This window comes from Eucyclogobius newberryi, unplaced genomic scaffold, assembly GCF_026437365.1.
Source record: "Eucyclogobius newberryi isolate DKJ021-1_F unplaced genomic scaffold, fEucNew1.0.hap1 SCAF_5, whole genome shotgun sequence".
Taxonomy (NCBI): Eukaryota; Metazoa; Chordata; class Actinopteri; order Gobiiformes; family Gobiidae; genus Eucyclogobius; species Eucyclogobius newberryi.
Window position 1 is genome coordinate 21,268,445 of NW_027316167.1, and position 72,089 is coordinate 21,340,533.

At 39.7% G+C, this 72,089-nt stretch overlaps 2 protein-coding genes across 9 annotated transcripts; both read left to right on the plus strand.

Annotated features, from left to right (window-relative positions):
* The first annotated feature begins 14,600 nt into the window (after nucleotides 1-14,600).
* Nucleotides 14,601-24,790, plus strand: syt9a (synaptotagmin IXa). The gene is made up of 7 exons (XM_072464559.1): nucleotides 14,601-15,095; nucleotides 17,138-17,612; nucleotides 17,701-18,256; nucleotides 21,698-21,818; nucleotides 21,922-22,093; nucleotides 22,254-22,383; nucleotides 24,258-24,790. The coding sequence occupies exons 1-7, from the start codon at nucleotides 14,948-14,950 to the stop codon at nucleotides 24,324-24,326; spliced, it is 1,671 nt and encodes a 556-aa protein (XP_072320660.1). The 5' UTR covers nucleotides 14,601-14,947; the 3' UTR covers nucleotides 24,327-24,790.
* Nucleotides 24,791-28,478: 3,688 nt separating this feature from the next.
* ppfibp2a (PPFIA binding protein 2a) lies at nucleotides 28,479-43,932 on the plus strand. Of its 8 annotated transcripts, none has more exons than XM_072464551.1 (23): nucleotides 28,479-28,694; nucleotides 31,569-31,655; nucleotides 32,357-32,470; nucleotides 33,664-33,795; nucleotides 35,158-35,427; nucleotides 36,057-36,149; nucleotides 37,069-37,174; nucleotides 37,438-37,470; nucleotides 37,848-37,909; nucleotides 38,897-38,972; nucleotides 39,410-39,519; nucleotides 39,594-39,661; nucleotides 40,087-40,144; nucleotides 40,214-40,322; nucleotides 40,964-41,090; nucleotides 41,283-41,411; nucleotides 41,945-42,095; nucleotides 42,170-42,281; nucleotides 42,469-42,557; nucleotides 42,648-42,770; nucleotides 42,846-42,971; nucleotides 43,036-43,224; nucleotides 43,303-43,932. In XM_072464551.1, exons 1-23 carry the CDS (start codon nucleotides 28,494-28,496, stop codon nucleotides 43,489-43,491), a joined length of 2,754 nt encoding a protein of 917 aa, XP_072320652.1. In that variant the 5' UTR covers nucleotides 28,479-28,493; the 3' UTR covers nucleotides 43,492-43,932. The 8 variants fall into 8 exon arrangements, with proteins under 8 accessions (XP_072320652.1, XP_072320655.1, XP_072320656.1 ...); XM_072464552.1 differs by lacking the exon at nucleotides 28,479-28,694 and adding an exon at nucleotides 29,136-29,595; XM_072464554.1 differs by lacking the exon at nucleotides 35,158-35,427.
* Nucleotides 43,933-72,089: the final 28,157 nt, after the last annotated feature.

Sequence of the window (72,089 nt, forward strand, 5' to 3'; positions counted from 1 at the left end):
TTGCCAATTGTTATACACACATGAAGCCGCTTACATATCACATGAAACACATTGGCTATGGTGCATCCTGAATCTTTCTGAGTTTTCTTCAGTCTTTATCCACATAAACGTAGCCTATAATATTCCCATTTTTAGGATGGCACTTGTCAAAGGCCATGGCCATGTCAGTGGCGTGAACTTTGGTCCTCTCAGTATTACTCAAGGGACAGAGGCGAAAAATCCAATACACATCACAATGCTACTTGTGTTTCCATGCCAACACACGCACACAAGGGGCAAGTCAACGCACAGGCTCAGGTCGCATGCTATGTAAATTATTATGGACAATGCTGATGTATCAACATTTGACAAGAAACGTAAAAGATGACACAGCTAGAATACATTTAGGGACTTGTGTCATCCTGTAATCTCGGTGTGTTATTATTTTGTGGCTCACAAGTCATTATAATAGGTATACGAATATATAATATGTCCGTGTGACATTATGAGTTTCCCCTTGCACTGGACTCTCATGAATATTAATATAACTCAAGGCACTTCAGTCCATTCGTGTAAAAGTAGCACGCAATAACCTGTTCACCATTTTGTCCAGTTTCAATACATTCAACATTTACAGACCGTGTAAAATCTAGGTCTAAAAAGAGAGTCAAGACAGTTGTTTTTGTTAAAACAAATCCGGCTACACAGCGCCACAATACCCTTTGTGCCTGTCCCAAGACCAGGAAAATAGAAAGGGCTGAGTCAGCAAGGGCTTTTAGTCTCACGCAAACTCTACAATGAAATTCCCAAAACACATTTATTATGGTCATTGCAATATTTTATTTTCTAATTCAAATTCATTGTGACCCTGCAGCCTCCCTCAGTAACTGCTCAAAAATCACTGGTTTGTTGGTCCCTAATGGGCTGTCAAAAGGTTACAGTGAGTTTTGATGCACAACCAATGAACTGCTGCCAAAATTATCAAAGCTTATTTTGTTTTACACCTTGAGCGCTGCACCATCAGTAGACTATAACACTTTTAAAAGAAGATTGGGCCCAAGGTTACTTTGTGCAGAAGATATCGGGCTCTGAGCTTGAAAAGGTAAAGAACCCCTGACCTGCTGCATACTTGTGACATCATCTACAATCATCACTCACTCACTTATTTTTTCCAAACAATTGAATATAATAAAATGTGCTCTCAGTGATTGCCCTATACTAATGAAGTGACGTGCTAAGCCTATTATGATGGTACATAATTTTCTGTTGTGGCCATAATGTACATGCAAAGCCCACTGTATCCACAGAAAATGACAAACTGATGTTGTTTAATGATATTTAATCTGCCGATGTTTAGTGCATGGTAAATATCACCTGTCCGAGCTGATATAGCATCAGTCCAACAAGGCGACAGGCTGCCATCTCATCTGCTGCACTCAACAATTTTAGGGAATATTTGTCACCAAACAGTTCTATTTACATTTCTTTCTTTCATTATTTTTGTCAGTGGGTATTTATTCTGCTTTACATAGTCACTCATGCATGAAAAGAGGAAAATTAGAATGACAAGAAAAGCATTTGAAGGGGATATCAAAGCTGCAGCGGTAGATTGATAGGAAAATAATATTTGATTTGCTCTTTGGTCATACATCTATTAATTGACATCAAATAACAGAACGACAGAGCCAAATCAGCTTGACATCTCTCTGCATGCCTTCACGTAAAGGGGCAGATCAGCTTGGGCAGAGAGACAAAGGAAATATAGGGTTTCATAATCTAATGATTTACTCTGCAAAAATCAATGAAACAACTAGAGTAGCAAGAATAAAATGTCTTTAAATGTATAACAAAGTTTATAGATCAAAGGCCTGACTGACATAGCCTGTAGGATTTAGGACTGGGGAAAATTGTGATTGTGATCAGATTTAATACTATCCATCATCAACAATTAGAATGCAAAACATATATACCTGTCGAAGTGTGCAGTGCAGCCTCATCATGAAGTATGCATGCATCACTTGAACAAGCAAACACCCATTCATTCCTATTAGTTTACTCTCATTTACTGGTGCTTGGAGAGGCTGGTCCCACTGAGAGCACAAGACGATTTTCATGCCATGTTGTCTTCCTGTTGCTGGGGAAACGCAGTTTGCAGGAATTCGCAGCAGCAGTAATCTAAAATTGACTGTCATTCTGCAGCACTCACTTACAGCTTCAAAAGATTGCTGAAGAACATTCAACTGGATTTAGGCTCTGATGCAATGTAATATACAGAATAATGTAATACAAATATTCTATGTATTGTTTATTTGATGGGGACAGATGTATCAAGAATGAATTACCATCTGGTAATCTGATGCTGGTTAAAATATATAAATGTAAATACGAGAGTACCTGTTGAGACATAACATCTGATTTATCATTTGGAAATCATAGCTATGACAAAGCAAAAATCTGACACAATGAGCCAGGCCTGAAGGTGCAATAGAATTATGTAACAATCAACAAAAAATTTACATTTTTAATATATATTTATTTAACATTTTAAGAAAGAGTACTTTTACTTCTAAAATGTATTACGGTACTCAAGTAAAGTATGGTGTACATTTTTCTTAAATGTTAATCAAGCAAATTTCAATGAAGACATGCTGCAGTACAATCATTTATATAAAATATCATAATATGGAGTAAATATGTATCACCATGACCAATAAAAGTCTTTAATTTGCAAAAGATGAGAAGCCTGAAGCCATCTTAATGCACTAAAACAGGAAAGACACAAGGCTGGGGAGTGTTCAGCTGAGGTTAACATCAGAACCACAGCAGGAGTTTGTGTTTTATTACAAGTTTATTGTGTATTCTCTAAAGTGAAGCAGCTAAGCACACTTGTTTAACATGAAACTACAATTCCTTTGTTGGCCTCCTCTTTTAGTATATCAACCAAATGCAACCAAATGCAAGCACAGCAAAATAAGTCTGTCATCAATCCTTTTTTATTTAGTTATCACTCCCCAAATCAAGCTAAACACCCTTACAAAGGAGCTGTCAATTTAACATATTCCCTTTAACCACATCATATGTGCATTAGTTCAGTGTGGAGAAAAAACTCTGGCATGCTCAAAGAATTGAAGAACTGGAAATTGCATAATAATTAAGAACATATTATACAATCAGAGCTTTATATTATTATTTTAATAATACTTTGTGCCTACGCTTATAACGTTTCTTGACCTTGACTTAAATTACATTAAATCTGTGGGTGCAAAGTGAGAGTGTTGCGGTGCATTGCATTAGATATAATTAAACAAAGTATGTGTCTGGACAATATCATGTGTTTACTGAGACACAATGGCATCCATATCTTTTTACATCAGTAATTAACTCCTTTCTGCTTAGAAGCTTTTCTTTAAGGCCTTTCTCATAAGCCTCTCATAAGTCTAATTAGCGTCTCTTATTATGACTGTTTCTCCCCTTCGCCTGCTGCTTGTGAATAGTGATTAGTTGGCTTGTTTGTTGTTTACTGTCTATCCATAGGTGGGTGTTAAAACTATAAAACTGTGTGGCTGCTCAGAAATTATACAAAAATGTGTTCATTCCTCCTGCAGACTGGCTGGAGTTAAATACTATGGAGACAATGGAGAAAACACATGATTAGACACAAACCCCGTTCCCTTTGAATGCATGTGTCCCTGTTATGAAATATGATGAAATGTTTTAATTACAGATGGATATACCAGGGCTGAGCCAATATCTCCCGTGTTGATGGCGGGATACTACAATGTCATTGTTAACTGGGGTAATTGTTTACGGTGGGAAAAAAAGCTTAAATCTAGATAAAAAACAAACTGAATACGTTCTGCAATTGTACATTCTGTAATAGTACTCAAGGATTCTCTCCTTGTCACAATTTGTGCATCTAAACAATCTTTTGTCTTTATGTGCTTGCCTATCCTCTACCATGCGATCTTGTGCAAAGCCAGAAAACTCAAATTAAGAAGGGATGACTCCGTAACATGCACAAAGAAAGTCATATTTTGGCTTGGTTATAATGTAAGATTATTTTTGGGAATTTCTATAAAGTTTCAACAGTGTCTTCAGTCAGGCCATGGTTGAAATAGCTTTGCCAGACAAATCTAACCTTTTATACCTCATATATTTTTTTAAAGTTCAAATGTGTTGTGTTTTGGGATACTAAAAACAATTATCTTTTGGCATTTATTATAGTATATTGAATAATGTTCTACAAATTGTAAAGCTTTTGCAGAGCACTGCATTGTTTAGAATGGTGTTTTATAGGCAAAGGGATGATGAAAACGGCATGTGTGTATATTGCTTTTATCACATTTTATTAGGGCTTGCAAAACATGTCAATGTTTTCATAAAAGCATATACTGTATATTGATTTTTATGCCATAAGTCAGACGACATGGAATCAATCCACTGTTACTCCCAAAGGATATTCAGTATTTGTAACATTTATAGACTTCTACACATTCAGAGCTGTAAACTTGCATTCTACAGCTCCAACTGGTCCTCCAACTGGGGCACCTACTGACCAATGCATGTTGTTTTTGTTAAAAATGCATGTTTAAGGACCCGATATGGTCCATAATTGGATGAGAACGGTCACTTTATTCCTATAAAAATTTGAATGGTCATATAAGCATTTATTTAAAATGCCATGTGAAAACCCAAAAAAGGCCTAATGTAGCTGCTATTAAAACGTGAATATATTTTCGTTGAATAGAACACTTTAGTTCTTAAGGCCTTCTGAAGAACATTTTAAACTGAAAATCATACAAATAGTCAGGAGCACTCTTATGCAGAGAAGTTATGCTGCATGATATTATCACCCTTATATTGCTACCAACAATTATAATTGCTACATGATAGCTAGTTATAAATATCTATTCATTATTTTATATACACAATAATACTGGTCAGGAGGGATATGAGGGCACAGAGGTCTCTCAGCATCTTCTTAAAGTGGAAGTTACTGACATTCTCTAAGAAACCTTTCACAAATGAGGCCCATTGTTATTTAGAACCACAGCACAGTGCACCATCTCTGTATCTCTGTTACTGTATGACATTAATAAGCCTTAATGATATGCTTATATATATATATATATATATATATATATATATATATATATATATATATATATATATATATATATATATATATATATATATATATATATATATATATATAAAACAAAAAACCTCTTTCTCACCCTCCGCAGGTGGTCTCAATTATCCCTCTTTAAGCTCGAGTCCTGGGAGCTTGAGGGTTCGGCGCAGTATCTTTGCTGTTCCTGCACTTTTCTGGACAGAGATGTCTGATGTTTTTCCTGGGATCTGCTCAAGCCATTCCTCCAGTTTGGGGGTCACTGCCCCAAGTGCTCCGATCACTACGGGCACCACCACTTCACACTCCAGGCCTTCTCCAGCTCCTCTCTGAGGCCTTGGTATTTCTTTAGTTTCTGTAATAAAATGTAAATATATGATTTATATTTCTGTGATGTATATTATCTGCATAATGATTATATGACAATATTTGTATATTATCTGCATCATTAGTCTAAGAGAAAAATGGCATGTGTGAAAAACTGCATTTGTGAAAGTGTAAAGATGGGGCAAAGGATAGTTTACCCCAGGGAGGGGTGTAGGACCCCAGGGAGAGGAGTTAGATAAACATTCCCCAAGCTAAGGAAGAAAGACAGTTGTAAAAACAAGTGATTTGAAGTTAACCAATGAGAATGTGACCCGCCTATTCCATAATGTGAAATAAAACTACCTGCAAGAGAAAAAAACTTTGTGAGACCAAGGAGGGCAATCGCGGCGTGCTGGCCCGGCCCGACGGTTTCTCCCTTGAAAACTGCACAAAGTCTGACGTTTCTGTATCGTTTTATATTCTAAGTTGAATTGTGTTCTCTGTGTGTTAAGGAATAGCATTGGTTTATGTCTAATTTCTTGACAGTTTCTCATGTTCCTTTTTCCGGATGTTACATACTGCAATGTCCACCACCACGGCTTTCCTCTGCACCCTGTCAACCACCACTATGTCCAGTTGGTTTGCCATTACCATTACATATATATATATATATATACATATATATATATATATATATATATATATATATATATGCTTATAGGTTTATAACCTATAAGCATTATGTACATAAACATCCAGCCGCTGCAGGAGAAGGGCAACGCCTACGGGAGCGGGAACGGCATCATAATTATCGCAGAGTCGTCCACAGGTTGCCTTTTCGCAGGATCAGCTCTGGGGAAAAAAGGGGTTTACGCAGATAAAATTGGGATCGAAGTTACTATTCCTCTGATAGTAATCTTCTTTGTTACCCTAACTGCATCGTAATGGGCCATAGAAATCCTATTGTTGGCTGATTAGCATCTGAATGACCAGGGCTGATGTCACCCCATGGCTTCAAAATGCTGCTGTGTATTACAGATAAATTGAATCATAGACCTCCATTTCTGTTTAAAGAGTAATTCACTTAAGCTGATTTCAAACTTGCGCCGGACGCACCAGTTGGACGCCTGTACATTTGAAGGCAGATGCTTTGGACGTGTCCACAGCGACCAATCCTCAAACATACCGCAAAAACGAAGGATGCGTTCACATAGACTTTGAATGTAAACTGGAAGCTTTGGCGCTGCGGTGTGACTGTGACTGCTCCTTTACATATGTAGGTGTGTGTATATGATAAACTGGCTCAGCTGTTGTCCACATTGAAGGGTTTGAGAGGCTTTTCATGTCTGTTGAGCTGGAAACCTGTTGACTGCTCAAGCAGCTGTGACTCGCTGCCACACCGTGCGTCACTGTGCTCATTCCCCTACACCCGGTTACGGACAGCCATAACCAAAGACAAAAGAGCTTGAAGGTACTTGCTGGATGGTTACCACAGCAACCAAGTCCGTGGGGGTTGGTGCTTGGGGAGCAGTAGAAGAAGGTTGGGTAGATAGACTGTTGTTGCTGCTACTGGTGCTGCTCAGGGTGCTGGTGGTGCTGATGCTGGTGGTGGGGCTGCTGGTGCTGCTGAGGGTGCTGGTGCTGCTGAGGATACTGCTAAGGGTGCTGTTGAAGGTGCTGCTGCTGAGGTTGCTGGTGCTGCTGAGGCTACTGCTAAGGGTGCTGTTGAAGGTGCTGGTGCTGCTGTTGAGGTTGCTGGTGCTGCTGGTACTGCTAGTGCTGCTGGTGCTGCTTGTGCTGCTGGTATTGCTAGTGCCGCTGGTACTGCTGGTACTGCTGCTGAGTGTGTTGGTGCTGCTGGTACTGCTGGTCCTTCAGAGTTGAACTGGCGGAGTTGAACTGATCTTCATAACATGTAAATACATTTTTGTTTTCAATAAAAATAGGGCTCCAGTAGTTTTCAATTTGCTCTGATCTCAAAACTGATGGGTTGAATGAGGTTGAATGATACAGTGTCTGTAGATAAGAAACTGGAACCTGGAATGATACATGTTTAAAAGGTTGATCGCTGTCACAATTGTACATACATTGATTAAAATCAGAAATGGGGTCACTGCAAAATAATGTTTGCAGCTATTAGTAAGTATATGTTGGTTTCCAGTATGGGCATTCCCATTCCCCTTGTCTTACATACAACCCCAGGGCATACAACACATCCATCAACAAACATGTTCCATCTGATAAATTATTACTGACGCACAGTGCTAAAGGGGCATGCAAGAGCAGTCTATCAGGTACGCCCCTCAGAAACATGCATTATAATGTGTAAGTATACGCATTAACACAAAGGCTGGGATGACTCTATGCTACACACACACACACACACACACACACACACACACACTTATTCCTCAGGGTCCACTGATGGAGCCATCTCAGTCAGCCATAGCTGCTGGTGATAAGACAGAGTGTGCTATGGATCCTATTTGTCACTGAACATATGTAAAATACCCATCTAAAATACAAACAATTAAACACGGTATTGCTTGCATACAACACATTGCACATGTTGGTCTTTATTGTGCATAAGGCTTGGGGAATTTGCCTGTTTTTTCATTCTACAACGATTAAAAGAAATACAGTGTAAAGTGTAGCCACCAGAGAGCCGACCTCTGCCAAGGTATTTATTCATGATATATATGAAGAACCCATCAGGGGATCTTCTTGTTCATGAATTTACATTATCCATTCATTGAGCAGGAATTCAAAGCTATTTACAAGAAGTTCAGCACAGTGTTTTTAAAATTGACAGCATTTTCCTTCTGCATAGATCTGTACATGTGTTTCCCAGTTTTTCATGAAGATGCTTAACCCTATTATAGGTGTGCCTCCCACTGGGCTCAGCAGGTTTAGCAGGTGTTAACCTGTTCCTGGGTGCTCCCGTCCCCGAGGCACACTTTCACAGAGCAACACCTCGCAATCCCCAGGCAGCAGTGGCAGCCGCAGCACCTTGACATGTTAAACAATAAACCTAAAGCATTGAACTCTCTCAATAAGATCTTGTGCGCAATTAGTACATCTCAGTATCTAAACCTGTCATTACATTCAAAATAAAATTAAGAAAGCAAAAAATATATTTTTTTAAAAGTTCGTATTTCATTTTTGAAGTTGTCTTTATTCAGTAGACTCCCGAGCCCCCCAAGTTAGCAAAACACTACCTTCATTAGATAAACGTAATTCCCTTTCTAGTGGCAAGAATATGTACCATGCATGTACTTACACTTTATTTACTACTATTTGTTCAAAACAAAATTGTTGTCATACAAATATAGAACATAATTTAATCACCACTGATATTCATCCACATTATCAAACCTGTGCAAGATAAGATGAAGGAAATTACTTTTAGATGTGAATATAAAAGTACACACAATTCATGCCTAACGGCTTCTTAATGCAATTCAAAACATGAGACAGAGAGAGTAATATCTACAATCAAATTCCATTTAATCCAATCTCCTCTGACTTCAGAAATAGTGTGGTACTATTTTTAGCTCTTCCCGCACATCAGTTATGCTTTTTTATGACGAGGTCTGTGGCTCTCCTCCACTTGACTGAACATTTCATAGATAGTTGTTCATTTGATAAAATTCAATGGTGGTTTTAATCAGTTTTTAGTGTGTCAAATCCTTTGTCCTCCAGCTTGCTTAACTTGACATTTTATACGAGATAACAGCAGGATTCATTATAAGTGATTATCCACGGGATTCAGTCACGTGACTTAATTGTTGTAATTGCCAATCTCCACTGTTAGATAGTCATAAAAAACAACACAATAAAAATTTCAAATTAAAAGGGTTGATTCATCAAGAAGACAGAAGTTATGGGCCACAACAAACTTTTGCGGATTTTTGACGGGGCCGAGGCCCCGCCTTCAACTGAACTTATTGGGTCCCTCGTCATTAAGGGCTCCTGAACTGCTCTTGGTCTGACCCATCACCTAGGACCTGTTTGCCTTGGGTGACCCCACCAGGGGTATGAAGCCCACGACAATACAGCTCCTAGGATCATAAAGGCGCTCAAACCTCTGCACCACAGTTCAAGGAGGTGGAATTAATTAAAATCACCACATTTAACATTTAATCAATCAATCAAAGTATATTTGTAGAGCATAGTTCATACAAAAGTAACTCAAAGTGCTTTTCGACAGTTGAAACACATTCATATCACAATGCAATATAAATCACCAGACAAAAAAAAGCAGAAAAAGCCTTCACTCAAAGACAGAGCTAAACAGAACTGTTTTTAGCCTCAGTTTAAATGCTGCCAGCGCATGGTCCTCTCTCACAACCTCATGGAGACTGTTCCATATGTTACCTCCTGTCACCTGTAATTACCAAACCATTAAAATCTAAGATAAGTAAAGATGAGATAAGATAACCTTTTTTTTTTTGCTTGCATGCAACTGAAAGCATCTCAATCAAATCATCAGTACAACTTTGGCAGTGCTTGTATAACACAATGAAGAGTATGGATGGAGACTGTTTTAGCTCCATTTGAAAAGATACATACTCAAAAGATGAAAACACCCCAACAATAACCTGTGGGTAAATGTATTATGTATTAATAGTGCACACACACCTTCACCCTTTTTGTTTTCTCATGTTTCAGATTCAGGGACGTGCATTCAGGGGCGGCAGGGGAGGCAGGGCCTCACCTGTCAATCTTGGAAAAAAAAAAAAATGTTTTAATAAAATATAAAAAAATATTAATATTTTGTCATCTGGTATGTATTAGAAACCCACTTTCCGTTTGAATCCAATATCGAACAATATTATGTCAAATAAGAATGTCAAAATGTTCAGATGCCGTTCACATACAGGGGGGAGGCTGAAGCTGCTCAGCCTCTGGAGCACACACACACACTCCTCACAAACTGAGCTGGTGCAATGCAAAATTATGTGTCACTCTCTCTCCCTCTGTTTAGAACAAATAAAACTCCCTGACGATGTGCTCAGTGCTTCCATATTCTCGATAATGTATGAAATGTATTTCTGAAGCATGTTTTAGGCTCACTGATTCATTATAAAACCGCAGTAAAAGTTCACTCAGGGGAGGCTGCATTACATGCGCCGCATGGACGCGCATGCTCCTGAGCCTGGCCGTGTGTGGACAAGTTTCACTATCTTCTTTGTTATTATTGTGTTTGTAGATTCTGGACGATTACATTTCCAAGTTAAAACGTTTCACAAATCTGGATTTTCAAGCAAAGCAAGAGGTTATAACTAAAGAAAGACCTACACCGGAGTTGAACGGATTGTTTTAGAGTGAACTATATATCTAAAAACACTGATGTCACTCATTGAACATAACCTAATAGTGAGCGACACAGCTTTAAACACAATAGAAAGTGTGTTCGACTCACGCTTGTCCCAAAAATTTTTTTGGTGCCTCACTCGCCCTGAACCTCACCTTTGTCAAGCCATTTTTAAGTTAAAAACATGAAATCAAGTTGATGAGAAGAGACACAATTGACTTGTTACATAAAGATGTGACATTAAGCACAGCAAGTTTCAAATCAGTTTCGCTGATGAGTCAGTCTTTTATTATACAGATGCAAGTTATGAGACACAGAAAGAGGGTTTATATTTGTGGCATCTCACAGTTATAGTGAAGAACTAATTTCAGAGTGAGTCACAGATCTGGTGTGTCAGGATGGGGGAAACCTATGCAGACACTGGGAGAACATGCAAACTCCACACAGAAAGGCCCCACACCACCCCACCTCGATCTTCTTGCTGTGAAGCGAGAGCGCTAACTGCTGCGCCACCAACACAAAAATGTATCGCAATGGATGTAATTGTCTTACTGACAGTTACATCAGGACGTGTCACATTGTTCAAAATATTTTCGGACCGACCTCAGCAGCAGCATCAGCTTTAAAAAACGGCTTTGGTGCAATTTACTCTCTTTAAAATTTGAGCTACATAATTTGGTCACTAGTTGAAATAGGCCTGGGTTGGTCTTAACTCTTGATCTGCATCACTGCTGCCAGTCCCTGTTGAAAATGATGACCGGTGCATGTCGAGTGGGACTGTTTTACACTGGGATAGTCATAATGATTGACAGTATGTAAGTGGTAAGTCAAATACCTGCTTCAAACAAATTATTGATGAATCTCACTTGGCACGTCATTGGTCACATTCAGGTTAATGCATTCTCAGATCATCAGGAGTGTCAATATTATCTGAGTGCATTTTACAGTTTCTATTTCTACAATCCCCTCCCGCCTCGCATGCAATTGTATTCTTTTTTTGTTTTTTTCAACCACGTCTCACCATTGCACATGAGATCTCTCTTAGACACAGAACTACTCTATAACAGCTTTTGTGTGAGGTGTTTTTTGTTTTTTTTAACATTTTCTATTTCCAAACCCTTCCAGGCCTCTATGGGAAAAATAGGGACACAGACAGAGCAATTGACTTGAGAGAATGTCATGTTTTTCTCCTCCTTGTCATGAGTGGCTTCTCAGGAAAACTAGATTCGTTGTTGGATTCAAAACAAGCTATATCTTTACATTATTCCAAACATTTGATTACAGTTGTTTTATTACTTTATTTTATACTCAATAAATTTATATAAATAAAAAAACAAAAAAGAACAATGCATTTTTCTTTGGAATGACATATTAAAAGCAAGGCGTTACTAAACTCGTAAATCAGTAGCAGGTCAGTAAAGTATTTTATTTTTTCAAAAATTTGGTATTACTAATTTATTTGATCACTAATTTATTTGATCACTGAGAAACCATATTATTGTAGGAAACAGAACAGCTCATAATTCAATTGTTTTGAATCCAAGAGGAAGTGGAACAATGTGCAAAGAATAACAGATCCTTGGCAGCTGAATAAACAGGATTTCATTTTACTGCTTTAAAGTAGCAACCAAGCCTCAATAAGACTGCTTTATTCTTTATGTTTTATAATCCTGTAGTGTTGGTATTTTAACCTCAACCAGAACTAATGCTCTGATAAGGAAATGGAGGCAGGCAGGTTAGAATAATTAGAACAGAGAAATCCATCTAAGTTAAGTGGGGGAAGGGCGCTTGTGCGTGTGTGAAAATTGTGCCGAGAAGAGACTGACAGAAGAAGAGTTGAAGAAAAATGGGTGATGGGGGCCTTCTGTCTTTTAACTGTTGCCATGGACACCAAGAAAGCTGACTTGCCGCTTACTGCTGCATGAAACTGTTTTCTATCATAGACGATGCACACATAATCATTTCTTAAAATAAACCCAATGTACTCAGCATTTAATGACTCAAGGTGTCAGTTAGATGGGATTACATTGTCAAAACCCTGGTCTTCCCCATCTCTGTGGAAAAACAGTGTATGCAGAACTCTCATTAGTAAAATGAGAGAAATAGATAAACCACCACCACAAGTTTCCTTGATGGTGTCATTTCTCTCCCTGTTCCTCCCAGAATCATCAAGCACTGTAATCTAATTAGGTTAGTAATAGTAGGCTATTATTTTGTACTGTTTTTGTAAAATTACTATGCAATCTTAAGTACCCATGCTGTGTGAGCTCTTACATAAAGAGTATATTGTCTTGTGCCCCAAGAACATGTTGATGACTAAATATGTGAATTCAATGTTTAAAATGGGCCATGGCCTGACAGCTCCTCCCCAGCAATGTAAGATCTGCTGCTGTTCGAAACACAAGGGGCAGTGAAACTAGCATCAGGGAAATGGCCACGTGCAACAAAATACACTGGAAAAAGTGACTTTTCAATAATCAAACTTGTCATTAACATTCTTAGTTAGTAACATATTACACTACCTGTCCAAAAAAATAAAATTACCACTTGGATTTCCATCCATTGTTTGTTCCCTTTCGGGGTCCCGGGTGACTGGAGCCTATCCCAGTGTCTTCGGGCCTTAGGCAGGGTACATCCTGGACAGTGGCCAACTCGTCGCAGGGCCAACACAGAGACATTACAGACAACCATTCACTCTCACATTCATTCACTAGGGCCTATTTAGAGTTACCAATTTTACCTAACACATACATGTCTTAGGACAGTGGGAGGAAGCCGGAGAACCCGGAGAGAACCCACGGTAACACGGAGAGAACATGTAGACTCCACCCAGAGAGAGATGTGTTAGTCTGGTCCGGGAATCAAGCAAGAGCGCTAACCGCCTTTGCCACCGTGCACCTGGATTTAATTAATCGAATACAGTAAATCTTCTCCTCCTACTGGAGAAATGCTGCAGGTGTTGATCTTTCAGCTGCAACACAATCATTTAATTTATGAAACAACCATGTGGAAAGACAAATCCTGTGTCATGGAAAATATGTCAGTTTGAGAAGGGTCAAATCATTGGCATCAAACAGAGAAAACATAAAAGGAGAAGCAGAAACTAATCTACAGACCTGAACCCCAGTGAGAGTGTTTGAGCTGGGTAGCAGATGAAAAATAAATAAACAAATACAAATAAAAAATAAAAACAATACCCTGCACTTTTTGTGCCGGTGTGTAATGTCATGATGAATCAGCAGGATAATCAACTGATATGATTAGAGTTTTAATTAATGTGTTAAATTATGATGAGATTTTAGGTTAAAGAGTGCTAATAGGTCACTCCTTCAAGTATTTGATGTACTACTGCAGAGTCCCATGAGAACATTATGGATGGAACATGCTGGATCCACCATAATGAACAAAGGGATTGTTGTATGTGATCAATATTTGGTCCACGGGGAGATCTATTGTCAAAAATCCATGAAGGTTGTGAAGCCCCCATAGTGATGCGGGAACAGCTCTTACGTAACATGCCCCACATCAACAATAGTACACAAATTACATTTTGACACCTTGAAGTCAGAACATGTTACTATCTGTGTGCATCAAATGGTTCTCTGCACTTTGACATGGGTCAAGGTTCTTTGTGTGAAAACCTTCCTCGTTAGAGGGTGCAAATTAAACCCTTCAAACCCATCTGATTAATTGGACCCTTTCACCCACGGTAAATCCCACATTTGCCGTGCTTAGAATTGGGCGTCCGTTGCTTTTCTTTTGTGTGCCGTATTCAACTTTCTCAGGCTCTTCAATGCGCGTGACCACGAGGAGGGAGGGAGAGAGAGAGAGTTGATTGCCTGCGGGAATTCACTGTGGCGAAAGTCCGGCTTTGCAGCGCGTGTGCGCGCACACTCTTTCAGCACCATGGAAAGCGTACAACGCCGCAGTGACCACGCGTGGATTCAACCGGTGGCTCTCAACCAGACCAGCGAGTGAAAGCGCAGCTATAACCCAACACTAAGTCTTCATATTCTATTTCTATGTCAAAGAAAGGATTTTTATTTCATGTGGTACTTTAAGTAGAATCGTAATTGACTGTGGCGTTGTCGGTTGAGTCGTTTGGGTAGGCGTGTCGCTGGAGAAGTGCTCCCGTGTCAGCGTAGTATTGTACTAAAGGGGATGCGCTGGTAAAACACGAGACTCTTCATTTTTAAGGATGCTGGTGGTGGGAAATGCCTGGAGACAGAGATGACGAGATTTGTCGAAAAGCACTTGAACTCCTTTCAGACCTTTGTTCCAGGGGGGAAGTGCCGAACGAGAACTGCCTGGATTTCACTTACTATTTCCGAGATCTCGCCAGGCCACGCTACTCAGATTCAGGTAAGGAGACCGTCTCTTCTGGTTTACACATGCACTACACTGGAAGCATTGAGATGAACTGAAGTGGAAGTGAAGCCAAAGTCGTGTGCTCGAAATATGTTCCTACGTTTAACCGTGATTGTGATACCGCCATATAATGCATTGTACTGAATGACTGTTAACGTGGCCCATTAGTAATTCACAGTCTGGGCGTAGTGTCTATTTATAGTTACACCGAATCAAATCTTCCACTGCTCGTGAAACCGTGCGCGCAGCAAACAGGTGAATGCACATTGTATAACCGCCAGGAGGAGGTGCAAGTGATGAGCAGCATGAGGTACAACTATCAGCGTTGCTCTACATCTAACAATAAATTATGACACGATATTCACATGTTCAGCTTCAAAGTGAGCATGAGACAATTTTCCCCTTTTTTGGCTGCTTATACTTTCCAGTGAGCTGTTTTATACTGATTGTAGTGATGATGAATTTGTTATATCCTGCGCTTTAACCAAACACTGGAGATATCTGACTATTTTGCAGTACCAGGTAACAATATACACAAACCTGTTGCTGCAAAGGATTTCAGAATGCAAATCCTTTTTGTGTTGTTATGAAGATATTTAACACATTTGCAGTTGTTTTGTGTTGCACATAGAAAATGTGAGACTTAAAACCATTGCCTTTTCAACACTCCCTGGCCTCCTACACTATTGCACCTCCTTAGGTCCTGTGCTCTAAAATAAGCCCATTATATTTTCTTTTTATAATCCAATCTCCAAATCCTTCAGGACTGTATAATTTCCCTCCATCCAAGCACCACTCTTGCAGCCTGCCACACTGTGAGCTGAGTGTCCCCACACGACAAGTTCTTCACATTTCTGCACACTATTCTCATACAGCTCTTTGAGCTGGAGGAATCTGAGAGCTCAGAGAGGACACTTTGTCTGTTAGGAGCACACTGGGGTGCCCACACACAGACAGTCTGCTGAGCAAGTGCTGTAGAGTCCCTTTAGAATAATGTACAACACCGCCTGTGTCTGGGGTGGATCTTCAGCATGGTCTCTTATGTTTCAGCCAGGACCCGCTGAGTGAGACACAGATAATGCTGCTTTTGGAAGCGAAACATTTAGTGAATTCTGAGAACACTGCAGTCTGGACTTCTTACTCATTTACCTAAGATATATACTTAGATGCACTATTTTGGTGATGATTTCACAAACATTGCAGCAAACCACACATTTTACATAATATTCACACAAAACACTTTTCTGTGACTATATTAGAAGAAGACTTAAACTAAACCTACTCAATGTCGTCCGGCTATAGACTGCATACATTAAGCATCTTTATATGCAGAGAAAAACACACAGTCTAGAAATGTCACCATCAGATCATCTCTGTTTGATAGTTGACAACAAAGCTCTGATGCAAATAAATGCAGAATTATTTAGTGCCATGCACTGACACTCACAGCATCCATTTGCCACTTAAGCTTTAAGTCTTTAATACAGCTTTTACTGTCTGTCAATACCTTTTTAACCTCGACTATACCTGAGATCAATAATAGTAATTCTACATTTACATTCATACTCAGTGCAACTGTCTTTCACTAAACAGTTGGTTGAGTTAACACTTCATGTAAATATAAAGACATTATTTTATTTTTTAAAGATACAGAATGAAAAAGCATATCTTTCCTTGATTCAAACGCATCATTCTTCTTGCGTTATCATTGAGGAGGATGAAATATGACTGCATATGGAACATTGCATGTGGGGGGGCAGATAAGAGATTTAACTGCTATCAGAATATTATACTAATCCTGACTCTTTTCAAAGGTAGGAGGAAAAAATAAAATAAAATAAAAGAAGAAGACTCTACATAAAAACATGGGACAGGATTATCAGCAGGTTTCTCAGTCCATTAGATCTTTAATCTGTTTACACAGGACACAGATTACAGTCTGAACTATTATAAAAATGTATGTAATTTGAGTATTTCTCCTTTCTTATTTCTGTTACAAAAGTAACTGTGACGTCACTCTCTTTTCCTTTCCTTAGATGTGTCAGTGAGCCTGCTGTCCCTGGTAGTCACTGCTTGTGGCCTGGCCCTGTTTGGAGTCTCTCTCTTTGTATCATGGAAGTTGTGCTGGATCCCGTGGAGGGAGCGTGGCCTGTCTTCCACCATCAAAGATGCTGCAGGCCACCTCCTCATCCCCACCCTGAGCCCTCTGCCTCCCCAGCCCGCGAGGCAGCCAGTATACACGGCAGTAGACCCGCCCCCACACGGCGTCCGTAAGTCCTCTCACAGCTCCATGGCCCCGGAGCCCACTCCTGTGGCATCTGTGGTGTCTGTGGAGGCCCCTATGTCCCCCATGTCCCCGCCTCCTGTGGTCAAAGCCACTGCCGAAGCAGCAATGAAGATCAGCCACACATCTCCAGACATTCCTCTGGACGCCGAGTGTAAGACCAGAGAGAACGGGGTCCACACCACCCCACGAATACAGCGGCAGACCACGGAGCCTTCGTCAAATGGGTAATTTCTTCTGATAACAAAGATAGTGTTATTCAGTCATATATATTATTTTGAATGCATATTAAGTACATCTCTATCTGATTTACAGACAAGGCTCCATCCGAAGACACATGAACCTGTCTAACCCAGACTTCAATGTGGCTCAGTTCCAGAGACAGGACTCTCTCACAGGGATGGGTCTGGGTTTGGGGAGCCTAAAGCCGGAGCTGTACAAACAGCGCTCCCTGGAGAGTGACGAGGGTAACCGCAGAGGAGGCAGCTGTGGGCACCTCAATTTTATCCTCAAATTTGACTGTGACCTGGAACAGTTAATCGTCAAAATTCATAAAGCTGAGAACCTCCCCGCTAAGGACTTCTCTGGTACTTCCGACCCGTATGTAAAAATCTACTTGCTGCCTGACCGGAAGACCAAGCACCAAACTAAAGTCCATAGAAAAACTTTGAATCCAATATTTGACGAGGTCTTCTTGTTCCCGGTGGCATATTCTGAGCTTCCCACTCGTAAGCTACACTTTACGGTCTACGACTTTGACCGCTTCTCACGGCATGATATCATTGGCCAAGTGGTGGTGGACAACTTCTTGGATCTTGCTGATTTCCCCAGGGAGACCAAACTGTGCCGCGATATTCAATACGTCTCCTCAGTAAGTCTGTACCTCTCCTAACAAAACAAATGACATATAGAGTCCTTTATCTCTCAAGTGCTATCATACTAAAGAGTTTTCATAATGCAGCACTCCCTCAAAAGCTCATGTACACTCACACAGACAATCGGATTAATGTGCATGAGATGTTTTATTGCTGGTGTTTGATCTATGTAGTGTTAATATAAAAGGCATATGAATTTCAGCATGACATCAGTTTTATGGCTTTTAATGTAGAGCAGAGCAGGATGAAGAGGTGTCTTGGAACTGTACTCTTTTGTAGTTTCTTTCACTATTCTAGTCAAAGGATTCAACACGTTTAGTAAAACAGACGGCTTCTTTTACTTCTCAAAGGTTACTCTCTTCGACTGCAGAGAAACCAAGAAAAGTCAAACTCTGAACATCAATGTGTCTCTCATTGTACTTGACTTTACTTGGTTTTGAAAAATCTATAAATGTTGCTTTGAAAAATGCTCTGAAGTAATGACTCAAAGGCAGAAACAATCTCACAAAATATGTTTAGTCATTTCAGTGCGTTTCTCCTTCAGAAAGAACAAGAGTTTGATTACAAGGGAAGTTATTCCTGAATCTTAGCAGCGATACTACAATATAAAGTGTGCAGGCCTGTGTGCATCTCTAGTGAAGTCAAGTGGTGAGAATTGATTGCCCTTAGTCTTAATGGCATAAGTTTATAGACTGCGGCAGTTCGGCTTCTCCTGACAAGGTCTCCATTGACCATTGAAAGGGGGAGTGTGGGATTCAGGTGGGAGTTTCATCCTGCTGCAGGCTCAGTCACTCACAAGCGTTAATATTTATGTGACCAACTTTTCATGCTTATAGAAATTAATTGATAAAAGAAAGTCATTCCATTCAATTCATTCATTTAATTCAGGGGGAAAATTTAAATGTATCTAAGAAACTGATCAATGTCTTTGAACAATGAAATAAAAGGCCATTGCGACAATAGTCTTTAAACTGCTCATATTAAATTAGTTACTTATCTTCATACTTAAAAGTTTAAAGTGGGTGATTTATGTAATGAATATAGATTATATGCACATGGGTGACAATTTAATACTAATAAAAATGACCTGTAGGGATATTACCCATGTTTTCCTCTTTCTCCTCATTCCCACCGTGTATGCAAATGTCCTTTCGGCACCGCAGCCATTTCAGTGGAATGATCTTGCCCACTCATCCATCTGTCAATCAGGGCTGAAAATATATGGCCAACAAAGTTAATTTGGGAAGATGGAAAAAGGTTTAGACTATAGCATTTGGACTATGTTGTGCACAGTGATGCACAAGCACTTTCTCTTTGGATAGAACACAATGAAATGTTTAGTTTGATATCTTTTATTTATAGAGTGATAATTCACATTTGTGTTGTTGATCAGATATCGTTTGACAACCTGAACTTTCGAAATCGTATCATTATTGACTGTGTAGTTCCGACGCATCTTCAGACTCAACATTATTGTCTACATGCAAAGTATAATCTTATCCATCCACCTTCACATCCTTCTCCTCCAGTGCCACTCTCTGTAAACTACATTACTCTTCTCCCTACAATCTTATCAATCTTTCCCCTTTTGTCTTGCGATCTGACAGCATCTCTACTCCACCACTGTCGACTTTCAGTTTGGATTGTTTATCTAAAATTAATATGTTTTAGAAAGTGGGGATTTTAGAAACAACTGAAACTTTTGACTTGGCCCTTGGCTCTAGGAGCGGTTGTATGAGGCTGACAGTAGTGAGCTTTGGAGTTATTTTAGGAGCATGTGATAAGTGAGCGGCTGCCTCTCCCAGCTCTAGTCTCTCTCTCTGTCTGAAACCTGCTTTTATTGCAGGTGTGAAGCAGCTGGAAGTGTCTTGACTTTGATAGAAAAGGTTCTGACTTTGAGACAGATCAGACGCCTAAGATAAAGCACAGGCTTTGGAACTGAACGTGTTCTTCACAATGTCCACATTTTTTTTAATAAATAGCAAAACCTTCTGATCTGATCATAGAGTATGTCTTTACTATGCGACGTTCTTTTGAACAGCTTGTGAACGTGAACGATATTACACATTTTTATGTAACTTTATTCTGAACGAACTTAGTAACCTGCTTTGAATGGAAATACAGTTTTATTTCAAAGGCACATCATTTCAAGTTTGGACGATTTAAATGAGACTAAAGATCTTAAGCATTTTTTTTTTTAAACAAGGTCTACAGAGTGCTGCACATTACATAAATAAAACCATAATGAAATACATAATTAGCAGTTAAAAGACGGCCACTCGATTAAAAGTGAGCTTTAAGACGTGATTTAAAAGATGTTACTGAGGGTGCAAAGCCTCATCTCCTCAGGTCGTTCCAAAGCTGAAGAGTCCGGCCCGAGAAGGCTCGATCACCCTTCGTCCGGAGCCTCAACTTTGGAACAGCCAACGGAGACCTGGCTGAGGATCTAAACTGCGGGGGTCTCGTAGGGGTCGGGGGTTAGTTCAGAAATGTAACTTGGTGCCAGACCTAAACAAGTTTTAAAAGTGATCAGCAAAATCTTTAAATCAATTCTGAAATGCACAGGGAGCAAGCGAAGGGATTCTACAACAGGAATAATGTGTTGTTGTCTTTCAAAACCAGTTAGAATTCAGCATTGAGCATTCAGCAATCCTCACACTGCCTAATCATTTCATCTCCAATACAAATAAATATGAATGAGAGCAGGCAGAGTAAAGCCGCGGATAGGTTGGCTCTGGGCGTGAGAATGTGGATGTGCTGTTTGCAGTTTGTTTACTCCTTTTTTGAGGCCGAGCTGTCAGAGGAAGAGCGGTGATCACTGTCTGAGGAGTCTAGACAGAACGTCTCCTCATTGAGGCCAGAGAGCACTCTTAACAGATCTACTGTGCGGCTGCTTGATTTCAGATGAGTAAACAAAGAGCAAACAGCACACCGATCCTGTCTGTACGCCATGCTATGGCCCCGGGAAGTGAGCTTCACTGGTGGGCCTGCCAAAGGGCATTTAGGGTCACTGAAGGGAAAAAGCTAATAATTTAGGTTTGGCTCTGTCAAATGGAGCTTTCACTTAGCTCTTTAGAGGATGTGATTGGGGCCTTTGATGTTGTAACCGTGCGATTGGCTCATTCGGCTTCACTGTCTGGACTGCAACATAAACGTCTTATTCATGTACATTCATGTGTTCTCCATTGTAAAGGATCTGAATCTGGTGTTTGTGATCATGTTGGGTGGTCGGAGGTGTGGAGAGAAGGAACTCTATGTTAAGTGCAGATTATTATCATTCAGACCACGAATAGGCAAATGGTCGGATTATTTTTTATTTGTATTCTGTATATAAAATGTAATAGTAATTGTATTGTTCTTGGAACAATGTATGACAAATGAATGAATTATACATGCATTTGTGTAAGACCTGTGTTGTGTTTTTCTTTTTATTTCAGGATAACGTGGATCTTGGGGACCTGATGTTCTCTCTCTGCTACCTGCCCACAGCGGGCAGACTCACCATTACCATGATAAAGGCCCGTAATCTCAAGGCTATGGACATCACTGGTGCTTCTGGTAATTAGAAGCTGTGACTGCATGTAAACACTGGGCTTTAGAGCTGTAATCATGAATATATATGAGCATAATTTGCTCTCATCTCCCTGTCCCACATCCACAGATCCTTATGTGAAGGTTTCTCTAATGTGCGAGGGGCGGCGACTTAAGAAGAGGAAGACGTCGACCAAGAGGAACACACTGAATCCCGTTTATAATGAGGCCATTGTCTTTGATGTGCCTCCAGAAAACATTGAGCAGATCAGCCTTTTGATCGCAGTGATGGACTATGACCGGTTAACTTCTATTTTTACTCTGCCTCAACCGTTTACACGGGTTAAAACTCACTAAGAATGAACTGATGCAGTTTACTGATGACAATTTTAAGCATGTGTTTAAAAGGTTTTTAGAACACAATCGTATTCACACATTCTCTCTTGTGTTTGGCACAAACAGAGTGGGCCATAATGAAGTAATTGGAGTTTGTCGTGTTGGCAACGATGCAGAATTCCTCGGTCGAGATCACTGGAATGAAATGCTCACATATCCACGCAAACCTGTCGCCCACTGGCATCCCCTGGTGGAGGTGAGTGCATCTGACAGCTGATGTGAGGTACACCCCCAATGTGTAAAAGAATGCACAGCTGAGGCATTGCAAGGATAATAGTTTAGGCAATAGATGATCCTGCTCCTAAATGTGGATTATTGTGTACCGAGTAGATAAATCCAAACCAACACTGAAGAATCATATAATAAAAAAATAGCGGAAATGATTTGTGTTTAGCTGGAGCCGCATTGAATGGAAAAACTACGGCTTTCTTTGCAAAAGTCTGTTTAAATATAGACATTTCAGTATGAATTATCTCTTCTGAAAAGGGAAAACTAAGTGATCAGGAAATCACAACTTTATAGTGTCATTTTCTCCACACAAACTGAATGTGTAGTTTGGTAATAATGGGAGAAACTCCTTCTTTTCAAACTACACACTGTTCCTACACAAACATGACAATGTCTTTGTTAATCTTGTTACTATTCTTTAACATAACCCTGAGAGTAAAAACGTAAAAACTATTTCGGCTCACATGCACTTTTATATGAAAAATTGGGCCAACAAACTTTTTTTTTTTAAATTTTGTTTATAGTTAGGGCTTTAGAAATATTACAATTACAAATATTTTTTATAAAATTGTGTGTTTCTGGTCAGACCTGGAGTGGATTAACCTGAAAAAAGAAGTTTGAAAAGACAGATGAACAATATATTTTACTGCTCTCAGAAACAGTGGTGTAAAAGGGCGCTAACAGTAAATAAGGATGTTTTTCAGGTCACAAGGGTAAAGTAACAAAATGGAGTACTTCTTCCATTGCTAAAAGCTTCTGTTTCTGATTAAACAGGACAGACGCTGCTATTGATGTTTGAACAGATATGTTCTATCAGAGATAATTTAACCTGATGGTCTTATAAAAATGTGTTAAGTTAGTCAAATCAAGCACAAAGCCTATTTCCAGCTTGTAGAGTACATTCTGACTTATGGCTAACAATGTATTCTTCAATGAGATTCCTACACACACATTTATGATCTAGACCCTTCTCTAGTCCTTTAAATAGTGTGTTCATCTGGAGCTTATCCTCACAGTCACTGCCAGTCAAATGTTAAAACTGAATCTCATTTAAAGCAGAAATAGTGTTTTTTCTTTTGAAGAGAAGATGCTTTGTTATATGATACGCACAGGATAAGATTGTAAGTGTATCATTTACCTGAATATTTTGGTACTATTATTACTATGTTACTCGTGTATTTATATTGCAGTAAAATAAAATGTAAAGAACAAATCAAAATCGCATCGCTATTTTCAGATTTTGATCTTAAAATACTTATGTATTGACATGACAACAGCTTTGATCATCTCCCAAAATTACCCATATGCTACTTAAAACAAAGCTTTGTACATAATGTATTGTTATTTTATGTACATTGTATTATCCTATTGCCCTTATGGAGCTGGAGTCTGAGGATATAGTTCAGCACGGAGCAGGATATAAAGATCACACAAGGCGCTGATTTTAAAGTCTACATTTTAAAAACTTGGTGACTTTATATGTAATTTGTAAATTCATGTAAAAAAATAACGCACCTTTATTTAATTAAAATATAAGGAAACTAGACAATTGTGCAACTGTAACTTTGGTCATGGAAACGGCAAAATGATAAATGTATATAATAAATAAATTAAATGTCCTGTAAACAGTGTATGAATTAGAGATTTAGTACCGAAGCATCTTCCTTCCTCCTCCTTTTGTGCTCAAATAATGTAATCATAATTAACAGGAATGAAATAAATGCACAACATAATGTGCTCGAGTAAAATGAACTGAACTGACATTTGTTACACACCTCAGTAAGGAAGGTTTGAACCAAAAGTCTACGTCTGACTCTCCCGACATGATCTTGTCTGTTGCAGTACCAGGGAACCACAGGTAGCAGTCAGGGAGGATCGTGTAATTCCCTGAAGACCCCTCCTTCCCCGTAGCCCACAGCAGTGAAACGCACAGCGAAAGGTCACCAATCCGACTGCAGCTTCCAGGGGACGGTGCTGCTGTACGTGTATCCAAGAATCTCCAATGTGGAAGAAAAGGACACTGTTGATGTCGGGTCAGTTGCATGTTAAATGGCTGAAGATAATGGATATTGTCTTTTCTGAAGTGTCCCATGAGAAAAAGAAAAGAAGAAATTAAAAGATGTGCAGACATTTTCAGTCCGCTTTAAACAGATATTTGTTTTACATTGTTTCTTTTCGTTTTATCAAGATGAGTCTGTCTGTTTTCATTTGGTGGTGACTTGGTGCATGAGGTTACGGTCTGGATATTTTCCTGTTTGTATGTGTTTATTGAGAATAAGATGTTTTGTCAGTTGATATGCAGTCACATTTTGAGAAAAGTACTTATGTGGAAATCTGTTAAATGTACAACCAATAAAGATTGTTCCCTAAAAAATATGTTTAAGCAGGTTATGGGTTCTTCATGTACGTTTTGTCAGGGTTGAGTAAATCTTTGTGGGCCGCTGTTCAAGTTTCCAATTAGGGATCACACAAAAAACTGACTCTGATTTAGCCTTGTTCATTTGCCTGATGGCTGATGCTTGGCTGATGCTTTAAATTAGTTAATGAGACAATTTATTCCAATCATATTTATTCCCAAACAACAGGGCTTTGACTGATCCTGCCAGAAGGATCTTTGTGATTCACGGTCTCCCGGGTTTGAGCTCAAATCACGTTGTGTGCACATCACATTCACACTTTTTCTCCCCCTGTTGAACCGCACTTTACTGTACACGCAATCTTCCATGCTGCTGTAGTTTCCCTCTCATCTGTCTCAGTGCCAATCAGACTGAATTGTCTGATTCATGTTTTTGAAGGCTCATAGCTCACCGTGCTTTGTTGCCTGAGCGATGGATGAATAATACCGCTCACTCACAGAGTCAAAGGGATCACTGGAGTATTTGAGCCCAAAAGCGCCTCTCTAAAACCCTCGTCTCTATGACCCATTTCTGCGCTGATTACACCGGGCCTACCTGTGTGTGATGATGCCTGTGTATTCAGAGCTGACAAAGAGGGTGGGAGTGGGCTGTCACAGTGGGAGAAGAGGTGTGTGGGCTCAGCTGCTTGTTAACGGCCTGTTAGTGGGAGCAGAATATGACACATTTCTGTAGGCTATGAGCTCATCCAGATACAGGTGCAGGGCTGAAATAGAGCACTCTCGTCTCACCATTATAAGCTAATAATGGTCTGATTGACAGTCACCCAGCGCTTGGCAATGGGAAAAAAAGAGGTAACACTTCACAATAATGGAACAGGGATTTTTTGCATGGTCATGTTATGTAATGGATGAATGCCATTTCGTTATATCTGAATATCTTCATTTTGAGCCAGATTATTACCTGCAACTTGAAAATCCAGCCACAGGGGTTTACGTGTATTATATTTTATAGCATATGTATTGTTTGTGCTCATCCCAAGCCAATTATAATAGACAAGACTAGTCAGAATGTGCACGTCTACATTGATTTATGATTTGGTGTGGTTAAAAAAGCAGGACGGTCGTGATTTGCTGCGCCCACTCTCGGAAAGAGAGGTGAGTTTCCCTCCACAGGGAGTCATACATATGGATAACGAGATAATATTTTAACAAATCAGTCAACAAAGCCAAACAGATGGATGCAGTTGTCCGTTGAAACTACCATGCATTATCGATCAAGTTGAACGTTTTTAAGGAAAGATAACAGGGACCAAAAAAGAGCGATGGAGTCAGGATGATTTGTTGCGACTGGGAGGCTGCTGCAGTGAGAGTTAAGTGTAGCCGACAGCGTCCGTGCGGCCTCTGTGCGCTTGGCCCTGCTGCAATCACAGCTCCCATCAGGTGGGGCACAGGGACCGGATCTACCCCCCAGGCAATCTGCATACGAACCATCAGCTCCATACATCAGCTCATTTTCAGCACAATCAATTCTCTGCTGAGGAGATGCATTAAACAGCACTGGTTAAAAAACACAGGACACAAAACCATGTCACAGCTGTTAGGCAATAAAAGGATCTATAAAATGTACCGTTATAGTGGACTCCGTAGATATTCTTCTTAAGAAAAGGCTGAGATTAACTGCACTATTTGGACATATTGACATTGAATCTGGGACTCTTTGTGGAGCTAAAAAGAACATCATACTTGACCTGCAGGACTAATGATCTGGCTGTCTGAAAAATAGACTCTGTGTTGGGGTATTAACCATTATGAGAGCAGCGTGTTCTCATTCTTCTCAAGACCTAATACTTTAAACACAGTAAATGGTGAGGAAAGGAAATAGATCAAGAGATAGACTAAAAGAATAGACCGAAACTGTATTCCCTGATTGAAATTAAAATATGAATACACTCTCAAATGTACTGGCTACATTTCCCTTATTATCTAATATCTGACAAGACACATTATGATTTATATCCTTTTCCCTGGCCTAATAGTGCACTCTAGTGGAGAACATGTGTCAAGACATTTGAATAATACTGCTCTTTACAGTAAACCTTTCTAATTTACTACCATTTCATTTTAATTTTAAGATTACAATTAAAGTGAAGTAATGGTTGAATGTGTTTTGGAACAGAACACATGAGGTGCAGACCACCACACTGCTCATGGCCCAGCGTTCTCTCGGCAGCCAATGGAGGAAAACCTTCCATCCTTGAAATGGATGGAATTATTGACATTAAGATGTTTTGATACATGTCAAAAGGTAAGCCAAAAATATACACAAATTGCAACACAATCAGGAAACTGCTGACAATGGGTCTGTCGCCGCATAATGAGAGGAGACTTTAGAGCCAGAAGCCACATTCAGGAGGTAGTTTAGAGGGAAGTCGCTGCAGTGTCAGGACAGACACTACAGTCACTGTGAGAGCAACATGAGAGCAGGGATCAAGGACTTACACTTCATCAAATCCTTGTGTCACTGACCTGGATTTAAGTGCAGTTTTATAAGTTTGGTTGACATGGCATCAAATGCCAGTCACATGTTGCAGGCAGCATTGGTGCAAATGGAGGACATCATTGCAGGTAAGCTTTTGAATACACTTTAACGTGCTTATCACAGGTTTGAATGTTTTTCAATGTATTACGTTATTTTGTGTAATAATAAATTGGGTCAATATTTATCAAAGTATTACTATTTATCATAGTTAATTGGTCAGTGTCAGTTTGTGAAAACATTATTTTGGGGGGGAATGTTTAGGACTTAAAAGGAATCCCTCTGTTTCTGTCATAGATGCACAACATTAACAAGAATTTATGAAAATATATTACTATCTAATACTATATACTATTGCCCTTGGTTGCTAGGTAACAGTTATTGGATTACCTGTATGTATGTGGTCCAACCAGGAAGTAAAAGTAAACTTCATCAAAGTTGTCAGACGTAAGAAGACTAAGATCTTTAGCAACAACTTAAATATAATTATGTTGACTATGTTTTCTTATCCACATGCTGTCAAATCACATATGATACGGTCATGATACTTACAAGGAGGCTAAAATGAGTGCAGCATAACATTAATAACACTTCACATTACCTTCAATGTTTCATTTGATATGTTTTTATTACCTGAATTGACTCACTCACTCACTAAAAACACAACGTACTCTTGTATTTCATATAAACAACTTTTAGAGACCTTTTCTAACTATGGTGGCACATTTTACAGAGCTGCTTGCATCAATCACACCTTTGCACTAATAGTTTGAACAGGTCAAATGACTTCAACATAACAACACCAGAAATAGCCTTCAAACAAGCATGCAAGTTACAAAACCATTAAAACTGTACCAGGCTTTGCAAAGCACGTGCCACCATAGCACGCATAGTTTGTCCATTGTCATCTTGCTGTAATTTCATGTAACAAGTAGTTGTTACATGAAGGACCGTAAAAGGACCGTTAAATATTCCAGTCATTTCTGGCATGCAAAAGCACAAAAGCAGAGGTAAAATATATTTCCTTGTCACGCCAAAACAAAACAAACATTAAGACCTTAAACAACACCAGTGATTTTGCAGTAGGCCTATAATTTGCTTCTAGTGCAATTACCACGCAAAGTCAGAGTTAACAATATAAGTTTATCCCCTTCCAGGCAAATCCCATACAAATGATGTGGTCTTAATGCATGTGGAGTCGGTGGATTACCAGTGTGACTGCGCACAGTTCAATCCAGCAACTGCGGACCTTAGCCTTAAAGCATTACAGCTGACCGAGACTCTCTGGGCAGCGCTGGAGGGCCGGGATCTGGACCAAGCCCCTCTTCAGAATCGAGTATCCCCTAAAGCTGCAGATGTGATCTTAAAATGGCTGGAGCGCGGCGAGGTGAGTGACATGTTTAATCCACATCAGTCAAGTTAGTCCTCCGGCTTGAATTGTATTGTGCATAGGTGAATTCTTGGGTGCCATTGTTAAACTAAAGTCCACAGGTTTCATCTGTTGCAATGAAGTGCCGTCTTTGATCACGAACATCTGGACTGCCCTTTCCTGTCTAGTGTGCTGGAAGTTGGATCTAGTAACGGCGAGCTGTAATGAGATCCAGAGCTCCCTTCTAGCGCCTACCACTTTGTGTTTGACCTCTCCTTTCTTCCAAAAACATTCCAAATGTGTTTATTTGCTCTGTCCCCAACTCACATCCAATGCGTTATGCTTTCTCTGGTATTGATTGATCAGATATCTAAACTTGTTTGTGCACCCTCCTCTAGGCTTGCGTCACTTTTATTGACTTTTTGCCCTGGACCACATCTGACAAGCATGTGCTGCACTGGAAAGTTCTCCTTCCTTTGTGCCCCTTTAGAAAAAAAAACACTAAAACTGAAACTAAGCTTTTTAGAGTCTTCAGTGTGGACGGAGAGGCACTTGAGATAGCGGCTGCAGGGGACAGCCAGGGGAGGATGTGAGCTTATTAGATGCAGCATTGGAGAAATTTGTGGTAGAAAAGGGAGGGGGAGTGGTAGAAAGAGGTACAAGAAGAGAAGCTGAAAGGGAAGAGAGCCAACTGGCAGCATGAAGTTATTTAGTTGAAAAAAGTCTCAATCTGTAAGACTCCAGAGCACAGCAAGTTCTACTGGCGACATGGAAGTTTTGTAAGAATAGCAGCGTTCACAGCACCACCAAAAGCCACTGTTGCATCTAGCTTTGGTCGAAATTTGCTTTAAGTTTGCAATGGACTGGCAGAATGGAGTACAATATTGATTTCTACAGACATTTTTCTTGGCTCAGAAAGGTAAGACTTTGCTCCCTCAGTTACTTTTACGTTCCTGAATGCAACTTGATGAGTAACTTGGGAGAAAGCTGAGACTGCATCTGAAGAACATGTGCTTTTGTTTGTCAATTGAGAAAGTGGAATGTACTGGTGCAGGCAAGAGAAATGCAAGCACAAAGTCAACTTAATGATCCTAAAGTTACTTGTACCATACTGGGCAATAGCTTTGACTGTTCAGTGATGAAGTAATGTGCTAAATATATACTTATGTTGAGTATTTTTATTTCCATGAGATTTTGTGGTTCAAATGCATTTACCCTGTAACTTGAATATGTTTAATCTGAATTATACTACAAAACTGAGTACTTTTAACCCACACAACTGCAGAAAGTTTGACCATTTCAGTTCTGTCCTTGCTGACATGATGCATAATAAATCTTATTAATGCCCCAGAGACCACCCAGACCTACCATATATGTCTCAAGATAAACATATACACACAGTTCTGGTGAGATCATTTCCTACAGAGACCATGAGTCTTGAGACAATGCATACCATCACTGTGCCATTAAGAAGACATTAGCTCTCCTCCACTGAGCTGCAGTTGGTAAAGACTGCACTGCTACTAATGCATCCACTAAAAGGATTCATCAGAAACAAAGAACTGCAAGCAAAACGATTCAAAGAACAAAGTCCTCACATCTTGGCTTGTGGCTAATGCATGTGTATGTTTGCCCACACACACATTGAACTACGACGCAGAGAAACCATAAAACATTTTATTGGTGGTGTTTTTAAGGGGCTGCAGACCTCTTTAGAAAGGGCAGCTGTGGTTGGATGCATAAACCAACCATGACAGAGGAGGCACAAAGGAAAATAACTTTTTACTATTTACTCTGGTACATCTCAACATAAATATTCAGGATAGTGTCGTTTTAAATCAATAATTCAGCAATGCAACTATAGAGTTAGAAAATGCATTACTACTTGGCCGTGTTTTTGCAGTTTGTTGTGTTGTATTTTAGATAAAATACAGGAGTGTACAAAAGCACTTGAGAATGTAAGTGTGTCAGGGAATTTATTGTATTTTCTTTTCCAGTTAGTTTGATTGAACAAATATTTGAAACAGAAACCATATCTTCAAAATGATAAAAGATAGTGACTTGGCGTTTGCCGGCCCTGAATCTCTGCACGTTCAGCTGCTCACTCCAGGGGCATTGTCACAGGGCAAAGTCTGGACATTCATGGAAAACGTCGCTCCAATAATATGTCATATTGCTGTTATAATATCTATAATTGTCCTTATATTTGCCAGATGTTTGGTATGAAAGTAGACTAGTTAGAAATGAGTCCGTCCATCTTGCTTTGTCTGATTACTAACCTATTACAGCCAGGGCAAGAGCCAAAGAGGGTGCGTCCTAAACTAATCAGCCGCTCTCTTCCATTAAAGTCAGGTCAGGTCTGAGGAAGAGAATTTACTTTGGTGGCAAAATTGCCCAAAAAGTTGCTAAAAAAGAAAAAATACTCTGAATAGTGAATGTGCAAAATAATAATTCAATCATAATTCAGTGTTTTCTATCTATATAAGATGGAGATGACTTAATTGACAACAGAGGCAGACGGTAATATAATTTTATCTGTATAAGTCTGTCAATAGATATATGTTTTTGTTTACATCTTTTTGTACTACGACCTTTGGTGATATGACTTTACAGCATGTCAAATATTATGAAAATTAAATGTATCTTGAAAAACTAGGAAAGTATTATAAGCATAAAATCTAAAATAAAATTAGAAGGAAATAATGCCCCCAAAGGATTAACTTATATATTGAAATGCTTTCATCAGGAAAATCAATGGTAGCAAGAATTCTATATCTGAAAATCATGAATAAAATAAGAGGCCTGACAAAGAAGACCAGATTGTGTAACCACTGAGAGGAAATAACCCAGCGACAAACTAACTACATTACTAATGATTTTGGTGACCTGCAGGTGAACCTCCAACCAGCTGGCAGTGCTGAGTCTTACCAGGAGCGCTTGTCCCGCCTCGAAGGAGACAAAGAGTCCCTCATACTGCAGGTGAGATTACTTGCTCTGTTTGTTTTTGGTGCGTATAACATTTTCAAGCGTTAACCCCAGAGGCTGTGATCCTTTATACAAGTTTCACAGCTTTAACACTGGCAGAGCTTTCTGTAAGATTGTAAACAGAGAACATATCACATTACTCACCGGTGTGGAGAGACAAGAGCCAAAGGGCAAAGGTATACTGGAGTGTTGAGGCTTTCGCAATCTCTTTTCCCTTACATGGGTGAAGCAATAGTAAAAAAGTAGGTTTGGTAAAGCTTACAACACCTGATTGTCCTGTTTTGTATAGTAGGTGTGAATATAGGCTCATTGAACTGGTCAGACTGTGGCTGCCTAGGCTTGTTGTTCTGTACATCACATGTGTGTAAAGCGGTGTGTGTATTCATTCCATTTCAACTAGAGCTTCTTTTCTCACAATTGCCACGCCCATCATATGAACAACAGTTTATAGATAGTATGCAACCAAAACAGTAACACAATGGATTAGATATAGCAGCTAGTTTGGTCATTAAACTGTATTCATTTCCCATAATACTGCAATAGATATTCATCTACACCACATATAATAATAATCACAGGTCCCCAGTGCATGGAAGTTAGAAACAGTTCCACTTGCATCTGTTTTTTTTTCTCTTGTGTTATCATTATCATTATTTTGTCTTCTGATGTATTTATTGACGTGTGTGTCCGTTCAGGTGAGTGTGCTGACTGACCAGGTGGAGGCGCAGGGGGTGAAGATAAGTGACTTGGAGAATTCGTTGGAGGAACACCAGCTGAAGCTCAACTCCACTGAGGAGATGCTACAGCAGGTACAGGCGCCGGCACATTGTCATCACACACTCAAAAAGGAAATGATCCTCACTTTTATTTGTATTGTCCAATAAACCACAAGCTCAAGGTCTTATCCTTTAATACCATTCGTCTGCAAGTCCCGCCTTCCCTCGTAGGCTTATACTAGGATGACTTTAGCTCTCCCGTGGGAAGAAATTCCTCGCAGGGATTCCAATATATCTCTCTGAAGATTGCCTTGACAACCCAAATATTTAGAGCCGGCCGTCTCATTCCAGGACCGTGTCTCATAGCGCTGGGCTGGTGTGCGCGAGGCCAAACTGCTCCACTCTGTCTGGGCAGGTGATTACAGCGAAACCAACAAACCACACCTCCAAGTCCCTCCATGCGCAAATACACACACACACACACACACACACACACACATACAGTTCATGTGTGGGACTCTAGCGCAGCTCTAGAGAAGCAGAGACTTAGGAAAACTTCATCAACAACAGACATGGATTTATGGAATTCAATCAACTGACATGGCGGTTGGTGTGTGAAGGTATATGTGAACTTTTCTACTGCTGTGGACAGGAACAGGATGGATTAGGTAACATACTTGTTGCTAACTAAAGACTGGCTGAGCTTATCCAGTTGCTGTAGAATGCGGTGTATGAAAGGGTTTTCTCCAAGACGTGGTCATTATGAGGCTGTGGATTTGAGCAGTAAATCTCTTCCTGATGACAAAGCTCTGTGTTTTCCACGAAGGAGCTGAGAAAGAGAAGTGGATGTTTTCACATATAGTCCACTGCTCTATACTGATTTTGTTAAGTGATTTACCAAATGCTTGACAGATCTGAATGGAGTTATTGATGCTGCTCTTTTTACTCTGGTACAAAAGCCACAAGTCTGAGCGCTGACTGACAATGAAAATGCACCTGTCAGAGTGTTTAAGTGACTTTCTAGGAAGACTTTGAGGGCTGTGCTCCGCGGCTCGCTCCCCGCAGCCGTGTGCTTAGTGCGAGCTGTGAAATAGCATTATAAATAGTGGTCATGCGTTGTGTATATTTAGCCGCTCATAGCAGTGGGTTTGTCTGACAGGACTATCATTACTGAGGCAGACATTTGCAGCCTGCGTTGCCTTTGTTCCGTCATATTTTGCAGGCAGAATATACTTGGGATGTGTTTGTAACCTGCTCCTCATGCCGTGTGTTGTTGTGGATGACAGGAGCTGGTGCACAGGACGTCACTGGAGAAGCAGAAGCTGAGTCTTATGGGGGAGGTGTCCTACCTGAAACTCAAACTGACAGACATGGAGGGAAAACACAGGGACAGCAGCGACAGGCAGCACAAAGCAGAGGTAAGGACAACATCAAGGCATATTTTAATGTTCAAAGTGTGTCATACTGTACTTGTCTTCTAATCTGGTGAAGTTATGCGATAGTATATTAATGATAACGCCTAAAATGATACACCACAATTTAACAGCAAAAACATCAAAGACACACAACACCAGTGCCAGTGATATTACAGCTGAATAATTTAGGGAAAATACATCGAATTGTGATTTTTCAGATTAGTTTTTAATCTGATAAATGAGTTTAATCAGTCTACATTAGTTACACATTAACGTTTGAGAAAGAAATGCTAAATGTAAACTGTGAAATTAAGAGTCCCATGCATTAATAACATGTTTGTTGCAGTTTAATTTAATTTGATTCATTGATATTGATATTTTAAATGTATTTTGTTCTTTTTGTATTGGTTATTGGTTGGCTTTAATCTTGAAGGTACTGCTAATTTCCAGTCCATGAACACTTTCTGAGGCTTAGAGTAAATGCCGCTCGATTCGATCTAGACTGAAAAAAAAAACAGGTTTCCTATGTTGCTGTTTCAAATTGAATCAACTATTAGAACACTATTATATTACCAGTGCACATCCTGCAGCGACCATATGAAATGGAGAGACCGGGGAACTGGGCAGTGCACTGTAATAGTCACTCTGAAAACAGTGTCGGTCAAAGAGCCTTTGTGCCGATGTCTGAGGGAGCGTTAGAGTGACATGAAGGAAGCTAGACACATTTGAATGTGTTTTGGACATAATAAAGGGAAAAATATTTCCCACTTACATAAAAAGTAAATCTTGAATAATTTGCAATAACTACACTTTCATCCCCCACATGCTCCCTGTGCCACCCATTCAAAGCCACAAGTGCCACAGTTAAATTTAGACCCAAAAGCCGTGCATATCGCCTGTCACATCCTCTGTTCAGGAGTCGGACTAGACTTCCACTGTGCACAGGCCAAGCATAACTCAGATGCTGTTTACACTTTTTTCCCTGCATTGGCATTTCTCAAATCCTTAACCACAGAAAATATTAGCAGGCCATTTGCTGTGGAACTTTAAAAGCCATTTATGTATTTTACAGGTCAATAATATTTATCATCATCTGACCTTTTCTTGGAAACACCAAAACACTCAACTATTATTTCTGGCCAACTCATTATCTAACCAGAGGAAAACGTATCCCTTTGCACTCCATTTGCACCAGAATTTGATGAGATATTTATACTTTCTGTGCAAGTCGGAAAAGGCTGGGTAAATGTGCTATGAGGACAGTCAAGTCAAATTTAACAGAACTGTGTATACTATTCTTGTTCAGTTTCCGTTCACTCTGCACATTTATTTTTCTTCCCCTCTCTCTCTCACTGACTCTTCCAGAGCGTTGTGAATTTTATTAGTGAGCTGCAGGAGCAGATGTGTAGATTTCAGAAGGAAATAAATAACAAGATCCAGGAGAAAAAAGCTCAAGAGTTTCCAGTCAGCAGCTCTCCTGAAGGGCCCGGAGTGGGTCAGAGTCCACACATGGGACCATCCCGGGAGAGGACCCCTGGACAGAGGCGCAGATCGGAGGGGGAGCGGAGGTCCCATGCCCCTGTGGGACAGGGTAGTCCCCTAATGCAGCAGCAGTGCCACTGTGGAGGACAAAGTGTAGGCATTGCATGCAGTGTGGCGGGCGGAATGAGCGTTTGGTGCTTGGGGCTTTCTTAGAAGAAGGTTGTGTTGTGGAATCTAAAATCTGGTGGTTTGGGTTTGAACTTTATACATTTTTAAAATCTGAATTTCTGTAACCATGACTAACCCAAAGGTTACACCATGTATGCATGTTAGGACTGAGGTAAATTCTATTCAGAAGAAACTAAACATTTTCTTTTTTTCACCCCCTGATGGACTCATCATCATAATATAGTGAATTGTGACATATTTATTACAGTCTAACAATGGCATGCAGAGCTATAGATATATTGTTGTGTTTGAAGAGCTAGCCCAGGTCCCTAAAGTGCAGCTTACTTCACTAAAGCTGGTGCTTCTCAATGGGTCTGATTATAGAGCACAAACTACAACCTTTGTGCCAATTGTATGTTGAAACCTGTTTCACAATCATGTCCCACAAATTGAGAACCACTGCTTTAAGAACACAAATGTTACTTTGAAACTTCATGCATTCGGTTATTGGGAATGCATGGATTGAATCATGCTAACAGTGGCTTGGTGCTGGTGTCCCATGGGGTTTAAGTTGATCTAAATACCTTTTACAATGCTATTGTTTTGTCTCATAGGGATTACTGAAGGAGCTGAAGATATTGAAAGACAAAGTCGAGCACCTGGAGGAGCAGAAGTTACATTATGAAAAGAAACTTAAAGCCACCAAGGTAAATCCAGAGGTTAAGTTCACAATGTCTAGACTTTGTTCCCCCCTAACTTGTCTGTTTCCTCACTGCTGTCCAATCTGATGTTCCAGAAACTTAAGTGAGTCATTCTCTTCTAATAGTACCTTCAAATCCCCAGACACTTTCACACAGTCTAAAAGAAAAAAGTATAATTATGATGTAGTTGTCCAGTTGGTTCAGCTGTGTCGTTTGGCTTGACATCAGCCTGCATTAGCGTAGATTTTTTATTTTAGTCTCTGCTCTCCAGCTATTTTTCAACAGCCTGTATTTAACGACTTAGCTGAGACTTGCTTGTCATATAAAGAACCCATTTTCCGTGTGTTAAAATAATCGACTTCAATTACCTGAGTGCTTAGTGGTTTGTTGTGCATGACGTGTGTGTCATACCTGTGTGATTGCACTCAGACTGTGCAATCAGTTTGTTATTTGAAATGTTGTACACATTGTATATTATGATGATTATGAGTTATGTGTAAAGGTAAACCTGTATGAGCAAAACTCTTTTGATCTTATGGGGACCAGTTTCTATTAGCATAAAGTCCTTCATCCAAAAATGGACCCTGGTCATTACTGACCTTTCACCCAAACCTTGATGTCAAACTATTATTATTGGATTTAGTTCAGTAACATTTGGATATTAAACCCAGAAAATAATTAAGGAATAATAATAGAAATAAAATGTGGTCAGAGACATCTTTGTTGTTATTTCATACAAAACGGAGAGTTCTACTTTGGCTCCCACATTTTCTGGTTTCAGAAAAGTATGTCACAGTTGAAACTTGTGACATACTTTCACTTGAATCAAACCAGTTTAGTTGTTTGCTAGATAATCCAGAGTTTCCATTGGAGACATGTACAGACACATGCTGGTTTCCCTTTGTGACTGTTTGACTGTCCCCAGGCTGAGATGAGCAGCCTTCAGCAGCTCCTGATCAGTAAGAACTCAGAGATTCAGATCCTGCACACTCAGCTGCTGTCCCGGCCGCCCAACGAGTACGCAGAGAAAGGTGAGAGACTGTGTGCTGTCCTACAACCTCTGCATAAGAAATAGTGACAATTCTAGTCTGGAAACACATCTGATGAGGATCAACTATGGTGAGAAAAAACATGTAGTGGCTAAAAATCACATAAAGGTACTAATATGACAGAGTCACACTGCACCTCAGGCCTTTAACAGCAAGGCCTCAGTCACAGTCAGTTAAATAAGCAACATTTAGTTTCCTTTATTGACTTACGGTATCATGAAATGTCTCTTTACATTTTGTCCCAGAGAACCTGTACAGGAAGAGGCTGAGCACCAAACGTAAGCCCAAGTGAAACATGGAGGCTGCTTTGTCATGTGTTATATGGAAATGTGGCTCTTTTCATGTTATTTGTTGATTCTTCTTTGGGAAGCAGGATTTCTACTTTGTCTTCTATTTTGGTAAAACTAAGCATAACTCCTACAGCCAATTTTCATAAAGTCTGTGTGCTCAGCAGTTACACTCTGTTATTCTCCTCGCAAACGCTAATGCCAAAAGATTTTGGGCTTGTGGCCAGGTCTATGTTTGGTGCAAAACTGGGATGGGTGTTCACTGCAAATGCAGTGTCACTTCGGTGAGGAATGTTTACAACTTTTGCCTGCTCTAATTTACAAAACTATTGTGAATGAGACTTACCCCAGTAACTGTTTTTATTTAGATCTGGAGCTGCAGAAGCTGAGAGGGGGAATGAAAACACTCATAGTTGCAAATGAGGAAAAGGTAAGATTTAAATGTTATATATTTTCGGAAATGATTGAAGTTCAAAGCTGTTGATAGGCATTAAACAAATATTCCAGACAACAAGGAAGTCTTAAAATATGAACAATATATTACTCAGAAGCATACATTTCATTTTATGATAACATTCACCCTTCTGTCCTGGGCAGACTGATAAGCATGAAATGATCAGAGAGCTCAGAGACACAACAAAATACAAATGACACCAAAGAGATTTTGTGCCCCAAATATGGAGTAAACAATACAATTTAACAAGGACAAAACCAGATCCAAGCAACAACTCTGGTTTGATGTGGACTGCACTAAACCAGGACTAAGCAAACCTTTTTTTTTGTTTTAAACCTAGACCAAACAATGGTGAACATTTCAAAACCCTAACCCTCTACAAATTACACTTATACTTACAAAATGAGTGCAGCATTCACTTCACCAAACTGATCGGCACCAGTCTGAAAAGCACACTGTTAAAAATGTTTTCGTTCATTTGGACAATTGAAGGATAATAGACACTAACTGCTCCAGCGTCACGGCACCACCCTCTGCAGTCTGAGCAGCACAGAGGGTCTTTTGTGTCCAGTGCAGTGAAGACAGATGAGGTGGACCCGCATGTGGCTCCTTACCAAAGACGCACACCCAGAGACCAGAAGCCACACTGTAAGCGGGCCCCGCACTGCCAGGCCTAATTTTGGAGCATGCTGCGTTTAAAAGAACCATGTTAGAGCAGTCACAGGCACCACTTCAAAACACACACATGCTCACAGCAGCTGGTCGCCACAACTGAGATTCAGGCCGGGCCCAAGTCAAGCCCTCGCCTCCGCTTTGATGTGAGAGCCATATGGTGAGGGGGGAGCCGCTCACATGACTGATTATTGGGATGTAATAGAGCGAAGGAAGGAGTCCAAGTGTGTAGTTTTAACCTTAGATAAACATCCAAATTGGTTTTACTGACCTTCACCTCATAATGTGCAGGACCGGCGCATTGAAGAGCTCACTCTGCTGCTGAACCAGTGCAAGTTCAGAGAGACACCTCACTCCACAAGACAAGGTACTTTACAGGCATGCTCTTAAAACCATACATTATTTAAACAGTGTAGTGAGCAGGGATTACTAAAAGCCCATCTTAAGTAATGTGCACCACAACATGTGATCTATTACTCAAATTATCTTTTACTGGATTGCAATTTGACGTATGGACTGTATGTCATGTATGTTATATGCAAAAGGCTAATATTTAATTGTATATTGTTCAGATCTCTAGATGTTTTTTTTTTCTTCTTTATGTTTTTTTTTGTATTGCTGCCAAAGTCAAAAGCAGCTAAATTGGGATTGTTGTTTGAGAATACATTTTATTTTACTTTGATTCCCACCGCTATTCTCCAGCAGGGTGTCATTAGTCAATAAAACAAATAACTGGTTCATCATTTAATTTTTCTGCGTTTAGTCTTTCTGCTGTGTTTACCACTGTGTTTCTTTTGGCCACAGCTCCACCTGCAGTTCGTTCATCTCTAAATGGAAGGTCGTCGTCAATCAGCAGTGAAGAAGAGAGGAACGCTGATTTAGTCAGTGTGCACTCCGAGGACCTCAAATCAGAAGTGTGTGAAGAGATTATCATCAGTTAGATTGTAAAAACGTTTCTAAAATATGTTTTCAACCATTGTGATTGCAGGTTTCCACAAACAGTTCAACTTCTCAACAGATATCACTTGGGTCAATGCACAAAGACGACGTGAGCAAGTAAGAACACTTTCCAAAATAAAACTGAATCATCTGGATGTGATTTGAAGAAGGTTATTAAAACATCACTGGCTTTTGCACTAATAATGTCACAATAGAGGAAGAGCGTTACAGAATGTTTGGCAAACTCTGGAACGCTATTGAACAATAATGGATCAAAATACTTATGAAATCCAATCTAATAACAGACTAGGCTTAAAGTGTGAAGAGAAACGGTTGTGGATGTTGTAAAAATGTCACTTAGGTCTGTATATTGTATAATGTATTTACAGTGAGACATTCATTATTGTTCTTATTGATTGAAAGTTGTGTAAAATGGCACACTTTACTTGTGTTATTAGACATTTTCAGTTAAGAAATAGTGAATGCCACAAATATGTATGAAGAATGTATGAATAATGTGGCCCACTATTCTCATTTCACAGAACAGAACCAGTACCCTCATCATCGTGCAGCACAAATGGATCCACAACTTCACAAAAAGTATGTACAAAAAGCTTGCACGCGCGCTTAAGGAAACACCATCTTGAATGTGTTCTTTCTGTTGTCTAGTCAGTTCAGAGCGACAGCCAGAACAAGATGGAGGCCAACAGCACGGAGAGCAGCAGCAGTGACCTCCAGAAGTCTCCAGATGGGAGCGTGGACGAAGACCGTGTCCAAAGTGAGTCCCAGACGTGAACCTCATCGTGACACGAGGGCTCCTTCTCACTAACAAACCCTCTCATCCATTGCACTTTTTTGTGGGGCAGTTCTGACGCTAGTTTTGGAGCAATGCCTGGCCTCCTCTGACTTGAAGACCGCTGTGTCTTTGATCTCGGCTAATTGCAGAGAGCCAGACAGAGCGGGGGGAATCATGGGATGGCAAACACACCCTCTCTCTCTCTCTCAGCTGTGATTGACCACACTCTTCCAAACCACACCCAAGCTCAATTTAACTGACCAGCCTTACCTCAAAGTCCCTCCCTGTGTTCTAGGTTAACTCGTGCAGCAGAGAGGCCGTGGCTTTGATCTTAAAAATATACATGAAAAAACACAGCTGGAAGACGGTTTATCCATGTAATACCGTTAATAAAAACATATATAGCTTGTCTGGTTTAATCCTGCTTTGCCTAATGGAAAACAACAGGGACATTTAAACTTGTTTCCGTGTCTTTTGAAGATGTTCTGGCTGTATAAAAGGACATAACACATTTAAAGACAAGAGTAGTAGACAATGGGTACTTGGCTCTGATCTGTACCGACTGTGTTGTCAAATGTATAAAGATTGTGTTCTACATAAATGTATTTCTCTGTTTGCTACAGAAAAGACAGAAAAGGCAGATGAAAGCCTCTCGGTTCATTCTGGGACCAGCTCTCAAACCGGCCATCGAACTGTGGGTTCACAAGAGTACATGAAAAATAACAGAAGCTTCAAGCGATTTTGGGGGAAGTAAGTCTCTTAGAAAGATTGTTTTTTGTTGCTTTTGTCACATTTCTGACTTTAACAATAAGCAGGACAACATTGTAACCGTGTATTATACTGATTAGGAAAATACATTTACATTTACACACAAAGGATTTCATGATTAATGTGTAATTTACTGGCACACAATAAGAATGTCATATTTTCTCGCCTACTCAGACTGCGTAGGACTCAGTCTGGAGGGTTTCAGGCTGGAGACTCGGAGCTGAGTGTGTTCCAAAGAGGAGGACTGAGATCCACTGCAGGACCTCGACTGACCCGCACCCCAGAGTCACCGGACTATCCACGGTACAAACCATTTCACCAAAACCAAGCCATGACCCACTAAAACACACTAATAGTCCAATGAGGTTTAGTATGTGTTTGTTTAGTATTTAGTATTTTTTTCAGACCAGAGTTTGTTTGTTTACCTGACAGTTTCGACCGATCACTCGTAATCGTCATCACGCGTCTTGTCAGCTGACGTACACATGTTTTGGTGCTGTTTTCCTACCGGCACAGGCAGGACAACAGCGCCATCTGCAGTTCGACTTCTTTAGGACAGTATGCCGAGTGCGGGAGAGTAAAAAGGCCCCCTCGTCACGGTTTACAGTCCCGTGGGCACGTTTCCCTATTTCAATTGCCTCCTTAATCCAGCGACGATTCTCTTGTCTTCGGTGCCAAATGATGTTAGCCCCGCCCCAGTCCATAATGTGTTTATTTCTTTTACAATGATCAGAAATGGCTGATTTGAGTGAGCAGTCGATACTGTCAGGTAAAGAAACAAACTCTGGTAGAGATAAATAATAAATCACACTAACATCACTGTCTCCCGTCCTCAGTGACATGAGCACTCCGTTCGGCCAGTGGAGCCGGGAGCAGGTGTGCAGCTGGCTGGAAGACTCTGGACTGGGACACTACCTCAACCTCTCCAGGCAGTGGGTTGAAAACGGGCAGACACTGCTCTCCGCAACACCACAAGACTTTGAGAAGGCAAGATTCACTAAAACTGTGACTTTAAAAAGGTATGACACATTATTTTATTAACGCAATTCTTCTTTTCTCAGGAGATGGGAATGAAAAACCCACTTCATCGGAAGAAACTGCAGCTGGCTTTGAATGCATTTAGCACGAAAACAATCGAAAAGTCATCAGAGCTGGATCACATTTGGGTCACACGTAAGAGGATTTATACTGAGTTTACTTTTACTTGTGAAAATGTAGCTTGAAGCGAGTTAAGCAGTTTTCTGACATTCATTCCACAGCAATAAAAGCTTTATCAACATACCTTTTTTAACTTGAAAAGACAGACATGTTGTCTTATCAGTGTGTGAGGAATCTCTTGTATGTGATGAATTCTTCTCAGGCTGGCTGGATGACATTGGATTGCCTCAGTACAAAGACCATTTCCATGAGGCCCGAGTAGATGGTCGAGTGTTGCAGTACCTGACAGTGGTAAGCACTTTTTAGAGACTTAATAACACATGTATCTTAAGCCACAAAAAGTAACTCATTGTATAACTTATGCTATTTTCTGTTCTTCAGAATGACCTTTTAACGCTGAAGGTCACTAGTCAGCTCCATCATCTCAGTATTAAATGTGCCATTCACGTTCTTCATGTCAATAAGTTCAACCCTTTCTGTTTAAGACGACGACCAGGAGAGGAGGTAAAAACATACTGTTGTTAGAGATAGAAAACTAAGGGTAGATTAATAAAATACACCCTTATGTGAATTGTTCAGAAACAGCCTGCTCCGTCAGAGGTGGTGCAGTGGTCCAACCACCGAGTGATGGAGTGGCTTAGAGCTGTAGATCTGGCAGAGTATGCTCCTAATCTCCGAGGCAGTGGGGTCCATGGAGGCCTGATTGTAAGTACATGAGAATATTCTACTGTATTAGTCACATGACTAATGTGTGATTCCTCTTTCACAGATCCTGGAGCCTCGCTTCACTGCAGAGACCCTGGCCCTGCTCCTAAACATCCCTCCTCAGAAGACGCTCCTGCGCAGGCACCTGGCCTCAGCCTTTTCCTCTCTGGTGGGTCCTCAGGCCACACAGGAGAAGAGAGAGTATGGGAACGCAACAGGACATATGCCTCTCACCACAACAGCCAAAGTCAAGGTGACCACTTCAGATGTCTGATATCGTGGTCAGTCAGTGACGCTAAACAATTAAACTTCAACATGTTTCTGTCCGTAGCCTAAAAAGCTGGGCTTCACCCAGTTCAGTCACCTGCGGAAGAGGAAACCGGATGATTCCGTGGAATACATTTGTCCTATAGACACAAGTCCTCTCTTAGTGAACAGATACTCTCGGCCCTCAGCTGACAGAGGAGTCAGCCCCAGCTCAGAGAGAAGAGGGCCCAGCGGGATAAAGCCCTCAGGATGATTTTTACCAATCAGCATCATCAAAAGGACAATCAATGAAATCTGAAAGACATGTTGTTATAGTTGTATTTTGAATGTTATTTTTAGCACTTCAATGTAATTGTTGTACAGGTAAATATTTCAAGGTTGTAATTTAGGGAGAGCGTGAGAGCTCATGATGTGTTTGTTGTGAAGCTCAGTCTCCTATGTACATAGAGATACAAATAGTCCACTGAAATATACAAAACAATGGCCCCATAAAGACAGAATCTAAACTAAACATTGGTTCTAGATGTTGTAACCGTGGCAACAACTATGGTAATTGCATTCCTTAGGATTCCATTAATCTACTTATTTTAAGCTTTAGCTGAACAATTGTAAAAGTACCTTTTGTTTTAATGTAAATTAAATGAGAAAACGCTGCCCCTTTTCCAAATTGTACAAGTAAAAACATGAACAGTGACGCCCGTGGCCTTTTTAGAATAAACTTGCAAATGATACACTCCAGATGCAGCCCATGAACTCAGTATCGCCAAAACTTTGCTGGCCTCTAGTGGACATTAAACATACTATCACATAAACACGTGAGTTCGTTTTATTGACAAACAACACTTTATTTTTTTGGTTGAATAAAGATGGCAACAGACGCTGAGTGGCAGAACAAGTAATTAGCCAATGTCTTAGAGCTGACACTGATGTATCTGTTTTACCCCTTATATTATTCAGGCTATTGCTTCTTAAACGCAAGAAATGACATTGATAGAGAATGCATTTTTAAACAATGCATTATCTATCTAATGCATATCCTCAGTTGTGTAGCTGGATACATTTAGTGTTGCTTTCATCACTCTTCTGTTGTCAGTAACTAGTAACAGTAAACTATACAATCTACCAAAAAAATTCAGAACATATTTAAAAAAGTACTTATTTGAATGTGTGATAGCTCATCAAAACTACAGTCAATGAATCATTTTGAATGTCTCACTTCTTTGTTTGTGGCTTTTGTTCTGTACATTATGTTTTTAACTGTTTATGTCGCGTTTCTTTTATAAGAACACCAGGGGGCGCTGTGGCTTTACGTTATTATCAAAGAATTAAGCCACAAATCCAGTTTATTCAGCCCATTGAGTATTTTTGATATAAAACATGTTAAATAGAAACTTTTAAATCTCATTCAGTATAAAAACAGAGCTCAAACTTATTGTCAGTTTGCGTTGATTGCCTCATGGGACATAGGTCTAAATGCTACAAATGTTGTAGTAATGTACTGATACTTGATATAGACCAAGGCTGTCAGCAATTAAAACTGCAGCTATTGTAGGGCTATAGCTTCAACACTTGGAGTATTCCTTCATTTTCAAAAACAGAATTACTTTTAATCATACCCAGAGTAAATTCTTTAAACAGCTTAAGGGTGGGGTACCTAACTACCTAGAATAATTAGTCTATTCTGCTTCCATAAATCAGACCTTTATATTTTGCCTTCATCTAACTACATTTTTAAATACAATTTTTATCTTTTCAAACTTGTTAGAATGAGCCATGAGAGTCGATATATGAAGCTTCAGGATGAGAGCTGATTGGCTGTGCACGGATATCATGCTAATTCAGTTTTGTGTCTGAAAATTCTATTCTAAAGCTGTGCTAGTGGCCAAAGAAAGAATTTGTGAGAGCAAAAAACGAGTTAGAAAGATTTAAATAACTATAAATAATAATAATATAAATAAAAGCCGCAAGCGGCAATGATCGGCCCTCGCCACGCCGCCGCCGCCACGTCGCAAGAGGAGGGGGCGCTAACGTGCCCCAATGGTCCTTTTATTACGCCTACTGCTGAATCTAAGATAAGATAAGATAAGATAAGATATTCCTTTATTGTCCCACATGGGGAAATTTCATTGGTGCAACGCAGGTAGATACAGAAGAACAGATCACTTATAGGAAGTCTGAAAAACACTTTCAGTAGAAGATCTCCTATAAATAAATAAAAACTCCCATAGACAAATAAATAAATAAATACATAAATACCATTGCATGTGATCACGACAGTAATTGCACATGAATATGTGTCACGACAGCACATAGATTGCACATGAATTTCACAGTAATTGCACATGAATTGCTCATGAATTCCAACAGCAATTGCACATATGACAGAATTGCACATCAGTATTAGGTTAGGTCAGTATTGCGACGGGATAACGTGACAATCTCCGGGTAAGACGACTGTTCTCCGCAGTTTCATGAGTTCCTCCTTTGTGGAAACGCGGTACGGCGCCGGCCGGGGGGCGGGGCCGGAGCCGGGGGGCGGGGGCGGGGCCGGAGCCGGGGGGCGGGGCCGGGGGACTCAGAGCCAAGACACATCGCAACGACACGACGAAAACATTCAATCCAGCCGAATAAAGTCAAAACAAGTTAATTTAAAGCGATTCCAGTGCGTGTCCCGATCGTTCGTGAAGTTCCTCTTTCACATCTTCTCCCCTTTGTTTTACCATCAAAAAGCAATTTTATTTTGAATTCTTGGCAAAATGTGCGGCTTTGCCGCACAGAGACCGTGACTTTTTGAATAAAAATGTGGATAACTTTTGATGGTCCACCCCTGAAGATGAGTCTCACCAAATTTCAGGTTAATAGGGCTAACGCCCTGAGGGGGAGGAGTTTGTGAAAGTATAAAGTGTAAACATGTTCTGGCGATTTCCCCATTGGAATAACGTGGGAGGTTTTGGTCATCGCTACGGCAAAGCCATAACAATTATGACATGGGTCTCATTGACTTTTTTGATGGGGATGCTAAAATTGAGTTGTGTGTCAAATTTCATATAATTTCGCAAAACTAAACATTTAACCTCCATATAAAATCTGCAGGGGGCGCTGTGGCGCCAAATGAATTTATTTCACTTCAAGTAGGTTTAGGGCAAAGAGTTTAACAACTGATTCTAATTTGACGCAATTCGGACTTTATCTGCGCAAACGGCCGAAATTTTAAATATGGGAGATTTCTGAAATTCTAGCTACAGTTTGCGGCTTCGCCGCACAGAGACCGTGACAGGTATCAATGTAATTTGAATAACTTTTGATGTCCCACTCCTCAGTAGCATTTTCACCAAATTTCAGCTTTTTAGAGCCAACGCCCTGGGAGGAGTTCGTAAAAGTACGACGTTTGGAAAAACTCCCGAGTCCTGCTTAGCCATTTTTTAACCAATATGGCCGACATTTGGTTGGGCGGACGGCGTTGCCGTGATAATATTTTTTACTTCTCTTGTCACCATCTACCTCTGCGCCAAATTTCATGATTCTACGATCAGATTTTTTTTGGGTCATTTCCTATCTCTCAATGCATTTTTAAGATAAGATAAGATAAGATATTCCTTTATTGTCCCACATGGGGAAATTTCATTGGTGCAACGCAGGTAGATACAGAGGCAGATACAGAAGAACAGATCACTTATAGGAAGTCTGAAAAACACTTTCAGTAGAAGATCTCCTATAAATAAATAAAAACTCCCATAGACAAATAAATAAATAAATACCATTGCATGTGATCACGACAGTAATTGCACATGAATATGTGTCACGACAGCACATAGATTGCACATGAATTTCACAGTAATTGCACATGAATTGCACATGAATTCCAACAGCAATTTTGGTACATTTGGGGGCGCTGACGCGTCAATTTTTTTTTATTTTAGAAAAGGGAAATAGCCAGAATGTAGAGAGGCACGATTTTTAGAGGTGTGCAAATTTTTGTGACTTTTCGTCAATGTTCACTGGGTGAAAAATAGGGGGGTTGGTCCCGAGAAGAAAGAAAGAAAGAAGAAAGAAAGAATAATATTCTGATGCGAAAACAATGATTCCCATTTTTCAAATATCATAAACTATACATTTTCGCGCTTTCCTACCTCATGGTGTGGGTCCCTGGCCACTGACGGGTACTTTCGTTAATTTTGAGTGGGCTCCGCCCACTTTGTGTTTTTGGCCCTCTATACAGTAATAATGTTCAATTTTTGCATTACATGCTTATATGCACGGAACATGCAAGAGATGGGGAACGTATTCGTGAGCTACTTAGGGCAAATGAGTGCTTTATATTGGGATGACGACCGCGAAGTGCTCGTTTAGTGCGCACTTTTGCATGGGCTTCGCCCGTTTACAACGGTAATGTTCCATTTTCCTACTACTAATTAGTATGCATGGGGCGTGCGTGAGTGAAGGAGTGCGTTAGTGAGTGTTTGGAAGTGGGCGAGCGCTTCGCGCTTGATTTCGTGCGCACTACGTGCGCACTTTCGCAGCCGTGCTTCGTACGGCCTTACGAGATTAATAGGCCTCTCGCCAGCTTGTGGCGCTAGGGCCTAATAACTTTAAATAACAGCTTTAAACATATATTTTCTTGTTTTATTAAAAGACAAAAAAGTTGAAACATAATTTTTATAAGCATGTTTTGACAAAAAGATGCACAAGAACAACAGGGACAATCAACCCCTCTCACAGTGACAATCTACCCTGACATGGGGGAAATTGTTTGTTTGTTTTTAACGGCTAATTCATTTTTTTGTTTATTTCATGTCACAGTTCCAAACCTTCATAAACGCACAAATGACTTTATTTTGAGCAATTTGCTTTTGGAGTAAAAGTTTAACAGTCAGCTCCTCATCTCTCGGCCTTCACTGAACCTCAGAAACCAACACAACTGGCTTAAATTCATCTACGTCTCTCAGTGCCACCTCATGTCTCCAACAAACAGTGAGTGCAATTGTTTCCCCTCTGTTTAAATCTTCATTGTTTGAGTACCTTGGTATTCTGACAAGGTTTCCATCAAATACATTTTATCCCAAGTGGGCCTGAACGGATTTACATCTTATTAAGGCGAGACACTACCGGCAAAACACCTTCTTTATTTTTTTTATTTTTATTTTTCTGGTCATTCTGCTCTCGCAATAACAACGTTTTCACCTGGAAACAACTATATTGTCAAATTTACACTTAAAGATATTCTATTATTTAATCAACTTGCATCTATAGACCGACCTGGGACACAAAGGTCCTTTTTTCAAGAGTTCAATGTTTTACAAATAAAATGTCTATGAAGTTATTATATGTTAATAAAAGTGTTATATATATATAGATATGTTTTTTTTCTTACATCAAAATAAGTAATCTACAAAATGCATTTCAAATTGATATCTCTAAATGTAGAGACGTTTTTTTTTTTTTCTATTTACCTGCAATGTCTCAAATATTTTGGCAGATCGTACCAGTGCTTTACTAATAAACTCCAGCAGAGGTCACTGTTGCCTGTGATTTCCCTGCTTTATACTGCGCTCACCTCCTGAAACACAGTACTACTATTAAGTACTGCTAAAAGGTAAAAAAAAAATCTGTCTCCCAACCCCCTGTTTGAAGATAGCATTTGAGAATCACATAAAAAACATCCACATTATAAAAGCAAATATTTCAGTTCTACGGTAAAACTGGCCCTCTTAAACATTGTAAATGCCTCTTGTTTTCTTTCCTTATGCTTGTGTATCCATCTGATTGCATGCATTAACAAAGCCTGGGCATTCTTTATAATCTCTGCTAATTCCAGTAATGTGCTCCGGCCTGCGCTCGCTGACAGTTTAACAGCTATTATTTGTGTCAGGCTCTCTGCTAATGTTTTAGCCCTAAATCACTTAGCCGCACAGTGACTGACGGGCCTCCTCACAATATGATATCTGCTGATTTAATTAAGTGAAAGCCAGCCTGACATTTATTAGTTTCCAGGTTAGTCACTAATGACGCCTGATGAAAAAAGTGAAAGTAAATGATGGTGCCTGGCAATACATAAATAATTTGCAGGCCCTTTACTCATGATTACACATCACTCTCCCGGTGTGATTGTCAGGATATTTCAATAAATCATCAATAAAACCTGATGCAACCCCCTCTCACCCATTCATTTATACTATTATAGCCTTTTGTTTGAATGGTACGAGCAGCTAGAGTCAACATGCCGTCTGAGTGATCTATGGACTCACTCAGACGTCTTTAGTGAAGCGTAATTGTGTTTTTATATGATGTCACTGGTTGTTCTTGTCATTAACTTGGCACCAAAACATATTCCACATTAGAGCGTCGCGTGTGTTGCATACTAGTCCATCAGAGCACTAAAGGAGTCTCAGCCGTGGGAGCACCGGTCGGTTCTGACAGGTGTGTGACTGTGATGTCTGTTTGGCTCAGACGAGGAGGGGGTGCAGGCGAGGGGACCCTGACATGTCGCTGTCACAAGAGCTGCTCCTTCTGCTCCAGAAAAAAGCTCAGATGTGGCTGGACATGTAGCCACAGTCGGACAGAGCTGCACTGGATCACGCCAGACAGCAGACAAAAAAGCACAACATTATTTAAATCTATTTCTACAGTATTTGTGGTGGCCTCAACTACTAAGTACAAGTCATGTATTGTGTATTTTATTCCTACATTTCTCTCTGTATTTGAAGGCTTATATCAAATGCATTTACTGGTACTAATGCAAACTCATTGGGACTAACCCATAAACAATATAAACAATGTAACTGGCTTTAAAAGAAATCAAATCTTTCACATTTCTGATGCCGTTAACCACCAGCTCTCTTCCTACAGCAAATGATCAATGCATTTTTGATCAGCAGAAAAAAAGGATGAATTTCATAAAAAGGTAATTGCAATTGTTTTTGATGTTCTGCAGTTTTGGGTCCCTTTCTTACTCACTTGAGACATGTGATTTAAGGAGTGACGAATGTTTGCAACTAAAGCAGGTTAAAGCCAGACTTAAAATGCTTGGTTGGAATTCTGTTGGTTGGAATATCAGATGAAATACTGCCACCATTTCCTAGAAACGCTTATTAGGGCTTATCATAAATTACCATAAAACATAAAGGTCATCATCGATGGTGCTTTACACAAAGACCATTGAATGTCACATATAAAAGCAAAAAAAAAAAAAACACCACAATCTTCTAATTTCTAAAAATGTTTCAAACAAGTGATAACACAGATATGTTATAGGTGCTGAAGGTAAAGTCTGAACAATTTGTCCTGCTGCTGAAAATATGACAAAAGTGCTGAAGCCCAAAGAGGCGCTTGTCAGGGGAATGGCAGCAGTTTGTGTGGCTCCAGGAGACATCAGCCATGATCGAGAGTGACGCAGCTCACCAGAGGCCTTCACGTCCAATGAGAACACCTGTCTCACTCTGGGGACTGGACCGGAGCTTGGGACGCAACAAATAAACCAACAAATAAACCAACAAATACAGAGTTTTGGAACCAGCAACATTTTTGTTTTGAATGTATTTTACAAATCCATCTCTAGAGTGTTTATGACTATTGTGAAATGTAACGTATAACAACAACTAAATGTTAAAAATAAAACATTTACTTACAAGCAAAAACAAAGCTATTAAAAGTGACGGTATGAAAAGAGCTAATTTGAGGAATATTGTATTATAAAATATGCAAAGAAAGAAACACTGACAACCACCCTTGATAAAATTAGAGACAAAAAAATGGTCTCTGATGATTTAGCACTTAATTACCGCTTGATTAGCATAATTATGCATGTTAATAGTATCTCAAATGTATTGCAGTTGTCAGGCGGGAGGAAGCATCTGTAGTTGTGGCAGCTTGATCCATATTTCCTCCTATCCAACCGCGATGTCTGACTCTTCCCCTTAAGTGTTTACCATTAATCACAACACACAGCCTTTCCTTTGGAGTGAAATTTTGGCATTTTGGGATAATTGGGCTATTATAGCACACTTGTCACATCTGTAATAGCAGGCTAACGAACCCCCTTGTGTGCCTGCACTCACAGATGATGCAGAGCTCAGGGAATGAGTGATACACAACTCACACTGTTACATGTTACTTCCAAACTGACACTTTTTCATCTTCAAGTTGTGCCATGAAAACAAATTAAGCACAGCAACTAAATGCTATCATGCAGTAGCCTATAGTACTATCTTTACTGAACATACATTCACAAAAATGTTACTTTTGAGTTTAATATTTCAAATGAAGGCAAATGTTTATCCAATCCAAAAGGTAAACACAGTAACTATATAAATATCAGTAAAAGCCTAATCAAAGTTGAAAACATTCATGTCATATATAAAAAAAAATAAAAAAACACATATTTTTAACACATATTTACGACATAAATTACTTAGTGCTGCAGACAATACCATGGGCATCAGTGAATTCTTCCGTGGACATGTATGCAACAGAAATGCAGTTAAGAGCTGATTCTCGCTCAGGAGTTCTGTATTTATTAACTCTCTGTTGCCTGGTGGTCTGACGTTACCAAAGACTCTAAATTCCCCAAAGGGCCATTTGCATTATTGATAAGGCTTCTCTAAGTCACCTCAAACATAGACTATTTAAAGAAAATAATTTAATGCAAACTGCATGTTGATGCCTGAATGATCAATCAGCCCTTGTTTTGTGTGTTAATCATATGCAACTGTTGCTGTGTGATGTACATTTCCAATTAGAGCATTAGTGAATGCAGACGGTGGTGAGCCGTTTACTTAGAGAAACCAGTGGACCAGCCACTGTTACCAGTGAGTAATAAAGCACTCAATTATGAAATCATAATTGCAAGCATATGTTTAAGAGCATGCATGTTTTTGCATGCATGCTTATAGTCTTTTTCACTGTATTGCATAGTAAGGTTAAGATCTTTTTGAAAACGTGCTTGCTCAACATTTTTCCCCGCATTTTTCAGAAGTCAATACAGAGCGACAGCTCAGTCTGTAAACTCATTTGTCACTTAAAGAAATGTGAAATATCTCTGGGATAGTCTTTGAAGATACATTTAAGGAGCTTATTGTCAAACTGCCTCAACTGTTCTCACGGGACATCTCTTTTTTAAAAAACAACAACCAAAAAACAATAATCAATATCACAATCCATTACATCTGTTGTTCTCACTGTGATGCAAATGGGGTCCTTCCAGGCTTGTTATTGTGTCCTTGACAAATTGGGGACATTGTTTGCATGTCAGGAGGATGCCTGTCTCTCATTGAATAGCAAATGACACGCGTAGATGCTAAAGATTTGTCTGTCTGATTGATTAGTGTCACGCTTAAATGCTCATCAATCCTCCAATCTCTACAGAGCGACCCAAAAAGAACCTGGTCCCAGTCATAGCTCAGGTAAGGCAGACAGTGAACTTAAGAACCTCTTAAGCGACTTTTCAGTGAAGTTGTTGGCAGAAAGATCGATGATCATTCCCCATACAGACCGTGCAGAGACACATACCTATCATTGCACCATCATTTATATCTATGACCTACAAGCTATGTGGATGTCACCACTTCCCATCCAATCATAGATAAATGACCACTATAAATCATTTAAGTCTCTGAATACACAGCTCTAAAGCTTCTGAGTCCCCTTTATCACACATGTTCAATATATCTTTTACAGCTTTTGTAAATACTACATTGATTTCTAAGGATAAAGGTTAATCCGCCTGAATTTCTCCTAGTTAGAAGTACATTTCAATTCATCAAGATGCAGATCAAATCATGGTAAGGAATCTAACCTACTCCTAGTCAGTAGCCCCACCATGTTTACTACATATTCACCTGCTAAATGCATAAAAGTAAAATAATGAAAAAGAAAAAAGAAGCCTGTACTGTATGTATGCTAAAAGTGGCCTGGGCTTGGCTAATGTGTACCTCCTCGTGTGGCCCTAAACGCCCCTTTGCCCTCTCCCCATCACCAGGAAAGCTATCTATGGCTCTAGCTGCCTCTCTAAATTAAGAAAGCCATAAAAGAGCTCAGCTTTCCAGATCTCAATCACTGGGTGAGGACCCATCACCACCCCTGGGCGCTCCGTAGCCTAACCCAGCCCCTATTAAAATGAATTAGCACCTCTCTCACTACAGACCACAGATCCAAGTCAGATTGATCATCCAGATAAAATGTCCCTCTTCACTTTTGGCCTTTGAACATATATCTGCCTGAAAACTTGTCATTTATCACAGCTAATCCTCACACAAGATTAAGTATGCGGCCTGCTCCTATTAGGATAACAAATAATAATGGAGATGTTTTGTAGCCTTAAAGCAAACGGTGGAATGAAGTTGAGTAAGTATGTTCAATTTTCAACTTGCTTCAAAGTTGGAACTGGTCTTATTTATGGATACACCCTCATATTTTCTAATTAGAATAAATCTATTATAATGCAAACTATAACATATAACACATTTGGATAGTGGTTGTACACTGGAACGTTGTAAGAACTTTCTGAAAAGTATTTTCTTAAAGTGGAATTTGAAGGGTCAAGAGTGAAAGCTGCAGTGAAAATAACGTCAGAGGTTCTGACTGAAATGTTTGGAATGATTCAAGTGTCACTCACACAGTCAAGAAATGTCTCTAGTGTCAACGGAATGATGCTCAAAGAGACTTTCCTTGTGGGACAACTGGTGTCATACAAATGCAAATGAAAAACAGCAAAATGTATAGAATTTTTTTCCCATCGTTGAACTTGTATTTTTGGATTCAGTTTAGGCGACTACACTACAGTTTAGTTTGTATGTATTCACACAAGGAGGAAGGATCCAAACATGTATTTTCCCATGATCATTACATTTTAAAAATAGAATTCCTAGCTCACTTGACATGCCGGTATAGTTAAAAAACAGGGCTTTTAAAAATATGTATAATACTGCATTGAGACTCACTCTATAGGCTTTTATTCTGCATTTTGGTCGAACAAAGGGTGAAAAGGTTCTCCATATAAATGAGAAATTAGCGAAGTGTGTCGTCAGAAGTAATTAGCTGCCTTCGAGGCCAGTGTCCATTAGCCCTGACAGGATGACACAGAGGAGGCAAAAGAACATCCATGTCAACCGTGGAGGCTGTCCACCCTTATCAGATAAAGATTTTCTAGTTTTGTTTTGACTCTTGATTGCAGAATGATTAGCCAGCTCGCATGTCTGTCCCTGTTACTCTGCTGATATTCCAGTGGCAGATAAGGTGATACTGTCTTTGCGGCTTTGTGCTGTCACATGCTCGCACTATCTAAACAAATAATGCACATTCCATTTGAAATAAGAATTTAAAAGTCATGTTTTAATGTTTACAGCCATAGCAGCCATGCAAACACGATTGTTTGAAGTTTATCATTTACAATTATGTCTAACATCCTTTTATGCACCACTAGATAAGCTTCAGATAATGCTAGGAACAGTACAAAGATCTATAAAACAGTATCACAATGTGCAGCCATGGGTGTAGCCATAATAGGTGCTCGACCTTTGTGTTCTAATTACACCACATTTGAATCTTAAATACTCAAATGTACATTGGTCATTTTACACACGCATATATATATATATATATATATATATATATATATATATATCGCATATATATATATATATATATATATATATATATATATATATATATATATATATATATATTTTAACATTTCTTTAAACTTTTAGGACTTTTTTGGACATGATGACCATCTCCTATGGTCACAGCATGTATGTTGTGCGTGCAGGTGATGGTGGTAGGTGGTGGTGCTTATCATTTAAAGTGATTCCATTAATGTAGTCGTGCTTGTTTATGGAGAGACCCGTGAGCCCTGTATGGCACAGTAGCACTGAGATGTCCGCACTCATCACCTATGCAGCTGTAGGGGTCAGAATGAGATAAGGATGTGATAACCGCACGATAATGACACAATCGCAAATGTGTAGTGTAGCTGGCAGCATGTGCACGGACGGCACACCTCATTCCTTATGCAAACTAATATACCGGCTGATGCTAGACAAAGTTTCTATATATGCTTTTGGTGTTTGCAGCAACAAAAAAATACATGCGGTGTCACCGAGTGAAACTGCATTAACTCATAAATATTTGCATGTTGGATCAGAGTTGCAGGAATAAAAAGTACCTCATGTTCAGAAACACTTAGTGCCTACAAGTTCATGTATTTCATTCCAATCACTTTTATAGTTTACTTTTACAGTGTGACTTTTATCACAAAGCTGATAAGTCCCATTAATATAAAACAAATCTGGCTGTTAAATGATAAAACTAGGTTACTGAGGCCTGTTACTCCAAAGCTATAAAAATCTATCTTCATTTCCTCCTAATTAAAGCCATAAAGAGAAGAGTGATTTAACTTTGGACCTTAACTGTATACTGTCTGGCTGTGAGACTATTGACAGGAGCGTGCTGAAGTGCAATAACAATCTCACTTTGCTAAAGAAGCTTTCATACTATAAAAACAAATGTAAATATATTACTTAATTGACTGATGCCAAGATGGAAAATAAATAAAACTTCATAGACATCAGTGGATAATTGACTTATGCCTCCCCTGCCATGTAAACACTTCACCTAAGGCTTCCCTGGAAATGTAATGAAATTATAATGCGCAATAAAGATTGTGCAATTCTACAGATGTTTTAAAGCTTTATGGGGAAAACCACAGTGCTGTCATGTGCTACAACGCATGCCGCAGTACCTTGACCTTTGAACTAGTGACTTTATTAGCCAAAGTCATCTTGTAGCATGTGTGACTCAACATAGCACAACAACAGCACTGACTGACGAGATTTCACCTTTCATAAATCTTCATGTCATTTTCTGATGAATCTATGAAAGTGCCAATACTTGTGTTGACGCCTGATGAAGTCATGGCTCAGTTCAGGACCTTCCATTATGCTCCAACAACAGAGGCAGGATGCTAGCCTGATTATAAATCACCTTGGAAACATGCAGTGATGCAAAATCCATAAAGTGAACATCATGCTTAGAACTATATTCAAGCATTCAGGAGGACTGCTACAATTGCCTGTTAGCATGCATTTTGCATTTATTTACCAATTAAAAATGCATTTGGTATGGATTTGAAAGTTCTATGCAAAGCTGTGCTGCTCCTGTAAACAGATTATGGTCCTGGGGGACAGGCTGGTATTGAATGACTAAATAGGCCTTCTATGATTTATGATAATGCACAAGAGAAACAGGGGTCCTACCCTTAGTACCTTAACACCAACTGGGAATTGATATATTAGCATTCTACAGGCATTGTGTTATTTCTGCATGGTTTAATATCATATTTGTTTAATTTGTGGAGGAAATTACTTAAATGATTATGTATTTTCCTGTTCAAGGAGGTTCACAGCAACCATTTTACACTTGATTAATGCAAGTAGAGTTCAGAGCTTTACTGTGGCTTTTGCACACAAAGGCACACATACACAAATTAACCAAAAGAGTGCAAATTCTCTTCTTTTAAGTAATGTAAAGGTCTCTGTGGACTCTGATCCTCTAGCTTTAGTGTTGATGCCATGAGCAGGGGCTCCAGCCCATGTTAAACAGTGGCTCTGTGAATTAAGAGTAGTGTTGGTTAAAACCTCTTTCATTCAGTTTGACGGCTTAAACACTCTTCGGAGCAAGGGGAGATTTGGGGCATCACGTTATGTGACAGTTGAGATTACACAGTTAATCCAGTCTGCTCACCAGAGATTCATCTAGTCTTCAAGTGCTCCTCTGAACTGCTCTTCACTCACAGTTAGAACAATTAAACTATCTCTTACTTTACATTTTATTTCAGCTTCTGTCTTCAACAAAGCAAGCAGACTAAATATCTTTTATTCCAAGGCTCAGCTATGTTTTATTCTAAGACCAAGCTATTATCCTTTTAGCTGTGGGTTTTTGTGAGAACTGGAACTACTCTTGTAGTTTAGTATTACAACTGGAACTACACCTCATTACAAGGATCCTGGCTGCGTTAAAGATTATTTAGACTTTAGACTGAATAGAAAGGAACTGGGATTAGATATTTACTTCTACTTTTATGCTTTTTGCTTACAAATTAATTTGAGTATTTATGATTAATTTAGTATTCATAGACAACAAATGGCGATATCAATACAATACATATCCTGTTTTGTTCTGGGAACCTCCCAGTCTCGTCCAGTTCTGCAATGCTTCAGATCAGACTCTGGATAAGACACAAATGTTCAAAATTAAAAGCACAGTGAATGAGATGCTACTGCTTGTAACGCTTAATGCCACTATGGACGGGTCCAGCAGTAGAGGTCAATTGACAATTGACAGTATATTGTTTTATGGTTTAAAAGGACAACATGTGAAATCATGATCTTTTCCATATACCGTATTTTCTGCACTATAGGGGACACTGGATTATAGGACGCACTGTCAATGGATGGTCTATTTTAGATCATTTTTCATATATAAGGCACACCGGACTATAAGGCGCATTAAGCGAAACAAAACGTGTAAGTAAACAGTAAGCACAACCAGAATTAATCCACATATAAGACCAGACCAACATCACATGATCTCTCTGGGTGGAGTCTGCATGTTCTCCCCGTGTTACTGTGGGTTCTCCCCAGGTTCTCCGGCTCCTCCCACCGTCCAAACACATGCATGTGTTAGGTAGAATTGGCAACTCTAAATTGGCCCTATGGACAAGTGTTGAAAATTAGCATATTCTGCTATAACACTTAAAACATTGCATCTGGTTTGTCCAATGTAAATGCTATGTCCTTATATAAATAAATAAAATAATAAAAAGGCTTTTGAGAAAATTAAAGGCTTTTAAGTGTGCCTTATAGTGCGGAAAATACGGTACCCAAAAAAGTACATACACACACCTATGCATCTACGCACCTATGCACGCACACTCGCGCACGCACGCACACACACACGCACACACACACACACACACACACACACACACACTGTGTGTCCTGTATGGTATCGTGGATTGTTTTTGTCATGCTAACCTTGAACATAAAGAGGTTGTAATATCACTGTTACTGCATTAAACAAGTCTGTAGAATGAAAAGTATGTATTAATTCATCAAACCCTCATCTTCATCAAAGCGCTCAACCTGAGATTAGACTTGCACTTGGTCTTGGTCCTATGGTCCTAAGAGTTGACTGTAAAAGTTACTTTGTGACCATTGTGCGCTGTCGGGATCTAATAATAAAGTATTTATTGATTGACAACCCAGAAGGAAGGGCCCAAATTCGCACTCTTATTGGCTGCGATTGTGTGGTCCACCCCAACTTCACTTTGCTGTCTAAAAGTCCCTGTTTTAAAGTCATGCATATGCTTTCAAATGTATTCATGTGAATATTAAGTCTGGTGTACACCGCAGCGGTTTTCAAGAAATCAGACAACCGTGAAACCATGTGAATCTGTGTGGCATTCGTCAAATACAGACAGTAACAGGCAGTGATGCCTTGCACGGGGTTAACAATGTGCCAATAGGTTTGTGAGAGCTAAGGACAAATTTGATTTATCTTTGCCTTTGGTGGTGTGAAGATCAGGTACCCCAGTTTTAATAATAACAAAGCTAAGCCTCATAACATTTCACAAACTGATCTCAGTTTGAACTTATTTAAAAATGATATTAATGGGTCCCCCAACAAAATTCAAATAAATCACATAGCAGCATTCTGGTGAATTTACGTGTAGATTTTAGATGTAGATATTACAGAGAACTGGGGTTCTCTGGCGCCCTAGTCCTCAGCACCGTATTGATCTGGACCCCCGTGTCCCAGATCAATATGGTGCGTTATCGTGGGACGTCAGAACTTATGTCAATTGTTATCATTGTTGAGGCAGATTCCCTGTCTCGCTCTGGTCTGGACACAGCCCACCAGAGCATGTGGACTTTCTACGGTTGTGTTGTGACCCTAAACAATTAGTTACTTAGTTTGTTTATGCCATGGCCAACCCTGACTGTAACCACAGCACGAGCGCCCCAGCGGCCCCTCTGTTTATTCACCAAAAGTCTGAAAAGTGTTAAAGGACTCAGATTATGCACACAAATTGGGCTGTTATAAAATCAAATAGAGTTGTATTTAGCCTGATGTGGGAAAAACCTGAATACTAAAAGCCCACTTTAACTACATATTAAACATATTATTTTAATGCACAGCAGAGACAGATGTACTAAAAAGAATGTTTAAAGGACAATAACAATACAAATGATGCATAATGTTTTTCTTTTAATCCTTAATTCAAATTTAGCACTAAGACTTAAAGACTTGGGCTGCCCTTGGTATCACCCTTGGGCCATCCAAGTTAAAAATGTCTAGATTCGCCCCTGATTTGTGTATGTGTCAATGCCATTCAAAAAACATCGGGCTAAAGTTCCCATGTTGTCTGTGTGAGATGGGATTAGACCTGGTCCGTTAAGGGCCAGGCCTCACGTACTTCCTGTCACCTTGGCTCTGGGTGTTCCCAGCTGCTGCTTCCGACTGGCCTCTGGACGCATGCAGAGGGAAACAAAATCCTCTATACCATCAGTATGTTGTCTGTTGTCTGCTTCCTGAGATACTCAAGGGACAATCTCGTTTTAGCAATCTCCAAATCAATGTCAAGTGAGAAGATGAAAAGATGAAAGCTAACCAGAGGAAATACAATCAAGAGCAATGCGTAATAAAGGGAGAGAATCAAACTTTGTTTATTTAGTTTATGTTTTTTTCAATCAATGCCTGACAATACTACAATAAATTAGATAAATTGCATCAGCACAATTTTGATTGCAGTTAAATTGTTTTACAGTTGTCCCTAGATTCTACATTGTAAGCTTCCAGTTCATCAGCAGTATTGGCCCTCCGTTAGATCTTAATTAAAGCAGCACCCCAGCCCGCTTTCCATAGAAGTGGAGCGACCCCTGTGCAGTGGGATTATAGGATTACACCATAGGCCTGTGCCTTTAAAGGCTGTGCTAGCCACAGCACACACCCAGGACTGCTATGGCATTAGACTGGGAGGAATTCTGAGGACCAGTGGAGCCAAGGCCTTTATGTGGGACACAGCGGGTGCAACCTGCACCATGAGCTTAAAAACATCCATCAATGTTTTCAACGAACAGGGATTCTATTTACATGGAATGTGGGAAATGCCCCCATAGACTTGTGTTTGATGGGAGTCCTTCTGGCCTTCCTTAAGTGTGACAGAATTAATAACACTATTAACTCAACAATTACCGGTCTGTACAGCACCAAAGATTAATTTCTGTGGAAATCCAATGGCATTAATTAAAACCGACTGATGGTCTAAGAAGATACATTCTCTGCAGATTTACAAAGGCAATTTTATGGTTTGTAAAACTAAGAGCAATTATTTTAACAAGCATAAAGCATTTTCTATTGAGTAGCATTCTCAGCTGAGCCTATATGAGTGCATGTAGTCAGAGCAGAGAAGTAAAATGGGGAGAGAAAAGCGTTGGATCCTGTTGGAGCTGTAAACAGGAGGTGTGGGCCTCCTGCTGTGGCTCTCTGTGTGGCCACAGACTGTCTGGCCATGGCCTATGGAGCCACCAGTTTATGGCACAACCAAACACACGTGTGCACTATTTATCATGCACACTTCAATGTGTGGGCCAACTGGAGCAGGAGCAGAGGATTATTTAGATTCATGCCTAACACAACAAGATTATTTAATTCATGTTTTTTTTAAACTTTGAAACCAAAGGAGCATGTTTAAAGACTGTAATACAGTGTCCAGTTCACAGAGTACAAAAAGGGAAGAAAAATGTAACAAGTTCTTATCCAACTCTGTCGTTAGTCTTCTGCCTTCTGGCTTGTGCATTTGAATGGTTGAAAACCAGTAGAATTTATAGTGATCTTGTCAGGTTTTAGCACTGGGCACAGAGCCCAGTGCCTCTGCCTCACACAGCTCTGGAGCCATGATACACATGGGGGCCATTATTTGTAAAGTAGCTGCGGTGGCAGTAGCCGAACATTTCAACGACTCTGTGTGTGTGTTTCTGAGTGTGTTTAGACTTCTTCTATTTCTTCTTCTATACACATGATAAATGGAGAACAGGGACACATGAAGTAGTGAGTGAAAAATCCACATGTACTTGTCATTGGGAAAGATTGCTTTTATAAAACACTGTTGTGAAGTATTTAACCTGAAAATAGAAAAGGGAATAATATCGCTAGCATGCCGCCCCACAATGAAGCCTGGTTGGATGTAGCTCAGGGCTGTAGACGGGCCGTCTCCTCACTGGACGAGCAAAATTAGCCAATGGTTCTTTGCCGACCTCAGACGCCTGTGACTTACGACTATCCACTGAGAATCTGGATGGAGGAGCAAGGACATGCACTACAGAAACAAAATGCAAAAAGGTTCAGGTTTCATCTCATCACTACATAAAGTAAGAATAACATTTGACATAATGTGGCTTTACCACAGGAATATTTGTATAAATGTGTCTCCTTTGGTTGGTCTTCTACTTATCTTCTCATTTGCTGTTGGCAAGTCTCATCAGCAGACCACGAGCCAGATGCATTGGTTTCTTTTTAAACAAAATGGTACACCAGACCAAACGCTGGCACATCAGAATGAACAGGTCTGACTGATGGGCTCAAATTTGGCATGATTAAATCTACGACAACACATCAAAAGTGTTTGTGTAAGGGTTGAACAGGCATCATCCCTATCAATTGCCTACCAAGACAGCCATGTTTGCAAGATCTGAACTGAAATGCACCCTTTTTATCTATTCTGTGTACTTTATTACAACAAACAATACCATACAACAGTGATGACATACAGGAGACGGGCATTACTTAATGATGCCAACTGCCGTGGTTGAGTTAAAGGGTTTTTACCACCAAAGCATCACAACCACCAGCAAGGCTCCAAAATACCAATCTCTAATGGCCCAGCTGACCCAAGGAGACTGCGTCTAAATAGGCATTACAAAAAAGACAAGGGAAAGAAGTGAGCTTCTCTGTGTTAACAACTCATGATGTAAACAAAAACGTGATCCTAACCCTAACCTTATATATATATATATATATATATATATATATATATATATATATATATATATATATATATATATATATATATATATATATATATATATATATATATATATATATATATATATATATATCCAGTTTTCCTACTTTGTTTTCCTACTTATATATATATATATATATATATATATATATATATATATATATATATATATCCAGTTTTCCTACTTTGTTTTCCTACTTATATATATATATATATATATATATATATATATATATATATATATATATGTATATATATATCCAGTTTTCCTACTTTGAGGCCACATTAACTGAAATTAATGATAACTGGGAGTTGTAAGTTATTTGTCATTAAAAAAATCCTGCTTATTACACTTAAAGCACACATGACATAGAGATAAATGAACAGTATGCAACATATATATAACAACAGCACAGCCCATCAACTTAAGCTTCAACTGTGCATTCTGCTCCCTGTGCAAGAAGGCATAACATAAAGAAGCTAATTAATGTCAAATTTACATAGACCATACATCCTTGTTTGCACCTCAGCCAGGGCTGACTCAGCACCCCCAGGTTAACCCGTAATACCCGACACAGGTGCGGGGCCACACACTTGGGGCTCGCTGCTTGTGTCCATTCATATACTGGCATTTATTCATCACTGCATACGTGCTTCTGTCCTGGAGAGGCTCGAATGTTTGATGAGGTTTATAACAGTTGCAGTGATGCTCGTGGGTGGGCTTGGATAAGAGGACTCATCTAAATCATGTCGGCTCCTTCATTTTAGAACAACGATTTCAGATTTGAATTTACTCATAGAAATGTAATTGGAAACATTGGGAGAAAATACATGGATGTTGCAGTGGCATTATCTCTTTTCAGATTGAGGTTTTGAAGAGCGATGGCTCCTATGTGGTCTCGATTATAGTAGATAGTAAGTCAAAAGGTGAATTCCGCACAAAGTCCTCTGAAGTAACAGATTTGCTTTTTAATCCCACATCAAATAGACTATACATTGAACCAATGGCCTAATCTCAATGAATTCAACGATTTACATTTACATTGAAAGTACAGAGAATCCAGAGGGGGGTCCTGGCCTACCACTGCTGTCACCTTGAACACAAATCTACTTTATTTATACTCTTTAAAAGAAAATCCACACTTATTTTACCCCCAGTAGAACCTAGTTATCATTGATATGTTATGACTGTAAAGAGTAAAAAACAAGGGATGAGGAGTCAATACAGCAACACCGATTACAGTGACCAAGAGACCAACAGTAGCAGTAGTATTATAGGTCTGGAGAAGGAACATCTGCACTGCCACTGTTGTTTCCTTCATTAATAACCCTCACAACTCAATATTGCTTTTATCTCTTTGTACACGTGAATAAAGACCAAATCCTCTGCCTCAAAAAAACTAAATTCCATTCATGACCTTGATAGTGGGCACATTAAAAGGGGCGCATTGGTTAAATGTAAAATTATATGCGACTAGAAAGGCTGGGCTACATCACCAGAGTCACCCCAGAGTAAACAAACGGGTTCAGCAAGCAGAGGAGGGATTACCATATCTCCACTTAACTTAATTTATCCTGTGAGAATCATCAATATTAAAGGCTGAAGAGAGGGGGAAAGTGCTGAGGTGGGCTTTTAGCAGCAGGGTGAACTACTGTGTTTAACCACAGAGATAAATGAGAGATCTGCCTAGAATCTACAAAGAGTAAATATAATCTTTTTATCTTTTCGTTTTACTATGCATGGCCATTACCCCTGAACCCTAAAACATTATCCATTCACTTTGCTCTTTAACTTTTTATGAATCTAAGTGTATGTCGGCTTACTGTAAGCTGTTGTGATGACAGAGGCAAGTAAATATTGACCACAGCATTATTTTCATATTTACAACCGCTAATCTGTATTAATTCAATCCTTGTTTTGCCAAACCGTGCAGTTTTAAACTCAATGTGTGGATTATAATGAAGGTGTCACCTCACTGGGCTCATATATATATATATATATATATATATATATATATATATATATATATATATATATATATATATATATATATATATCAGAGAGCTCAATGCAGGGTTCTCATACTGTAACATAAAGTCCCCTCTGTGCCTGGCCATACATATCTGTTCACATCTGTCCTGGACTCATGCCAGTTTAGGCAGAGTTTGGGACTCAGCCCACAGGGGGCCAGCACCACCTGCCCAGACTCCAGATGATAATAGTTATCAATAATTTACTATGTGCCATTAAACTTTAAAAGGCTGTTATTAGACACAAACAAAGAGGGGTGTTCATGATGTGAGGTCAGGGGGGCTTGTAAAACACGGCTTTAAAGGATTTATTCAATGATATAAACGTTGCTCTGCTGGTGTAGCTGTGGGGTCCGACACTGGGAGGAAGGAGCTTCTGTTCTGTGGCCCTGTGCCAGATAAACTGTACTTATAAGCGCAAAACCAGAGGAATTAACATTTACCATATTACCAACTTTCTAAGAGCAAGTTCAACACTAGCAAAGTAGCAGTGGATTTACATCCTTGTTTTTCTTATTTAATGTGTTGTTATTTGTATGTATGACGATCACTTTCCCAACAAGACAGACTTTGGGGCAGTGGTTGTAATCTCACGCTGAATCAACTGTAACTCCATTTTCTCTTCATTTCATTCTGATGGCTCACACCACTGAGCCTCTCTAGACCAGCAGCCCTCAACCTTTTTTCTCGTAGAGGTCGGTACAATCAGATTTATTTTTCAGACTGATTAAAGGGAGCAGGGCCAGTAACAACAGCATAAAATGTGTATAAAACAAAACAAAATGCTCAATTCAACCCTGCAAATAGCTGGCCCTTGTCCAGGTTGTAGCCCACCTAAGGCCCAAAGTCACTGAAATAGGCTCCAGTCACCCTCAACCCCTAATGGGAACAAGCGGTAGAAAATTAAAGGGAAAAAAATCCTAATAAAACCAAAGGACTGGTCTTAGATACCCACAACAAGCACTAGACCATAGACATCATGCATAATAAATTCATATTTACGCTGTATTCTGAGGTTGTGGTACTTGGCAGTGAAGTATATTTTAGAATATATAATATATGATATATTTTATATGTTGTGGTAAATAAGTTGTGATAAACACAGTTGGATGTGGTTAATATCTTAAACGTGAAATACAACTCAAGTCTGTCTGAGTTCTATACCTATTCTGTTATTTTTTTATCTTTATATCACCTCTTTATCATCTCTCCTCTATTTTTTCCAGTTTAAGTCATTCTTTAACTACATCATTCACAGTTTAGTGTTACTGGTCTTAAGGGAGGTTGAACCATGAATATAGGCTTTGAGGCTGACTTCTTGGCCCAACACCGCGTCCCATTTGGGCCAACTAGTGTGGAAAAGCCAAGCGATGACCACATAATGACCACTTTCTGAGAACCTGGCTAATTTTTCATGTTCAAACCAGCGGTTGACTGCCCGCCCCAGACCAGTACTAATGCAGGCTTGGTCAGTGCTCTCCACGGATTGTATAACATGGCAAAAAGACAGATCCCCAAAACTATTTAAAATACTAGATTGACATGAGATATTGAGAATGAGTCAGTTCACATTCAAAATATGTTGATTTGAATGTCTTTCTGAAAGAAGCAGGGCAAGAGATTACTCAATTCTAATCTTTTGAAATATCTTCATTCATCTCAAATGCCCTGGACATGTCAGCAGTTCCCATGATACTCTATGGTGACAGTGGAGCCTCAAAGACAGATGGCTGAAAAGATCCATGAGGCACTGCAATCATGTACTCAAAGAGGTTTAACTGACCTGACCCAGAGTTTAAAACTATTCAATTCAATCAAGTATTACCTTTGGATATATTGAACATTTTTCTTACTTTGACATATTCTTGAACCAAAATCATCAGCTGTGAAGGCCATGCGTACTCAGAAAGTGCATTAATTCAGACTTTGTATTATCGGCATAACATTTTTGTTAAACACCCCCCACTGCAAAGTCAGTTAAGTCTTCTTGCTAAACAGTTTATAATAAAGGCCAGAAAAGCACATTATATCCACTGCCTGTCCAAAAAAAGTCGCCACTTAGATTCAACCATGCAAATACAATAAGTATGAGCCTCCTACTGGAGAACTGCTGCAGGTGATGATATTTCAGCTGCAACACGATATTTAAACCAGATGATGCAGTGAGTGGCTTCTCATTTCTGAAACAACCATGTGGAAAGACAAATCCTGTGTCATGGAAAAGATGTCAGTTTGAGAAGGATCAAATCATTGGCATCAAACAGAGAAAACGTCTAAGGAGAAACAGAAACTAATGTACAGATCTGAGTGTTTGAGCTGGAGAAGGCTTTGTGCAGTGGTCACTCTCTCACATCAATACAAGATCAACTGCTGAAAAATAATATTTATGAATGATAATATTTTCTTGTTCATCCACTTAAACTGGACCTTGAGAAATTACCTGGGCAGCAAGAGGAATTCTCATGAAATTTGTGAGTTCACAAACTTGCAAGAAGCCATCTGGCCAGGTTCCCACTGTTGCGATCGATTGTGATTGGGCGCGGGCCACCAGTGAAGACTGGACCAATCGCAGGGCAGCATTGTGGTTCAGACAGAGGCCAAAAGTGCCCAAAGAAACCAAAATAAACATACAGTACTTACCGTACAGTTCAATAGGCCGTACAGTCTATTTTTACAGAAATATATTTGCTTTGTGCGTTTGTGCTTCTTTCTCAACTGGATTTCTCAGTTGTTTCCACTGGCGTTCCACAGATTCAAAGATTAATCTGAACCTTCTGACATTTTCTGATTGCTTTCAGCCTTTCTTTAGTGATACATGTGTAGAAGCTAGGTTACTTAGGAAAATCAAATGTAGTTAGTTTTGACTATATAGTGCGCGGGACTTTAAATAGGTTAGAAGGAAGAAACGAACTAACACAAATGTGTTGTGCTGTCTCGATACACTAATTATTTGTGGGTATAAAAAGAAAAAGGTACACAGATGAACGAGTGTAAGAAAAATAGACCACCTCCATGGTGACCCACATAATCCATTATGAAGATGAAGGCAAGATTCATTGCATCTGTTGTATGGGTACTTGGGAAGTTTGCTACATAACTGTCTTTTCTCCTTTGCAGTTAGTGCATGTGTGCTGGTGTCTATTCCTTTTCATCTCCATGGATGTATACACATTGTGAACATGGACCATGCAACATTAATCAAAGCTGAAATATTACCACAGTCAAACTAAATTCCAAGTGTGTCCGCTGCTCATTAGTTACTCTTTTTATTTATTGTCTCTATACTGTGCGCACACAACAAGCCAACCACCCACATGACTCAGCTAACACGGACTGTTCAAACAATGCTAGACTGTGGTTCTCTAAGGTTAGTTTTTCAAGAAAGAACCGACTTTTGATCAACATTTATATAAAAAGAGTACTGTTCTTAAAATGTTCTGAGAATATTTAGAAGAAAAAGACATTCAGCCTGCTCCTGACTGCCCCAGGTCCAGCAGCATTGAAGGATGGGTCAAATGCAGAGGACCAATTTCCCTACGGACAATAAAGGGTAAACATTTTTATTTTGAAGGAACGTGCAATAAACATGTTAGGAAAGCAAAAAATAATGTTGGGTAACTGGCCTTAAATGGGACAAATAGCATATGTCCTTTTGCTGCCACAAGGCTAAAGATAGTGTCCTGTTTATGCAAGTGAAAGAAATCGAATGCAAATGTGACGCAAAAGAAGAGCATGTAAAGAGGTGGTTGGAAAAAGAGAGGACTGACAAACCAGTTGGTGGTTTGTGGTTTGACAGCAGTTGCCAACCCGAAAAAGGCCTAGTATTTCATCCACACTTGACTCTTATAGACTTAGAAATGGTAATAACTCCCACACATGCATGAGGAGAACTTATACACACACAATATGTACAAATAAACCTACAGATATTTGTGTATGTTTGAACAGAGTGCTGCCATGCAGAAGCTGTCGTGTTTGCAGACAAGGCCTCCATCTGTCAGGACTTAAGCACTTTTTCAGCACTACATTGACCTTGAGTGCTTTTATCGATTACTTTGTGGCGTTGCACTGAGCGGGTCCTTACCACATGGCCCTTGTTGTGTGGTGCGATCAGGAACAGATTCCTGAAATCCCTATACAATAGTGATGGATCGTCTACCTCTGCAGGCCATCTATTCTCCCCTATAATAGCCAAGGTGACAGTAATACTGAATTTATCCTCATATAAGCAGCAGGCAGCACCAAACTGGAAGATACTGTACTATACGATACTATATAAAGGAGTTTATGATAAATACACTTGTGTATGTAGAGTCAAATGCATCTAGTCACGCCCGTTGGACTGTATATATGTGCATCACCTTTTTCTCCTTGACAGTACCATAGCTATCTACAGGCTCCATGATTAGGGCAGATAAAAGTTAGATTGCAGATGTGACAAGATGATGTTTAACCAGATAAAGGTGTGTTCAGATGTAGTTGGCCAATTAAACATAAAATGTGCTCTACCACGGCGATGCCCTCTCGCTGACTTTGTAATATTGTTCATTCAAATCAGCAATTTGAAAACTGTAATGTCTACAATAGAACAGAGATGCAAACAAAACACAAATATCTGTGAGTTGCTCAATGGCCAATACACACCACAATGATCTGAATTTTAATTCAGTTTCTGAAAGTCAGTATGATTCAAAATCATGTTTATCAAAGAATTTGGTGTGAAAACAGGATAACTATTCAGGGTGCAATGCAAAATAATAATAATAATAATACAGCTGTTGACCTTGGCTTTTACCATGCTAGTAGTGCTAGTCTGCCTAAAATGTCATACTATTTCTTAATGAAACTGTTTATTGCTATTTAATGTAATGCCCAGGTAAAAACCAGTATATGTTAGAGCTTTAACACTATTGCAAACAGACAGCACTTTGAAAGAGACAGACATTGGTATTGGTTTACATAGTTTCCCTCATATTTGCGGCTTGTCTTTGGCAAAACAAGTCTATAAGTGAAAGGCTGTAGACTGGATGGGTTACAGTGCTGCTTCCTGTTTCCACTTGTGGTCAGTATGTCCACGTCGGGCCTCTGGCTGCACTGGTTGACAACACTTATTCACTCATCGCTCCACACACAACCCTGGGAGGTACATATCCTGTAACAAAGACAAGACAAGGCTGCATGGCTCATTGAACCCAATTGGCCACTTCATGTTTTTTGTCTTCTCTCTTTATGATGGACAATATTAGCCAAACCATCTTCATTCATAAAATACCCAAGAAACATCATCAAACTTGTCTGTTATTTTGTCTGTGAGTGCCCTTGCCACTCTGCTATCGTTCACCATTTGACTCTCTTCGACATTGACAACAGTGTAATCTGAACTGCTATCCCAGGGGCCTAATCCTTTTCTTCCTGGTCCTGCAATACGGTGCTATTGATTAGTTATCACGCTCTAATTGGGGTGCGATTTCTCTTCCCCCTCTGATGTTCAAATCTATGAAATGCCAGAGTATAAACAATGATAATACTTATGTGTAATTCTCAGCTGGCCCAGAGAGAACAGTTTGATAAAGATTGAGATGTGTTGTTTCCAAGTGCGTACAGTGATTCAGATCATTAATCCACATTGTTCAGTAACATTATGGAGTGCAGTTTAAAATATGTTTATTTATTCAACCATTCATTGCATACATTCTTGAAATATCCCAAGGTAAAAAGGACGACGAGATGATGAATGCATTCAGATCCCAATTTGTGGAAAATGATCTTTGGTGCACCATCTGTTTATTAGATCTTGTAGTATGTGGATCTACCTGTGTCTTGCTAGGTGTACTGTGTATTCAAAGCCTGACCTAAATGCCTCAGGCTTGGTGAAAGCCTGCACACTTCCATGTCTTCTTCCCTCCGCAGCGATCTTTGGGTCTGGTCTCCCTGGAAAACTGTGGGCGGCATCTTTGAGCGCGACTGGAATGGGAATAGACAGTTAATGGGCACTTAGAGTATGGTGAAGACTTCCCTCTAGAGACTCAGCATTTTGGTAGATCTCTATGGGGCCATGCTCTTCTGCTCTATTTTTCACCAGAATTTCTCCACATGTCTGTCTGATATGTTTTCTGCCCAAAAAAGAAGTACCAAAATCCACGTACATTGTTTCCATTGAATCAACGATGCCTTGTTACTCGACAATCCCTTCTACAATACCAACTTCTGCTAATTTTTGTGAAAAATATTATTTGAAAAACATAATTATTCTCAAGTCAACAGCACTGGTCTGATGGTACTGACCTGAGCTACAGTAGTTCAGTCCTGTCCTAAAGGGACGAGTTTTCACCTGGAACTGCCCTACTTTTGTTACCCTTATTTGCCTTATTTGATTGTCTGATCTCTAACTAAACCAAAGTGTGGCGATACTGTTGTAAACAGAAGGCATTATACATTAACCATCCACAAGAGGGATTGTTGTTGCAATTCCTTTTGTCCAGGAGTGTAGGAAAGATTCAGTTGTAGTATTTTTTTGAATAGAAATCCTCATGTTTGCTAGCTGATTAGCACCTGAATGGCCTGATACCACCCCATGGCATCAAAATACTGTTATATTTGACCGGTAAAGATTTCTCACTAAAATAGAGGGAATGCTTTGTTTTTGTATGGGCCAGTTTCTGTTTTAGGGTTTAATATACACAGAATGTCATGCCGTCTAAAATCTCTTGTAGTTAGGTTAGATGAGCCTTTATTGTCCCCGTAGGGAAAATTGTCTTCTGCATTTGACCCATCCTTCAACCAGGTTCGCTGGGGTAATCTATCAGGAGCAGTACTTACTGCAATGTAGATCCAGGCTGCCATCACTGGAAGATTTGACTTATAGTGCTTGTTTTAGGTTGATGGGGGATACCGGAGTGCCTGGAGGAAACCCACCAAGACACGGGGAGAGAAATGCAAACCAAGCAGAGAAAGGCCCACTCTCGCCTCACAGCAACTTTCTTGCTGTGAGGCGAGAGCGCTAGCCACTCTGCCACCGTGCCACATTTTGAATAGGTACTTCAGTCCTCTTAGGCTCTATTTCCACTGTGTTGAAACGTGTTGAAACTCTTGTCCTCCGTGTTGTAATGTCCAAATCACCCCCAGTTAGTGCTGCAGGGGATGTGTGAATCAAAAGTATTGATTTTTATGTGAGACTTCTATCTGGAGTTTGATTACAGCACATTCCAAAAGGGCCATGTGAACTTGATGTTAGAGTTCACAGCACTAACATGTTCTGGGAAAGCTTCCTGATAACGTTTTTTACCCTCTACGTAAAGGAACTAGTAACTGGAGGCTGTACCCGATATTGAGGCCAGATAGTTCTTCTCGAATACTTGCATGCAGAAGTTGGCCACTTTGGGTGAGACAGGAAAGCCTATGGCACAGCCTGTGTCTGCCTGTGGAAGGTTCACCTGAATGGTGTTAACACAGATGTTCAATATTTAGCAGGTGAGGTCAGGTGTTAGTGTGGTCCTTTCATGTAGGGTGGCCATGTAGCAGTCTCATCCTCCATTTTTGTGACAATAGAGCATTTCTCAGATGGTGGGTTATGGTCAAATCTGCCCTGGTCATACCTTTGTCAAGCAAGATCAAGCCAATCAAATGCTTATCAGGTGCTTATCAGCTGTAAAGGAGAGTCAGGCTAGAACAACCCATAAAGAGGCTAAGTGAACAAACGTAGGGCAGTTTCAGGTTACAAATCCTACCTAAATGGCTTCTGGAAG

What these genes read in the sequence shown, in the direction of transcription:
- ppfibp2a (XM_072464551.1), top strand. Translation starts at nt 28,494, where the DNA reads ATGCATGTGGAGTCGGTGGATTACCAGTGTGACTGCGCACAGTTCAAT. An exon ending in CCGAGGACCTCAAATCAGAA is followed by an intron (nt 39,520 to 39,593) that starts GTGTGTGAAGAG and finishes TTGTGATTGCAG; the next exon opens with GTTTCCACAAACAGTTCAAC. An exon ending in TTCAAGCGATTTTGGGGGAA is followed by an intron (nt 41,091 to 41,282) that starts GTAAGTCTCTTA and finishes TCGCCTACTCAG; the next exon opens with ACTGCGTAGGACTCAGTCTG.
- syt9a (XM_072464559.1), top strand. Translation starts at nt 14,948, where the DNA reads ATGCCTGGAGACAGAGATGACGAGATTTGTCGAAAAGCACTTGAACTC. An exon ending in GGACATCACTGGTGCTTCTG is followed by an intron (nt 21,819 to 21,921) that starts GTAATTAGAAGC and finishes CCACATCCACAG; the next exon opens with ATCCTTATGTGAAGGTTTCT. An exon ending in ACTGGCATCCCCTGGTGGAG is followed by an intron (nt 22,384 to 24,257) that starts GTGAGTGCATCT and finishes TGTCTGTTGCAG; the next exon opens with TACCAGGGAACCACAGGTAG.